The following is a 72,089-nucleotide window of genomic DNA, read 5'->3' on the forward strand; positions in this document are numbered from 1 at the left end:
AAACCCTTTCCAAGATAGCAAGAAGTCAATTAACTAGAATTTTACCAAATATTTATCTGAAATTAGCCTTGACATTGCCTGAGTAGCCTAGCCTATTTAGTGCAGCCTATTACCCTTGGCCAATCTTATGCACAAGCTTTTACCCAACAAGTAGCCTACAAATTTTACCAACTAACTCATGAAGTTTGAACAAAGTAAGCCTATGATCAATGAGTGTGAAAATTTTAAACTGTTTTTTAATCACGACGAAACTGTTTACTATTTCTTGTAATTTAAATGAATATTCACTTTCAACTTATCAGAAGGCGCCAAGTTTGGGTTTGAACTTGACAATGATGATGGTGAAATGTCATAATGCTGACAAAAAGATTTTCCGACAAGGAAATAGATTCCCTACGAGAATGGGTAAGTGATACCATGGGGTAGTATATATGGGTAAACGGGTAGGCTAATATGGGTATACTGATAATTGATATAGAGTATGGGTATATATACCAATAACAATTACTAATTATCTTTGTTGCATCGTTTAATTAACGTTTGATCATTTTTATACAATTCTGGGAAAGTTGTGCCAGCTTTGCCTCTCACAGAGTAGACCCCAAAGTCGCGCCGATATAAAATTCAGCGGTGACAGACACAATTATGTTGGCCATGGTGTGCCACCAGTGGTGCAAAAATTTTTGACAGCACGCCACCAAAAAATTATTCGCGGCGTACCGTCAATTTATTGTCTGTGGACAAGGTCTTCACCTACTTTGGTTCAATTGTCTGCTGAAACAGAAATCTAGATGCAGAGATATCAACAAGGGTGGCAAAGGTGAACGCCACTTTCAGCCGGCTGTTGAGACCAATATTCCACAAACCCCAGATCAGCCGATCGATAACAAGTATTGTGTTCTACTCTTCAGAGACTTGGCCTTTGCCTCAAGCGCAGATAATGACGATAGATGCTGTCCAGTTAAAATACCTCCGCAAAATCAAGCACGCTAGGTGGCACGACAGGGTACGGAACACGTATATCCTCCGCTCCGTGAAATTAGCACCCCTGTCCGAACAGCTTGAGTCCCACTTGCTGCGTTGGTATGATCATTTACTTCGCCTACCCACTTAAACACTTGCCCAACTTATATGCGACTTCCATCCAAACGCAAACTGCCCCAGGAGTAGACCACGTACAAGATTGGTAGATATCATTCGCGATCAACTCACACCGTGGGTTATTTACCGATGTGAAGCTCCTACCATCAATAAAGACAGGCCACTCTGGAGGCGACAAACTGCGCTCCAGAGTGGCCTGAGTGGCGATCCATAATGTCTGGTTCCCTCTACGCTGGTGTCACTACCGAGCAAGAGCTTTAAGTAAAATAAGTAAGTAAGCCGTCAATTTATCGATGTTTCAATTATTCCCAGAATTTCATCGGCTACTTTTAAAAAGTCTTAAAAACTAAGTTGGTATCAGTTTTTACCAGAGTTCAGTCCAGAATTCCTTTTTAGCTCCATTGCCATGGCCGAACCTCGGACAAATTAAGGACGAGATATCAATCTCAACTTCTCACAAAAATTCTTTTAGCCCAAATGATTAATAGTGAGACCTTAAACTGCTTGATTTTTGAATTGATTCGGCAAAATAGGTAATTTAAAATTGAATTTAAATAAGGCTCCCAAGTTTGAGTGAAACAAACATACTTGTACCATAAATCAATGGCTAATGAAACCTCGATGAAATCTAATGATTATATTTTACTTCATGTCTGAATTTCCTGGTCTTGTAACCTGCATTCCATTTCTTTGACTACCATACCCCTCAAGCCCTCAACACCCCACTCTTTACACTACAAAATTTATTATTTCTCATTGCTTCAGGATTGGATCCTCTCACTTAAGAGTGATAAAATAAAAGTTTTTAAATTAAACATTTGAACGAACTCCATTGAGAATGACAAAGCTTATTATTCTCCTTCCCGTCCCAGCAATTAAGGTACTGCGGTTGAGGACGTATTTGAACAAGGTGGATAATATCAAACGATGAAATTTTTATTTTAGCCCATAGGATTTAATTTTGTTTTTGTTTTTATATAGCCCATTCTCAGAAAACTTAGCATTGCGTTTAAAAACAGTTTATTCCCAGGTGCTAGAACAAAAATAACCAACGTTTTGTAAAGAAAAGTTTCATAATAAAAGAGGCAATATCTTATAAAGAATAGCACTACATAATATAAAATTTTTAATTTCGGCTTTAAATTTCAGATTTTAATTTGAATTTCCTATTTTTTCAATTCTCAGGCAGTTTAAGGAGCCAAAACAAAAATTCAAAACACTTAGCAAGAAACAAACTCTATCACGTTTTGTTTGAGCTTCGACCAGCTCGTAGTTCATATTTCTCATCATCAAGGATATGGTCAGCTTTCCTAATTCTACACAAATCACTTGCCAGAGGGCCTTTGTATTGAATAATACTTTGCCTCCTACTATATGTTGCATTCCATCCTGGGGGTAAACCCCGTTCTAGGGATGTGTATTGTTCATATCTCGATAACTATGGAGGCAGATCATCAGCAACATGCACAATGGGCGACAGAACATCAGCATCGAGAGCCTCATCTAAATCACATAGTCTTTTATTGAATATATTGCAATTTTAAACTTGGATTTTTTGGGGAAGGTTGTTAGGAAGACAAAGAGTTCGTATATAAGTTCAGTTCTTCCACTTTGTACATGCTTCCATGTACATATGTAAAAAAAAAATTTGGGTGGGGGAAGGCGGGATTGTTACGTATAAAATTTGTCTACCTTGTTTTCAGGCCTTTGTAGAATAGGTGCATTTTTGAATATGGAAAAACATTTATAGATAAGGTATTCGAGGAATATCGTCGCTGGTCAAAATTCATTTTAATTAGAATTTATTACATTGTACTAAAGAGGACAGAAACAAGTGAATGACAGTCTGAAGTTCATAGCTGACAAGTAGATTCAGAAACATTTTGAGAAGCTTCAAAATTTTGCATTTAACGTTAGATAGTAGACTTTACATTAAATTTGCCTTTCAATAATCTCAGAAACTAGTTCTGCACTTAAAATTTTCGGTGGCGGCACCCTATAAGATTTTCGGCGGTGTGACGCCGGTTTCCGGTGTGGCTTCGGGGACTATCACAGAGATCCAGGGTGTCTTGTTTTTAGGGATGTGGGTGGGTGGGGTAGTTGCCCCCCAATAATACAGAGACAAAAATATCACGTATTCCATACCCCTTTGACTATCTGGATATAGACCCCTGTTGCCTTCCCAATAGAACTGCTGAAGATTCATTCCTGCGGAGACACTCAGTCTGTTTCTGATTTGCTAATTAGCAATGGGTCTCAAATTGCTATCCACCTCCACCAAGTTGAGTTTCATTCAAAATATCGTTACCAAAACAGTAACATCAAGAAAAGCGTATCTTACGAAAGTATAATTTTCGATGCTTCAGAACTCCCCACTATTTATTGTCAGCATCATCAAAATAGCATCATTTTAGTCCAATAAGTAGCATCTGCGTTCTGCAAATATATTCTAATTCCTTTATAATTAACACACTCATTCTTATCACCTCTCTTTAAAAGGTTTTTAGTTAAAGTTTTATTAATATCTAAAGGTACTTTTCCATTTTTAGAAATCTGCGATTTATGAAATCTGCGATTTATGAATAACATTCATAAATTTATCTATAACTAGGTTATCACCATATTTCAAAAATTTCCTTGTTTCCTTTATTATCTCTTACATATTTAGACGGTTTAAACGTTCTCAAGATGTTTATGTGAAAAATACCAAAAAAGTCTTCCCTAACTTTGGAAATTTCCTCCATAGAAGGTCAGGGACATTAATCAGAGGGAGATATTTTCCTCTACACTCCTAGACATTTTTGCCCCCCCCACTCACTGTATATATTCATGAACCCTCTTTTGGAGAATCATCCTTGAAAAATGCCTCTTTTTGGTACTATGGCCGGGAAATTTAAAGAAACAACATAAATCAGACTAATGAAATTACTTTTTGCGATCCCCAACCCTGTTAAATTTCCGTAAATCAAAACCACAACTAGAACTATTGTAACGCTGGTTCGAAATTTGAATTGGAAGATTTGTGTTCGTCAACCCTAAATGTAGGCACTATTTCTGCAATGAACATACTGTGAAATGCCCCTATTTTATTTTTGAAAGGGGTTGCTGTTGAGTTTTCCTTTTCTAAAACTTTCAATGTTCAAAACAAGTTAGACTTGAAACCGATTTAGGAAAGCTCGTTTCAAGCATGCCTTTGCAACGGACATGACGTTAATGTAACTTAATGAACCAAACATAATTTTAAAATCATCTCTAACACAACGAGAGTTGTGTCATTGACGCATTTTCTTATCCTTTTCTTTTTTTGCTGTTAAAAATATCTAATACGGTTCTATCACTAAAACTGAAAGATTATCAAGATTGACTATACAGATGTAAAAATAGCACAGGAGAATGGGCACAATTTAGCATTTCATTGTTAAGTAAAGGCTTTTAAGGTGTTGAGCCATAAGGGAAGGGGGAATCAAACGATTTTTTGTAAATGAAAGTGGTCCAGCGGAGGAAAACTCAAATTATTGTCAAGGTCAATTGTAAGCAAGCGTTTTTGTCACAGAATGTTATCTTTGAATCTGTAATGAATAGATTAATTTATTTGGACAGAGGATTGCTGTAAATGGTTCATAAAATAAGAAGAAACGCCACTCAACAAGGATATTACAGATGAGATGAATTTCAGACCCCTCTTGACTACATGGTCACTCAGGTCCTCAACAAGGATATTACATTCCCCTACTTTCAAGCTATTTGAATTCCCTTTTTAGTAGCACCATCTGTGTTCATTTCATTAGCGAGAGCAATCTATCGAAAAGTAAAAGTAACTTCTGCCTACGTGCCATAAAAGGTCATTCAGTTAGTCTATGATTTTTTGCTTAGGTTTTTATGCACGGCAAGGTGAGTGTTCAATTTTATTAATTTATGGTAGCTTTGGCGATCCAAGTAACCTTACAGATTAGAGATTAAGTTGTTATTCTGTATTCTTCAATTTCTAATTTTGAAGCAAAAAAAAAATGTAAAAGATTTTATTCCATACATTTAATTTTAGATATCAGATTCTGATACAGCGCATAGGATACTGGTATAAGTTTCGAGTACTCTTTGTATCGGATGTTTAACTGTGTATCGTATCGATACTGCTCGATACAGCTAGCTATTGAGAGTCACTTTCAGTGAGTATTGTTTTGTTGCCTATATCCATCACACCTTAAGTTTTAGTTACTGGTTAAGTACATTAAGTTAACTTTTAGATAAACACAGTATATGGGTTATTTACTAAACAGCATAGTATTTACTGTTTTTCTTTTGATTTTTTGTCAAGCGCCATCTATAAAAATAGGAATTACTTATTAGATAGCACTCTAATTCCAAATGCCTCAGTAATGTGAAAAATTTGAAGGGATCATTGAAATTTCAGCTTAATTTATTCTAAGTTAAAAAAAACACAATTGTTAAAATAGGAGACAGATGATTTGTACACAAATTGAAATGCTTCAGCCAAAAGCGCTCCCAGGTATTTCTCCTGCCAAGAGTTTTATTTCTACTAGACTTTAAAAATAAATGTTCCATATTTTCTTATTTTGTTACATTTAAAAATTTGTTAGTGTTGAGTAGAAGAGGCCATCGCCTCCCTAGACACTCTCTGGTTGAGCCAATAGCTTCTAGATGTTTTACGCAGCATATTATCAATAAATACAAATTTGGCTTGTTGATGCTACGATTTGATGCTCAAGGAAATCAATTACTCATAATATGTGCGATCTTTTTTTGCCACTTGAGCTGTATAATAGAGTTGTGTCAGTTTGATTTCACAGAAATAAATTTGGCCACCAATGGCCTTGTGAAATTTTAAGAAATTGATAGTGTTTTTATCAAGTTTTAAAGACGAATTTCAGTAAAATTAAAAGAAAAATAACTCAAATTTTGGGTTTTATTACTTTTTTATTAGCTTAGATTTTGGAAGTGTAATTTTAATTGCTACAGCAAGATTTTAAGCCATAGCAAGGCTTTTTTCATGAATTTAGAAAATAAATCCTCAAATCTTTAAAACTTTTATAGACCAAAATTTGAGCAAGGTATTAGGCTCAAAACATTTGCCTTTCGCCTCATGTTAGTGGTAGATATATCTCTCAGGGTTTATTTTTTTATGCCAAGGTTTTACAAGGGTATTATCCTTTGGAGGGAGAGGGGTAGAGATACTTAGTTCAAAATGCATTTCCTGGTGATTACTGAAACTCTAATTTTTTTCCTGAGAGTTTCATCCACCAAACTTAGCAACTTTTCAATATGACAAAACCCCTAATCTAGAACTTTAATGACAAATTTAACAGGGAAGGCTGGACAAAACGTTGTTCAGAGTAATCTTACTTATTTTACTTCTTTGTATGATTTGCTTATTTTGGTCCTTCTGTTAAATTACCACTTTGTCCGGTTGTAATAATATAATACAATACCATCACTGTACAAAATTCAAATAAATAAAATAAATGATTAAAGACTATTTTGAATAGAATAACAGAATAATTAATATGATATAAATTTGTCTTTTTATGTACTTTTTAATGTCTTTTTAATAGCGCTGAAGACCACACTGCCTTTCCATAACAAACAAACACAAAGTAGAAACAATAGGGAAAATATTTTCAAGACGGTGGAAATCAATTCAGTGGATATTTCGGCCCTATGTCCAAGGGCCATCTTCAGCACAATACGAGAAAAAAATATATATAAACTTACATTAAAATGTGAGAATTAAAAATAATAATGTTTTTGAAAAAAACTTTTTTAAAAAACAGCCCTTGGACATAAGGCCGAAATATCCACTGAACTAATTTCTACTGTCTTGAAAAGACTTTCCCTATTGTTTCTACTTTGTGTTTGTTTGTTTTATGTATTTCATCAGTAATTTCTGAGCATTTCTTAATTCCAGTAGGGAACTAATAAGTCATGCTTTATGAGCATAATAAAGCATTACCAAAGTCGTGTTTTCCCCCAGTGTTTTAACAGCTAACATGTGCTGACAATGAGTTTGCTTTTGCAGAGACAAGGCAGTGTTCCATTGGAGCAAATTTCAAATTTATAAACATAGACAGCCAAAGAATAAAAACTGCCTGGAAAATCCATTAATCAGCCCATGAACTGTAACTGGATGAAACTACACCTCTATAATAAGTATTCTGACCAATACTTCGGTGAAAATATACAATTTTATTCACTCAAACTCTATAACTTCTACAAGTTGGAGTAAAAAAATGCTGAAAAATAGCATTAATCTTGATGAACCTCTTAGTCGAATGAATATGACATTCTTGGCTTGGAACTATGGTCTCAGTTATAATTTTCCGTTGGCTTGCAGAAACGGAACTGCTTTCTGAAAAGATCTGTTCTTAAATATTTTGTCACTATTAAAAACATTCATGTAACTTATCACTTAGGAGGGAAATTTAAAATTGGGACCTTTAATTGTAAGTAAAAATTAAGATCACTCTTCATGTTTATTTTAGCTCGTTTTAAAATAAAGTTGACTTGTTTTGAACCCAAGTCAGATTTTGCTACATAGGTAGCTAGGTTTTTTCCGAATGCTTGGCTTGCTAATTTTTGCACCGAGCTAGGACTTGGTTTGCTTTTTCACTGGATCAGGAATTAGCTAGATCTTTGCACGGCCTTAGGACTTGGCTCATTTATATAGAGTCATGACGTAGCCCTGTTTCGTACTAAGTTAGGGGGAAGCTCCTTTTTGTATCAACTTACCTTGTTTTGGCACTAAAACAGTCCATATTTTGGACTTTCCTTCTTTTTGTAATAAGTCAGTAATTATTCGTTTTGCACTGAGTCAGTCTTCACCTTTGACTTAGCTCATTTCTTTTTTGCTGAACCAGGAACTAGATGATTTTTGTATCGAATCAGGTTGCAACTTTGACTAAGATCGTTTTTACACCGAATCGGGATTTGGCTCGTTTTTGAGCCAAAAAAGGACTTGGCTCATTTTGCACCAAGTAAGCCTGTTTTGGACCGAGTCAATCTGTAGCTACGACTTAGCTTTTTCTTGTCAAGAGGCAGTACTTAGCTCGTTTTTGTGCCTAGTCAAGAATTTATGATTGTGCTGATTCAAAACTTTGATCATTTTCCTATCAAATCTGATCTTAGCTCATTTTTTTTACAATATTCAGTGACAAAAAAAATTCTGTTGAAAGTAAGGAGTGACATCAAAACTTAAAACAAAAAGAGATTAATCCGTATAAGAGGGGGGTTTTTGCCTCCCAAATCATCCCTCTTTACGCTAAAGAAGATTAGCTAGGACCAATTTAGAGCGTGAGTTGTATTTGAGAATGAAAGAATATAGTTGTGAAAGTGTTTCCTCCCCCTTTTATAGAAATGGGACAAATTGGTCTAAGGTTCATAGTTTTTGTTGGGCAACTTAAAACCTAACAATTTTTTGTGTTTGTAATTACCATAAAAATCGATTCTTTTAAGTTATAGGTTGCTATCCATTTTTTTTTTTTTTAGTTCTGGTTACAGTAAACACGAGTCACGCCATGCTCACACTTTGTTACCATATAGCTGTTTAAGACATAAAAAATGGTTATTAAAGCCAATATTTCCATTTAAACATCGATAACATTTGCCTCCCCTTTCCTGGGAAGTCTCCTCGTGACGCTCAATATGCCTCTCCAAAGTGTAACACTGCTGCGGCTACGGTAGGAAATTAGGTTATTAGCTGGCCGCGTATTGAATCAGGAGTTAAACAGGGTTGTGTCTTATCCTTATTTACATGGATCAGTTTGATGAACTTTGTCCAAAGAAGCGCGACAGAGGCTATGGGAGAGCATGCAACCGAATGGAAAAGTAAATTCTCCTAGACTTATATTATCCTGATGATTTGAGTGTCCTAGATAAAAATGTTGGCGCAATGAATGATTTTTTAGAGGTTTTAACAGCTCATGGTACAAGAATAGGTTTGAAAATTATTGTCAAAAAGAATAAGTCGCGTAGACTGGGAATAAGTGAAGGTGAAGACGTGATGCTCGGTAACGAGAAGATCGATCAAGTGGATAGATTCACTTACCTAATTAGTGCTGTTAATAAAGCTACTGGATTTAATGGAGATGTTAAATTTACACAAAAGCCGAGTCCCAGAACGTTTTTTCACAGTTGAAAACAGTTTGGAAGAATAGGAATACAAGTCTGCGAACCGAGATTAGAATATTAGAAGCAATAGTGGTAACAGTGGTTAAGTATCGTTTTGAAAAGGGGGCGCTCCGGAAGATACAGGAGAATCTGTTAGATGTTTTCCAGAGGAATTGTCTACGGATATCTTTTGGTACCCTTCTGACTGACCGTATCTCAAAGATTAAATTGTGCAAAAATGTAGTTCTTTTCCAATTTCTAGGGCTGTAATGAGAGAATAGATAAGATGGCTAGAACACATTCTTTAGATAAAGGATGAGAGATTTCGAAAGATCATCCTTTTCGGCCGACCATCAAGGGCCAAAGAAAAGCAGGTCGTCCATGAATGGGATGGATGGAGGTCGTAAAGAAGTACTTAAGGGAAATTAGAACTTCTCGGAAGGGTTATAATCCGGGATGTTTTGAATAGATGGGGGTGGAATAAATGGGAATAGCGTGCGTAGCTGTGTTGGCCTCAGGCGGCTGGATCTGCAGAGTTGTTGTTAGTAGTAGTAGTCACAAAAATGAAGAGGTACTATTGAGAGCGGATAGACCCCGTCTAATTCCAGGACTGTCTGCACTCCGTCCCATATCCCCTTAAGGTTCAAATTGAACCAATGATCGGAGAAAATTTGAAGAGGCTCAGTGTCCCATCATTGCAAAATATGATTTAAGGTAAAAAGTCTAAATAGCCATTCCAATGAGAATGGTTTAAATATAGAAAATACATTTTGGACGTAAACTCCCTGACCCACACTGAACACATTTTTTTCCAAGCAAGTTTTATCAAATGAAAATCGACCCGAATGTTTTCAAAATTTTTAATTACAAAATGAAGAGAGTTACTTCCCACGCAACACTTTGTTGAAAATAGTAATTTTCATTCCAGTATAACTGGACTGTAATTTATAATTGCGGGAAATTTTTTAGAACATAGACTAGAAACCCAAAACTCTTCATAAACAACGCCAAATTGAAATAAAAGTGCCCTATTGAGATTGCCATCACTGAAAAGCTTTGATATGAAGTTTATAGTCCACCTCTTTGTACAACAAGAATAATAGCATTTTTGCGTAGGTAGTACTGACTTTGATCCTTGTTAAACAGGACCTTCGAAGGGTGCTAATTCACGATAATATAGGGGAGAGGTAAAATATATTTTCAAAATCCGGGGAGAGGTCTTTTTTTCAATTATTTTTTTGTTTTGTTTTTTCAATGTTTTACTATAAACACATACAAAAAACGGAGTTTTTCAATGAAAATCCCTAAAAAAGTATTTTTAAAAACTACGCTACCAATTAGCGCCCCTGGGACTTTAGTTTTTAATTAAATCATGTTCTATCTGCTGAATAAATTGCCTCATAATCTACAAAACAATAAAAGAGTGAGTTATGAAATGGTCCCACCAGATTTTCCATTAGTTTTCTTGCCGGTAGTCGCACTTTATAAGAAAACAGAAGAAGAAAAAGCTGGATTTGTTACACCATCATCATGTGTCAAATAACATTCTCTTATGCTGTTATTCTGTGTCTGGTCTTATTTACACTTATTTCATTGCCAAAATGCAACAGCATTCCCAATGGTAATCAAAATTAAAATTCTGGTTATAATAGTTAGACACAATCATGTAAATTACGAAGTAAGACCTGTTTTGGATAGCTGTTTCTTGCTCAAATTTTTTTCAGTGTTTCGAAGAGCCTCTGCTGTAACATTTAGTCAAGCAAATTTTAAAGGATTAGTGACAACTACTTTTGGCAGAAGGATGGTAAGTGTTTCTCTTCAGTTAAACACCTTTACATTTAACCTTTTCTAGTAAACTTTTATTTTGACCGAAATCTGGGCTGACCAAGGAGTAAGTCATACCCTGGAATAGTCCTATTTTTGGGGGAGCATAGGTGTCAGCAAGTGGAGCCGTTCGTAGGGGGTGGGGGGAACCGAGCAGGTACCCCGGGCGCCGTGGACTGGGGGTGCCGCGGCTTGGGAATTGCCACATTGATCCAATTTTTCATTTTGATTCGGCTTTTTTTGCTTATATTTGATTTGGGAGCGGGCGCTGTAATTCGTTTCGCCCCATGCACCACAAACCTAGGAATGGCTCTGCCACTAAGGGGGAGGGAATAAAATGGGGATTAATCAGTTTATTTCCAAGGCTAGGGTGGCGAGGGTCCATCCCCGAGAGGTGTCCTTTAAGAAATATTCACATGAATTTTTAAAGCGTTGCGTTGAAAGTCTAAATTTATTTTTACTATACAAGTGTCTACGGCGATATAGGAATCTAATCTGTCAATTTTATAATGGTTTCAGCAGTAGCTGTAATCTAGTACAGAGGAAACTGCAACCCACTTGAGTCAAAAATTTAAAAATGTGTTTTGAAAAAAAACTGTCATGTAAAAAATTGCGGTTGAAGCTATTTAAGAAAAATATCCATTATTAGGTTTATTCTAATAGGAAAATGTTATTGTCAAAGAGTTTTGAAACAGCTGGATACTCCCTCGAAGTGGATTAAAATAAAAGATGCACAGTTGGAATCAGCATGGCCGAATGAACTCCATTTTGAAAATCGTGTTTTATCCTGGGTATCACCTATGTATCTCTTTTTTTCAGTGCTAAGCGGGAACTGGGTCTTCGTAGAGAACAGTTTACGAAGGAGAGCTCGAATTTGGTACTGGGTCTCTAGTTCTCTCAAAAGAGCTGGATGCTCCCTCGAAGTGGATTAAAATAAAAGATGCACTTTGTTTACTTTTTAATGCATGACGTCCAGCGATATCAAGGAATCCAAAAATAGGCAAATTGCACGGAAATATAAGAAATTTTATGCAGAATTATAAAGCAATTGCACTTTCCAGAAGAGGCGGGGGTATGGATTCAAAATGTACGGCCCAAACTTCAGGGATTTCATCGGGAACTGTGACCATCTTGCCATTTTCATCTTTAAGTGGCCCGTTTAGGTTACGTCGTTTCCCGATGATTTCCTTGGTAAATTTGTAAACAGTTCTGAAATCGCCGCGTTTGGCTGCATCTTCTGCCATAGCTGCCTTCTTTTCTAGAAAGTCCCGTTTAATCTCCCCTTGCGCCCTTTCTTCACTAGCTTGTCTTAATGTCGGTATAAATGATTTCTCAAGACTTTATCGCAGTCATCTCCACCGTTTAGAAGACGCTACAGGAAGGTGATGGCATAATCATAAAATACGTCACAAGACTTGCTTTTGTCAAACAGTTCGTGTTCGTGGTAACGAACTGTAGTAAGTAGCGACCCGGCTCAATAGTAAACGAAACTCTAAATAACGGAATTTGGATGCTAAAAGATACATCAAAAGAATCGAATTTTCATGATGATTTTAAATATACAAGTTTCATCAAATTTAGTCTTTGTCATTAAAAGTTACGAGCCTGAGAAAATTTGCCTTATTTTGGAAAATAGGGGGAAACTCCCCCCTAAAAGTCATAAAATCTTAACGAAAATCACACCATCGCATTCAGCGTATCAGAGAACCCTATAGCATAAATTTCAAGCTCCTATCTACAAAAATGTGGAATTTCGTATTTTTTGCCAGAAGACAGATCACGGGTGCCTGTTTATTTGTTTTTGGTTTTTTTTTCCATGGGTCATCGTATCGACCAAGTGGTCCTACAATGTCGCAAGAGTTCTCACTCAGACGGAAATGAAAAGTTCTAGTGCCCTTTTTAAGTGACCAATAAAATTGGCGGACGTCTAGGCCCCCTCCCACGTTCATTTTTTCCCCAAAGTCAACGGATCAAAATTTTGAGATAGCCATTTTGTTCCGCATAGTCGAAAACCATAATAACTATGTCTTCGGGGATGACTTACTCCCCCACAGTCCCTGGGGGAGGGGCTGCAAGTTACCAACTTCGACCAGTGTTTACATTCAGTAATGGTTATTGGGAAGTGTATAGACGTTTTCAGGGGGATTTTTTTGGTTTGGGTGGGGTTGGGGGGAGGGGGCTATGTGGGAGGATCTTTCCTTGGAGGAATATGTCATGGGGCAAGAAAAATTCAATGAAAAGGGCGCGGGATTTTCTAGCCATTACTATAAAAATGAAATATTTCAATTGAAAAAATATTTCATTACTATAAAATATTTCAATTGAAAAAGTTTTTTCAATTGAAAGTAAGGAATAGCATTAAAACTTAAAATGGACAGAGATTATGGGAAGCACAAGCACAAGGACTGCTTATTTAGAACAGCCGCTGATGCTTCGACATTCTTAGTGTCCCTTATAATCTATATATATATATATATATATATATATATATATATATATATATATATATATATATATATATATATATATATATATATATATATATATGTATATATATATATATATATATATATATATGTATATGTATTTATAAATATTATTCGTTATAATTTTTCTTTGCAAAATTGCCTTTACAATTTTGGCAACAATTTTGGCACAAGCACAAGGACTGCTTATTTAGAACAGCCGCTGATGCTTCGACATTCTTAGTGTCCCTTATAATCTATATATATATATATATATATATATATATATATATATATATATATATATATATATATATATATATATATATATATATATATATATATATATATATATATATATATATGTATATGTATTTATAAATATTATTCGTTATAATTTTTCTTTGCAAAATTGCCTTTACAATTTTGGCAAAAATTGCCAGTTTTAGCGCAACAATATGATTTATCGTATCCGAAGTCCAAATTTGGCCCTTTTTGGGTTTGTGATAGAGGTTTTTCTGAAATAAAGATAATATATCTTATCTCCTAGAAGTTTTTTTTATAAGTATTAAAAAACTCTAACGAGAAGAGCAGAGTATCGAGGATGGAAGAAACTCCCTCATATACGGAATAATTTTTATGTTAATTTTAGGTTTGACGCTGCTCCTTATTTTCAGTTCAAAATAATTTTTTTTTTTTCAATTTAGTAAATAATAAAACATTGAAACCTTATCGCTCTTTACTATATAAATATTTTTTTTTGTTTTCGAAAATAAAATATAGCAAAAGTTTCACTTAGTCTTTTACTGGACTTTACCTAGGTTTTAAATCACCTCAAACATCAGGATAAAGGCAAAAATCTTTCAATTTGTTTGCGTTGGAGACTTTTCCTTTCAATCAAGATGTTAAAACCAAACTCCCGGACGTCATTTGCATTTGCTCCATGGGTTGTATATTTGTTTGTTTGGGTAAGAATTCACAGAAATCTCTGCACCGGGTTGTAATCTATTGTTCTACAATAGAACTCATAGAAGTAACATATTTTATAAAATTGTTAAAGCTAGTTACATTTTGTATATTGTTCGGATTCTGGAATACTGCATTGCGTAAGTGTCTGTTAGTCGCATAAAACAAATACTTTTGAGGATATTTCTGTTTTCATTTATAGGGAGGAGGGAGGCATAGCCCAAAAAGCATATTTGAGCCGATGATTTGTTAAGTTTCTGCTAATGCACCAAAATAAGGTAAAAATGGAGGTGCGAGGGGGAGAGGGGCAAAAGAAACTTTAGAAAACGAATCAAAAATGTGAAATTAATATCTACTCTACTACTACCCTTACGATTTCTGGGAACATTTCTGGTCTACACTGTTATTTTAAAACTAAACAGTAACATTAAACCTAAAAATAAGCAGAGTTTATATCGTATAGAAGGGGGACTGCCCTGTATACGTTCTGTATACATCCCAATAACCGATGCTATATGTATAATGGGAAAACCGATACTATATGTACAAGTTCATAACTTGCAGCCCTTTAGATTTTTCGACTATATTAATAAAATGGCTATCTTAAAATTTTCATCCGGTGACTTCGGGAAAAAAATGAGCATGGGAGGGGACCTAGTTGCCCTCTAATTTTTTGGTCACTAAAAAGGGCACTAGAACTTTTAATTTTCGCTAGAATGAGCTCTCTTGTTATTCTAGGAACAACCGGGTCGATACGATCACCCCTGAAAAAAACAACAAATGAACCCGCATCCGTGATGTTTCTTCTGGCAAATATTGCAAAATTCCACATTTTTACAAATAGGAGCTTCGAGCTCTACATTAGGATTCCATGATTTTTTTTTATTAAGCAAAGGAAAAACAATCGTGATGGGTCTAGCCCAAATATACAATATTTAATGACTAAATGTCAAATCTGTAATTGAACTTGTGTAAGGAAGTTACCAATATTATAAAATAATTTGAATTTCCTACCGATGATTCCCCCGTGGAAAATACATCCACTTGCGGAGCTGTGCAGCCACAGAGAAATTACGATACATAAAAACAATGAAGAAAAGAACAAATTTTTTTTGACTGATAAAAAACGCATCAAAAATGTGAAATTAATATTTACTCTCTTATGATTTATGGGAACGTTTCTTGTCTACACTGTTGTTGTAAGAGTAAAGAGTATCATTAAACCCCAAAATCAGCAGAATTTATATCATATAGAAGGGGACTGCCCCTTCCTCGTCCTCATCTTCACCTCATGGTCGAAGAAACCCCAGAATATTTCCTCCATGAAAAATTCTCCCATGTGAAAAAACCCTCTACATCGAAAATGTACCCCCCCCCCTTCCAAAAAATGTTTTACTTCCCAACAACAAATACCATGCTTAAACAACGGGCAAATTTCATAACTTAGAGACCTTTCCCGAGGAATTTTGGGGTACATGTCATCGCCAAAGGTGTATCTGCATTTCAACTATGCTGAACAAAATGGCTATCACAAAATTTTGATTGGATAATTTTTTGGGAAATGGAAGGGCATGGAAGGGGGCAAGTTGCCCTCCAGTATTTTGGTTTCTTAAAATCGGCACTATAAATTTTAATTTCTGTTTAGGTGAGCCCTTTCTTGATATTCTACGACCGTTGGATCGGAACGATCAATCCTGGAAAAAAATAATAATAAAAAATAAACACAAATCCATGATCTTCTTCTGTCAAAAATAGAAAATTCCACATTTTTATAGATGGGAGCTTGACATCTCTGCAGTAGGTTTCTCTGATACGCTGAATCTGATGGTGTAATAATTCATTAAGATTCCTTGACTTCTCGGGGCATTCTCCTCTTTTTCGAAAATCAGAAAAATTTTCTCATGCTCATAATTTTTAATGGGATTTTTAACACTAAACTAATGAAATCTTGTATATTTGGAATCGGCATAATAAGCCGATTCTTTTTATGTATCCTTATGTATTTGACATCTAAATCCTTATGTATTTTGACATCTTTGGGTTACTATTGAGCTCAGTCGTTCCTTACTGCACGAACTGTTTGATTATAAAAGCTACGTTCTATATAGGAACGATTCAGTATTGCACGCCAAGTAAGGCTTCTAAGCCCAGTAATGAAAGTCGGAAAGTGACATTAACTTCAGTAGACCTGTGTATAAACTGTTTCATCCTATCTTCTATCTTTAACTGGCGATAACCCTTTCTTTCTTACTCTGAACACGCTAATAATGTCCTGTATTTGATTTTTGACCTGCCTTGATAACTCCGTTGACACTTGTTTGCCGAACGAAGATTCTAACACTGTCTATTTGATTGGATATTACTCCTTAAAACTTATTCCCTGTTGGTTATTTTAGTAGACTGGCTAATTAAGAACGAGTATATTCCGTGGAACTTTGTTGTAAGATCCGAGAATTTAAAGTTGACTTTTTTCGTCATGTTTCCCAGAAAAATAATTTTTTCTTAAACTAAGTTTTCCTGATGAAAGTATAGAGTGAATTTGAAACTTAAAATGAATAAAATTATGCAGCACATTTTTGAAAAGCTGTATTAAATACACTGGCTCGCGATGTTTCCTTATATTTTCTGAATTCGGAAGAATTATAGATTTACTGACAAAACAAAACCAACGCGATAAGACAGGATTAAGAGCAGAAAAGTCCTTTAAGTAGCCTACAGAAAATAAAAGACTAATTTATAAAGTTTCCAATAGTCTTTTACTGGCAATAAAAATGGCTTTTACTGTTAAATTTATCTTCTAGAAAAAGACGGGAGTTTAGTTTTCAGTACAGAGTTATTTTTTTTTTAAGTTCTGCAAACACAGGGAAATACCACGAGACAGTTTGTTTGTTTTTGATTGAATGCCATCATCTGGTAGACGTAATGATGATAACCTCTTCTCCTAGAAAGGTTGGAATATATTCAAGTCCTGGGAAGACAGAACTTGGAAATCTGCTCTTTTTTCCGCCATTTTTTGTCGAATTATAATAACCTGTACAACCTGTCTTGTTAGATGTCCTGATTGTAAAAAGTTAGATCCCCCCTCAGAAAAAAAAAACAGATACAACGCCAAAGTAGCAGTGGTGGTTGGGTGCCAGAATGCATTTCAGGATATTTTTTTGTAGGTTTATTTAGTATTTATTTATTTTTTTAGGTTATTTTGTAAGTTTATTTTTAAGTATTTTAGGAAAAAACTCAAATAAAAAGAGCCATTAAATTGCATGCAAAATGAAACAAAATACAGTAAACTTTAAACGACAAGGATTCCTGGCAAAAGGATCGATTAATTCAACCAGTAATATATTTAATTGTTATGCATTTAATCTTAAAAGAAAACTCCAACCAAAAATACAGAAAGATTTATTGCTTTCGTGGATTATAACAGATGTAAACTTGTCTTTATGCAATTTACTACGCCTTAGTTTACAGAAAGAGTTGAGATACTCAAAAATCATCCTGTCCGCATAGACACCACGGTTTGATTTTATACCGGCCATGTAAAATGTACCTCTTTCATAACAGGACAATTTTTTCCCTCGAACTTAAATCCCTTATATATTCAGATGTTAAAAAACAAAACAAATAACAATAGCGAAAGAAAAACAAAATTTAAACTTACCATCCAGCTGCCAAAATAACCCTCTTTTTATTGTCCTATTCAACTAAATGAAATGAACGTTCAAAAAAAATTTTGTCACAAAGGAATCTTATCAAATAGTTTTGTGATAAAAAAAAAACTGGAAGTAAAAAGTGACTTGGACCAATATTCACCAAAACTAACAATGGATTTCCCATAAAAATTGCTACACCTACAGTATTCGCTTTTGATGCTGATTCTAAATATATAAAATTATTTCAGTTATTGCTACCCATCCATAACTAAAAATCTGAGAAAATATGCCTGAAAAAAGGGGAAACACCCCTGAAAAAGCAAGTGATCTTAATGAAAATCCCTTTATTATATATATCATATCAGAGAACCCTACCGTACAGGTTTCAAGCTCCAATCTTCAAAATGTGGAATTTCGCTTTTTTATGGCACTTGATATTAACCAAGTGACATATAGCAATCGTAAATTCTGTCGGTCTGTCGGTCCCGGTTTTGCTACTTTAGACACTTCCAGGTAAGCTAGGACGATGAAATTTGGCAAGCGTATCAGGGACCGGACCAGATTAAATTAGAAATAGTCGTTTTCCCGATTTGACCATCTGGGGGGGGGGAGTGGGGGGCCGGTTAATCCGGAAAAAATAAAAAAATGAAGTATTTTTAACTTATGAGCGGGAGATGGGATCTTAATGAAATTTGATGTTTGGAATAATATTTTGTCTCAAAGCTGTTATTTTAAATCCCGACCGGATCTGATGACGTTGGGGGGAGTTGGAGGGGGGAAACCTAAAATCTTGGAAAACACTTTGGGGTAGTTGGGGGAGGGGTAATTCTGAAAAATTAGAAAAAATGTGGTATTTTTAACTTACGAACGGGTGATCGGATCTCAATGAAATTTGATGTTTAGAAGGATATCGTATCTTAGAGCTCTTATTTTAAATCCTGACCGGATTTGGGGACATCGGGGGGGGGGGGAGTTGGGAAGGGGAAACCTAAAACTTGGAAAACACTTAGAGTGGAGGGATCGGGATGAATCTTGGTGGGAAAAATAAACACAAGTCCTAGATACGTGATTGACATAAACGGAGCGGATCCGCTCTCTTTGGGGTAGTTTGGGGGGGGGGTCATTTCTGAAAAATTAGAAAAAATGAGGTATTTTTAACTTACGAACGGGTGATCGGAACTTGGAAAACACTTAGAGTGGAGGGATCGGGATGAAACTTGGTGGGAAAAATAATCACGAGTCCAAGATACATGATTGACATAACCGGAACGGATCCGCCCTCTTTGGGGTAGTTGGGGGAGGGGTTAATTCTGAAAAATTAGAAAAAATGACGTATTTTAACTTACGAACGGGTGATCGGATCTCAATGAAATTTGAAATTTAGAAGGATATTGTGTCTCACAGCTCTTATTTTAAATCCTGACTGGATCTGGTGACATTGGGGGAAGTTTGGGGTGGGGGAACCTAAAATCATGGAAAACGCTTGGATTGAAGGGATCGGGATGAAACTTGGTGGGAAAAATAAGCAGAAGTCTTACATACGTGATTTACATCATTGGAACGGATCTGATCTATTGGGGGGGGGGGGTTAATTCTGAAATATAAGAAAAAATCACGTATTTTTAACTTAAGAAGGAGTGATCGGATCTTCATGAAACTTCATATTTAGAAGGACCTCGTAACTCAGATCTCTTATTTTAAATCTCAACCGGATCAAGCGTAATTGGGGGGGGGCAGTTGGGGGGACCGGAAATCTTAGAAAATACTTAAAGCGGTGAGATCAGGATGAAACTGGATGGGAAGAATAGAAACCTGTCTAAGATACGTGACTGACATAACCGGACTGGATCTGCTCTCTTTTGTGGAATTGGGGGGGGGGGGGTAACTTTGAAAATTGAGGTATTTGTACCTTACGAAATGGTGACCAGATCTTAATGAAATTTGATATTTAGAAGGAAAAAGGAAACTTTAAAGTTCTAATTTTAAATTCCGACCAGATCTCGTGACATTGGGGGGAGTTGGAGGGGGAAACCGGAATTGTTGGAAAACGTGAAAATTGGGGTATTTTTGTCTTACGAATAGATGATCGGATCTTAATAAGATTCGATTTTTAGAAGGAATTCATGTCTCAGAGCTCTTATTTCAAATACCGACCAGATCTTTTGACATTGGGTGGAGTTGGAGGGGGAAATCTTGGAAAAACACTTGGAGTGGAGGAATCGGGATGAAGCTTGGTGGATAATAAACAAATGTCCTTGATACGTGATTGACAGAATCGTACTGGATTCATTCTCTTTGGGGGAGTTGGGGGGAGGGGTTTAGGGATTTGGTGAGTTTGGTGCTTCTGGACGTGCTAGGACGATGAAAATTGGTAGGCGTGTCAGGGAGCTGCACAATTTGACTTGATAAAGTCGTTTTCCCAGATTCGACCATCTGGGGGGCTAAAGGGAGAGGAAAAATTAGAAAAAATTAGGTATTTATAACTTACGAGTGGGTGATCAGATCTTAATGAATTTTGATATTTAGAAGGACATCGTGACTCAGAGCTCTTATTTTAAATCCTGACCGGCATTAAGCCTCTTATTTTCCTTTTTAAATCAATCTATTGATTCATAGAATTTTGTTAGAGTTCATACCATATGATCTCTTGGCTCAGCTCTTCTCGCCTCGTCACAAGTGCCATATGAGCTCTTAGCTCTTGTTTTCAGAAGAAACATTGTCGATGCATGTTTTTTTTTTTCAGGGGTTATTGTATCAAGCCGAAGATCCAAGATAATTGGGAGGGAGTTCATTCAAACGTAAATTTAAAGCTCTTTTTTAAGTGACCATACAGATTAGGCCAGGGGAAAGCCTTGTTTCCTGCCATTTTAGGGCAGCAAACTACGACTTTACCCCGAAGAGGACGAATTTGCAATCAATTTAAAACTTTGAGAGGCTAATTGATTTAAAAGTATCAATAACTTTATTTTAGGCTTCCCAGTCGCAAAAGAAGTATTGCCGCACGGTGGCAGTACTGGATTCAACCAAGTCCATTCGCTTTATTTGTCATGAAAATAGACTACGTTTGGTGATTTGTAATCGCGTATGAGCAATAACGAGGGGGTGAGACATTGTTTGGATGGGGGTAGGGTAGACTCCTAAAAAATACATTTTAATGGGCAAACTGCTTACTGTTCCTGAGGCTTCAGATAATGTTGTAAGAGGTAGGGGGGCCAGGAATTAATTAGAATGTTTCTCTATACAACTAAAATGTTGCATTCCCATATCTACGAGCACAGAGGTGGAAAAGGCAAGACAGGGCATAATCAGCCCTGCCATGAAATTTCTTTAGGGTGGCAAATACTGCTAGAAACTTAGTTTTCAGCAATTTTAAATGGTAATATTTTGCTTTTTATGGCACTTGTATTAACCAAGTGACATATAGCAATCGCAAATTCTGTCGGTCTGTCTGTCGGTCCCGGTTTTGCTACTTTAGGCACTTTGAGGTAAGCTAGGACGATGAAATTTAACAGGCGTATCAGGGACCAGACCAAATTAAATTAGAAATAGTCGTTTTCCCGATTTGACCATCTGGGGGGGGGGAGTGGGGAGCCGGTTAATTCGGAAAAAATAGAAAAAACGAAGTAATTTTAACTTACAAACGGTTGATCAGATCTTAATGAAATTTGATGTTTGGAAGGGTATCGTGTCTCTAAGCTATTATTTTAAATCCCAACCGGATCTGCTGACATTGGGGGGTGGGAGTTGGGAGGGGGAACCTAAAATCTTGGAAAACACTTAGAGTGAAGGGATCGGGATGAAACTTGGTGGGAAAAATAAGCTCAAGTCCTAGATACATGATTGACCCAACCGGAACGGATCCGCTCTTTTTGGGGTAGTTGGGGGGGGGGGGGCTAATTCTGAAAAATTAGAAAAATGAGGTATTTTTAACTTACGAAAGGGTGATCGGATCTCAATGAAGTTTGATATTTAGAAGGATCTTGTGTCTCAAAGCTCTTATTATAAATCCCGACCGGATCTGGTGACCTTGGGGGGGAACCCAAAATCATGGAAAACGCTTAGATTGGAGGGATCGGGATGAAACTTGGTGGGAAAAATAAGCAGAAGTCTTAGTTACGTGATCGATATAATTGGAACGGATCCGCTCTTTTTTTTGGGGGGGGGGGATTAATTCTGAAAAATTAGAAAAAAATTACGTATTTTTAACTTACGAAGGAGTGATCGGATCTTCATGAAACTTCATAATTAGAAGGACCTCTTGACTCAGATATCTTATCTTAAATCTCAAATGGATCCAGCGTCATTGGGGGGGGGGCAGTTGGGGGGACTGGAAATCTTAGAAAATACTTAAAGAGAAGAGATCAGGATGAAACTGGATGGGAAGAATAAAAACCTGTCTAAGATACGTGACTGACATAACCGAACTGGATCTGCTCTCTTTGGTGGAGTTGCGGGGGGGGGGGGGTAATTCGGAAAAGTGAGGTATTTGTAACTTACGAACGGGTCACCAGATCTGAATGAAACTTGATATTTAGAAGGATCTTGTGCTTTAAAGCTCTAATTTTAAATTCCGACCAGATCCTGTGACATTGGGGGGTGTTGGAGGGGGAAACCGGAATTCTTGGAAAACGTGAAAATTGGAGTATTTTATCTTACGAATAGGTCATCGGATCTTAATGAAACTTGATATATATCGAAGAATCTTATGTCTCAGATGCTCCATTTTCGACCCGAATTGGATCTGGGGACATAGAGGGTTGGAGGAGGGAAACAGAAATCTTGGAAAACGATTAGAGTGGAGAGATCGGGATGAAACTTAATGGGAAGAATAAGCAAAAGCTCTAGATACGTGATTGACATAATTGGAACGGATCCGTTCTCTTTGGAGGAGCTGGGGGGTGCTAATTGGGAGAAATTAGAAAAGTTGAGGTGCTTTTAACTTAAGAACGGGTGACTGGATCTTAATCAAATTTGATATTAGAAGGAATTCATGTCTCAGAGCTCTTATTTCAAATCCCGACCAGATCTGTTGATATTGGGGGGAGTTGGAGGGGGAAATCTTGGAAAACGCTTGGAGTGGAGGAATCGGGATGAAGCTTGGTGGATAGAATAAGCAAATGTCCTTGATACGTGATTGACGTAGCCGTACTGGATTCGCTCTCTTTGGGGGAGTTGGGGGGAGGGGTTCAGTGATTTAGCGAGTTTGGTGCTTCTGGACGTGCTAGGACAATGAAAATTGACAGACGTGTCAGGGAGCTGCACAAATCGACTTGTTAAAGTCGTTTTCCCAAATTCGACCGTCTGTGGGGCTAAAGGGAGAGGAAAAATTAGAAAAAATTAGGTATTTATAACTTACGAGTTGGTGATCGAATCTTAATGAATTTTGATATTTAGAAGAACATCGTGACTCAGTGCTCTTATTTTAAATTCTTACCGACATTAAGCCTCAGATTTTCCTTTTAAATCAATCTATTGATTCTTAGAATTTTTTAGACATCATACCATATGATCTCTTGGCTCTTAGCTCTCCTTGCCTCGTCACAAGTGCCATATGAGCTCTTAGCTCTTGTTCTATTTATATGAAGTACTTCAATGTATTTAAACAAAACTATGTAATGTATGTAATGTATTAAGGCCGTGAATAAGTGAACTTGAAAATATCGGTGTTCAAAATCGAAGTTAGGGTAGCCTTCTGTCTCGCAATTCTCTAGAGACCGTCGATTGTCAAGAACCCTTCAAATACGATACGATAGTTTCTTAATAAACACAATTATAACTCTTTACATTACACATCTACTGGACTGATGGAAAAACATACGTTTTTGTTGGCGTGCGGTAGTAAAAATTAACCATTTTCCAAACACACCAAAAAATAAAATAATACACTAACAAAAAATAGAGCTAACAAAAAAAAGAAAAAAATACCAAAAAAAAGATCAATCTCCTTCACAATATCCCCCATAAAAAATCCCAACAATCCTACTCCCTCAGTACCACCCAACCACCCACTCCTCCTTACCACCCCCAACCAACCAGACCTTCCTACCACCTCCTATCTCCTCACAAATAAATACAAATTCAATCGTTCTTTATTAAATAATCTTTTAACTTTCTCTTAAACTCTAGAAGATGCTCAGCCGCCCTGATACTCACTGGTAGAGAATTCCAAACTGCAGTTCCAAGAAACTTTAGCCGAAATCCTGATCTTGTGCTACTCTTAAGCTCAATCACCAATTTATCACTATTCCTCGTATCATATTCATGATTATCACTGTTAGCACGGTAATTGTCACGAAATACACCTGGGACTAAATTATGCACGCACTGGGAAACGAAAATTGCTGCTTGATAATCCCGCAGTTGGCCCACATTAAACAAATTTAAAGACTTAAAACAAGCACTTGTGTCATTCACATCCTTGACATACTTGCCTATGATCCTCACGGCATTGTCTGAAGAATCTGGACTCTTTTGAAATTACTATAAAAATTGCTGCAAATAGCACTTATTCATTGGCGGAAATATCAGGTTAATTATACCAGCTTGTCAATCTGGTCTCTAGGGTTGTTACTGGCGATCTGAAACCATGCCTTCTGGCAACCGACTTGTAAAAAGTTCAGGTAGCTGAAAATATTTTATGGGACTCTTCCAAATCAGGAGAATACATCGAAAAATGGTTGCAATCATCTTAAAGGCTATTGTCTTCTGCTCAGATAGTACCGATTTTGTTCTAAAAGCAATATCCTTCATAGAGTACACTTGTGAAAAAGAGCGATACATTTTCTAAGATTTCTAAGCAATTACAGGAAACAGAGCAAAATACTAGCAAACATTTTGTAGCATCTTCAAGAAACTACGGCCTGATATTAAAAGCGGTATCTTTCCGCCAATGGATACTTTTTAAATATAAGTTTTCGATTTTAACATGGGATTTTCGAGTTCCATCAGTTCACTTAATCACGGCCTTAATGTATTGATTTATGTAATGTATTGATAAGAAAATCCTATTGTAGGGGTTGTGATGGCTTCAGGTAAATATAAGATCAACAGTCTCATATAATTTCCATCCATATAAACATCCATATAATATCCATATAAACGACCCAGCTCAATAGTAGCCGAAACTCTTAAAAAATGAATTTTGATACTAATAGATATATCAAAAGAATTGGCTTATTATGCTGATTTCAAATATACAAGTTTCATTAAGTTTCACTGAGAAAATTTGTCTAATTTTCAAAAAAACGGGTAAACACCCCTTTGAAGCAATAGAATTTTAATGAAAATCACCGCATCAGATTCAGCATGTCAAAGAACCCTACTGTAGAGGCTTCAAGCTCATATAAAAAAATGGAATTGTGTAATCTATTGCTAGTAGAAAGATCACGGATGCTTGTTTATTTTGTGTTGTTGATTCACCATGGATGATCGTATCGACCCAGTGGGCCAGAACGTCGGGAGGGGGCACGTTCTAATGGAAATGCAAAGATCTAGCGGCTTTCTTGAGTGAGGCTTTCCCTTTCCTTTTTATCCAAAATCATTCGATGAAAATTTTGAGATACCTTTTTTCTTCAGCATAGTTGAAAGGCCCAATGACATTGTCTTTGGAGATAAAATGGCCCCCTACAGCCCCTGGGGAAATGTTTTGAGTTATAAAATTAGCCCATTGTTAGTGTAGAGAATTTGTTATTAGCATGTATGTATACATTTTTCGGGTGGGGAGGAGAGGAGGAATTTTCTGCTGGGAGAATTTTGCACGGGGAGAAATTTCCATGAATAGGGGAGTTTTCAGGGGGTGAAATTTTCAGGGGAATTCACACTGGGTGAATTTGCCAGTATTCCTATTTGAAATTTCTTTATATTTCTTGCTTTCTCTACCGATTCAATTTTACGCGTGAAGATACTAAGGGTAATTGTCCGGGATAATTTTCGCCAGGAATGAATTGTCCAGAGGATATTTCTGTGGGGAGGGGGTTTTTCCGTGAAGGTGGAGCCAGGTATCCTGGCGCTATTGAAAAAAAAAATAATAAGAAATTAAATAAGAAACATGTTTTTTTTTTCAAATGAAAGTAAGGAGCAGCATTAAAACTTAAATGAACAAAAAATTATTACGTATGTGAGGGGGGTTGCCTTCTCCTCAACACCTCGCTCTTTAATTAGTGAAATGAACGCTTCAGAATGTGCACTTAGTGATGTAAGCAGTGTAAGTTTGTAAAATTTAAGGTTATTGTTAAAGTAGACACCGAGATTGTTTACTGTTTCTATTGCTCCAGTTCTTCAAAAATTCCCTTCCCAAACCGTAAAAGTCTAATACCTGTTATGTCATTTCACTTTTATTGAAAACTATATGTATCTCGAACAGAGTACTTCTGTTTGTCGAAACATCGGCGACAAATAAATATAGAATCTCTATAATAATCAGTATAAGTGGTAGGAACTATTGAAAACAATGAACATTAATTCCAGGAAGCTCAGTGATTTCAGTTTTTATTTCACTGTATTATTTATTTTAAATGCTGTAAATATACAAAATTCTTAAAACATATTTCGTCTTCAGTAAAGCACAAATGACGCAACGGTTTGACGCAACGGTTTGACCTGACGCAACGGGCTTTTGACTTTTATGCTCATTTTTTTTTTACTTCATGGTTTCGATACCTGAAGTATCAAAACTTTGTATTATAAAAACTTTGACATAAAAATAATTTTTAAGGTCTTATATACCCAACACCTCATAAAAGTTTTTGCGAGCCTCCAAACTAGTATCTCGTATGCGATTATACCACAACAGCTAATTTTCCTTTGATAGACTTTTTATCGTAGTGGTTTAGTTGAAATTAATTGTGATTCGATGAAATTAATGGGAAATTTACAAGCTTTCTGGGGAATATTTGTGTAATTTTCAGTGAAAAAAAAATCTTGAAAAATATTCATCGAATTTCTGTTCTTACAATTTAGCTGATTTATTAATTTACAACAAAACAACATTGCGGTAATGAAACATCGGCGTAATTTTAATAAATATTTTACGCTTGTTATATGTTATTCAATAAAAAAATAAGTTTTTTTTAACTGAAAGTAAGGAGCGACATTAAAACTTAAACGAACAGAAATTACTCCCTATGTGAAAGGGGCTGTTCCCTCCTCAACTCCTCGCTCTCTACGCTTAAGTTTGACTCTTTCTCTCAACTCTACTTTTTAAAACAGAAAAAACCTTAGAGTAAAGAGCGGGGCGTTGAGGAGGGAACAACCCCTTTAAAATACGGAGTAATTTCTGTTAGTTTTAAGTTTTAATGTCGCTCCTTACTTTTAGTTAAAAAAAAACTTGTTTTTTTTTTATTTAATTTCTGAAAGTTTTTGAATTAATGCTTATTTTGATTTTGACTCTGCACATGAATAATTAAAACGAAATTTGCATATTAATTATTTTTTTTTGGTTAAATAGCTGTCTCATAGTTTTGATCGGACGATTTTGAGAGAAAAAAAATCGGGGGATTAGGCCTAGTTACCCTCAAGTTTTTTATTAATTTAAAAAGGCAACTAGAATTTTATTACGAACGTTTTTATTAGTAAAAATATACGTAACTTACGAATTAACTTACGTAACGAACTTCTATATTCGTATGTTCTTATGTATATGAGGGGGGTTCACCCCCTCGTTAATACGTCGCTCTTTACACTAAAGCTTGAATTTTGTCCCAATTCCTTAAGAATTACCCCTGAACCACATAGGCCGTAGATTAAATAGTTGAAATTAATGAAATTACTTTAGCATAAAGAGCAAGATATTAGGAGGAGGTGAGTCCCTCATATGCGTAATAATTTCTGTTTGTTTTGAGTTTTAATGCTGCTCCTTACTTTCAGTTGAAAAAACTTTCATATTTATTTTTTCATTTTTTTTTAAATATTAAAAAATCCTACGCCACCTTCATGGAAATTTTCTTCCACCATGACAAATACCTCCATGGAAAGTTCCCCCCGCATAACCCCCTCTTCTCAAACCCTTCCCCCTCCAACCAAAATTCCCCTGAAAACGTCTGTATACTTCCCAATAGCCATTACTATAAGTAATCACTGGTCAAAGTTTGTAACTTGTAGCCCCTCCCACGGAGACTGTGGGGAGTAAGTCGTTCCCAAAGACATAGTTATAAGGTTTTTTGACTATGCTGAACAAAATGGCTATCTCGGAGTTTTTACCCGGTGACTTTGGGAAAAAATTAGCGTGGGAGGGGGCCAAGGTGCCCTCCAATATTTTTGGTCAAAAGAGCACTAGAACTTTTTATTTCCGTCAGAATGAGCCCTCTCGCAACAATCTAGGACCACTGGGTCGATACAATCACCCCTGGGAAAAAAAAAACACGCATCCGTGATCTTGTCTTCTGGCAAAAAATTCAAAATTCCACTTTTTTGTAGATAGGAGCTTGAAACGTCTATAGTAGGGTTCTCTGATACGCTGAATCTGATGGTGTTATTTTCGTTAAGATTTTATTACTTTTAGGGGGTCTTCCCCCTATTTTCTAAAATAAGGCAAATTTTCTCAGGCTCGTAACTTGATGGGTAAGACTAAACTTGCTGAAACTTATATATTTAAAATCAACATTAAAATGCTATTCTTTTGATGTAATTATTGGTATCAAAATTCCGTTTTTTAGAGTTTTGGTTACTATTGAGCCGGGTCGCTGCTTACTACAGTTCGTTACCACGAACTGTTTGATAAATCAATTTTTCAGTCCGCCAAACAAATTACGTCACTGAGTGTCAGGACTTGTGTGTTACAGGAAAAGAATAAACGTTTATCCTGAATCTAAAAGAAGTGGTAAAATTCCAAAAACTAAGAATGAGTGTTTGGATGAAAACTGTTATCACCCACGTTCTTCAGAACAGCGAAAGTGTTTATTCGAAAAATTTAATGCTTTTGCTGCTCCCTCGTGCATTGCAAACCAACGGACCCTTTTGATGCGAGTCACTATCCCTTTTTTAAAGGAAAATGAAGCATTATTCAATTTTTCTTTGAACCAGGCTTCCAATGACATCTCTAAAATTTCATTATGTTTATCCTGATATGACGAGTCTAGATTTCAGTCGTGAGGGATCTGTCAAATTTAGATCTCCATCAACGCGATCTTACACCTGTAAAAGTTTTCCCTACTCTACTCTCTGTAAATTGGGTTTTTCTCTTTGCTCTCATCTTTAGAGTCTTATGGTAGCGTTGGCCAACAATCTGGGGTTCGACCGGTAGAGGATGTCTTGCGTCTCTAACTTTCATAAAGTTTTTGTGTAGAGTATAAAAATGTTTATTTACACATATAATACAGTAAATGTACATAAGACGAGGATAGAATAAGGATTGAATAAAGTAATCTAAAACAATGGCCTATATTCACTAAAACAAGAAAATAAACACCGAAGCATGTGACAGTAACTGACCTATTTTAATCTGTCAGCTACAGCAAACACTGGGAACTACTGTAAATACTCAGAATTTGTAATATTAATGTAATCATCTAGGAAATGGGCTTTTTGACAGAACTTGAGAACTTAATTATGTATCTAACGTACTTTTACTACTTTCGAAGTTTACACACCAAAGTATTTGTGACTCAAACTGATGTTAGATTTAAAGAACTATGTCTCAAGTAGACAAAGTTATTTTGTTTTCTGACAGCAGCTCAAGTAGATATTTCAACATTTTGGGGAAAATTCTTGCTTAAGTCTTTAGTCCAAGATTTATGCCACTTGGAAAGCAGAAATTATTTCAACTTCAAATTTGCTGCAATTTCTAATTATTTTTCTGGATTTAAAGCGAACAAAAATGCTGCTTCGTACATAATACAGTATTCTTTTGAAAAATAATTCAAAATAAACTATCTGTTTTTTTCGGACAATTTTTGCAGGTAGCCTACGTACAATTTTAGGTTCCTTATAGCACTTGACGATTGTTTTACTACTTCAAATTTATAAAGAGATTAAGTCCTATTGTTAAGCTGTGAGATATATGGAATGAGAATTTATTATCTCATTTACTTAGTGTTGTAAGTTGTAAGCCATTGAAAGATAATCAGTTTCGGCCCCTTTTTTAGGGGGATTTGACATCCAACTAGTCTCTAGTAATAGTTTATTCATTTAAGTTCGGATCCCCTTTAAAAGAATTGTGGTTATAGTTTCCGATATGTTTCTTTTTAGTTTCACTTATAAGTTCTATTTGGATGATGGGGCAAAAAACGAAGAAAAGAGGCTCTCGCGGCAAATCGTTCATTAACAAATACAAAGAAAAAAAATGAAAAACTCAAGGTTCTAAGAAGTAAGAAGGGGTATTCGAGAGAATATGAGCACGAAATGGTAAGTGTAATATGGAAATCCACGGAAGAAGATGAATAACAGGGAGCTAAAATCAACAAGGATGGTTACCAAACACACTTTAAAGCAAATACGTCAGAAAATAAAATGCATGATATCAAAAGACACATGTAACATGATTCGATATCTTGTGATAGAAACTGATTTTGTTTTGACAGAAAAATTGTTTGGACAAGGAGAAGCAGTCGTCACCTGTATATCAGAATTTGCTATATTATAAGTTATATACTTTGTAAAATATGGTATCCCGATACTGTTCTGTTATCAAATTACTGGGATTTAAAAATATTAGAAATTACTGGGTTTCAGCTCTGACATTCCGACATCCTGACTTCGATCATAAAGGAACAACACCTATCATTCCAATTGCATTTTTACTTCACACAAATAGATCAGCTGGTTCGCACGAAACGCTGTTTATAGTTCTTATGAAGAAACCACCAAGCACAATTCACCTCGAAATGCGTTTTTGAGTGATCAAGGTAGTTCAAGACGATATTCTTAAGTTGCTAAGATCGAAAATTGACGATGATTACTACCAGATAAGAAATGAAAGACTTGTGAAATGGTCCATCCCTGCACTTAACTACTTTCGAGATAATTTGGAATCTGACATATTGAAGTATGACTGTGCCTTTATCATTTCCAAGATCCCTGATTTTAATCCAATCTCCGGGATAACCAACAATACCAAGACTCATTCCATGCTGTGATGAAAAGAGTTATACAACAACAGCGAGACGTACCAATGGAGAGATGCGTCTTGGGCCTTCTTTGTTTAGACGACGAATATTATACAGACGCATCTCGTGGATACAAGGGAATAGGAGACTATAAACTCCTTGAGAAGGCACATAAAGAATATATAGTTCATATCAAGAAGGGAAAAGATCCAGTTGAATCCAGGAATGAAATGTTTCGGTCCAAGATGCGTATGGTCAAGGAAATAGACGGATCAGATTCCTTTTGCGAAAAAAATACGACAAAAGAAGACCGCCAGTCACGTGGTATAGTTGACATAGCAGAAGCTCTATGGAGAAATGGACATGTTACATTTTGCAACGGAAAACAAGTGGATTTTGTTTCAAATGTGACTGGAAAGAAGGTTAAGGTTGTGACACCACGTGCAGAAATAATCACTGTTAGAGGAAATAAAATTGTTACAAAGGGTATTAAGAGGAAAAGCTTGATCGAAGTTTATGACTTTTCTTGTGATTTTGTTATCCTTGCAAACTAGCTGTTTTAATGTCTCGAGGATATGCACTAGTAACCGAAAAATCAATTATGCAGCTGAAAACTCTCAAGAACTTGAAGGGAAGATCAAAAAGGTACGCGAGGTCTGGAATAAAAAGCTCAGTAACCATTCAGGACTATTACAATATTAAACTGGCTGTAGATTTCTAGCAGCCAATGAATTGTCGTTTACTGCTGATAGTGATGATCAGAATGAGGGGAGTTTTTCATCGTCAATAAATGAAACATCAAAAGCTATTTTGAAAACAAGCGGGAAACAGAATACCTTAGAAACAGGTTTTAGAAATGAAAACAAAGAAATTAATGAAGTAGCTTCACTTAAAAAGACTTCCAAGTGCCAATCGAGAATCTCTAACGATATCATAATTCAAAACTTGCACGGAAGATGTACATTTTGTGAAGACTGTACAAAAAAAGGCTGTTTAGCCCCACTCAACTGGTGAAACCCCAAAAAGTGGTAAGGAGACTGAATATTCGTTTTTAAGCAACCCAGGCTACAATTCCTACAGTAATTTTTCATGGTTATGCGTTTACAGGTCCCTTAAATGAATTGTGTGACGAAGCAAAGCAGGTGATCCAGCTTTTAAAAAGGCTTTTTGGAATAGCGGTCAAATCTACCAATTCTGCTATCGTAGAAAACGCAAAGAAACTAGTTTGGTGAAGAGCTACTGTTTTTCCTTTAAGGGACACAAATGTGTTTACGTTTATTTTCAAGACCTTGAATCTCTGCTGAGACCTGGGACTCGGCTCACAACTGTAATGGTTTCCTACCTCGTGAATCTTGTTACTTCTAGCTGTGTGTTAGCGAGAACTATCGATAGTTACTTTACTTTCAACTTGACAAGTTCTGATTCTTTAAAGTTTTATCCAGAAGGGCCTAGAGAGAGATTTAGTCATGTTTCGCGTGATTGCCGTGTTCTGTTTGTTCCATTGTGTGTCAATATGTGTGATATAACAGATAGGGAGTCCAAGAATCACTACATTATGGGAATATGTGATTTCTCGAGGAGAACTTTCTATCTTCTTGATAGCCTGAACCCATTAAACCATGCTCAAGGGAGGCTAGTTTTTTCTAACCTAAAATATCTGACGAATAAAGTTGATAAACGCTATATAGAACTTGAAGTTGGCTCGTATGGAATTACTCCAAAAGTAGATTCTTCAAGCTGTGGACATTTTGTTGTCAAATATACCCAAGACTACACAAATGAGAGAAGCTATTTGTGAAGCACACTGTCAATGATCTTCCATCACCTTCTAAGTACAAGTGGTCAAAGAGAAGATCCACAGTAAGCTATTTAAGAAAGTCGTAGACTTATATAATGATGATACTGAAATGGCAAGTAAGGAAGCTATTCAATGAATGAATAAATATAGAAACGAATTTGGCTGTCCAGGTACTTGAATCTCTTTTAATATTAAATAAAAAACAAGTTTTTTGACTGCAAGTAAGGATTGAGATTAAAACTTAAAACGGACAGAAGTTATTCCGTATATAAAAGGGGTTGTCCCCTCTTCAACGCATCGCTCTTTACGCGCAAGTTTTTTATTGTTTTAAAGAGTAGAACTGTGACAGAGTCAAACTTTAGCGTAAAGAGCGGGACGCTGAGGAGGGGACAACCCCTTTCATATACGGAATAATTTCTGTTTGTACTAAGTTTTAATGTCGCTCCTTACTTGCAGTTAAAAAAATTTTTTTTTATTTTTTTAATTATTTTATAATTTTATTTATTTTTTTTTATTTATTTAATTTCAGAACGTAGTTAAATTAATCCATGTTTTGATTTTGGCTCACCGCACATGCATAATTAAAACGAAATTAGAACTAGAACTTAGGGAACTAAAACTATTAATTTCCGTTAGAATGAGCACTCTCGTGACATTCTAGGATCACTGGGTCGATACGATCACCCCTGGGGAAAAGCAAAAAAAAAACAACAAATAAACACGCATCCGTGATCTGTCTTCTGGCAAAAAATACAAAATTCCACATTTTTGTAGATGAGATATTGGAACTTCTACAGAAGGGTTCTCTGATACGCTGAATCTGATGGTATGATTTTTTGTTAAGATTCTATGACATTTAGGGTATGTTTCACCCTAATTTCTAAAATAAGGCAAATATTCTTGGGCTCGATTTGATGTGTAGGACAAAACTAGATGGAACTTGTATATTTAAAATCAGCATAAAAATACAATTCTTTTGATTTACTATTAGTATAAAAATTCCGTTTTCAGAGTTTCGGTTACTATTGAGCCGGGTAACTCCTTACCACAGCTTGTTACCACGAACTCTTAGTTTTGATAGGACGATTTTGTGAAAAGGAAATTGGGAGAGGAGGCCTAGTTGCCCTCCAATTTTTTGGCTACTTAAATAGGCTACTAGAACTTTTAATTTCTCACGAACATTTTTGTTAGTAAAAAATATACGTACCTTACGAATTAACTTACGTAACGCACTTTTATATTCTATATTTTTATTACATATATGAGTGAGTTTGTCCCCTGGCGTGGGAATTCTGTGTCCAAGGGGCACGGGTTCAATCCCAATTGTGACCAGTTATTTAGTTTGGGACGGGGGTCAGTGGCGTGACTCTGTAAGCTCAGCCAGAGTAGACCCAGCTCTAAATGGGTACCTGGAGAGATCTGGGGATGGTAAGCAGGAAGGGTGTGTGAAAGCACAGGATGGTTGGCCCCCAACCCCCCATTGCACTTCCTCGCTGAAGGGCCATGAAACAGAGATCAGCACCGCCGGTTTGAACCTTAAGGGTCTAATGCCGTCATACTTACTTTACTTACTTACTTGTTAATGCCTCGCTCTTTACACTAAAGCTTAAATTTTGTCTCAATTCATAAAAAATGACGCCAGAATCACAAAGGCCGTAGAATAAATAGTTGAAATTACTGAAAGTACTTTAGCGTAAAGAGCGAGGTATTTAGGAGGAGATGAACCCCTCATATGCGTAGTCATTTCTGTTCGTTTTAAGTTTTAATGCTGCTCCTTTCTTTCAGTTGAAAGACTTTTTCATTGTTTTTTTTTTCTAAATAATGCTAGAGAATCCTGCGCCCCTTCATGAAATTTATTTTCCCCCATGGCATTCTCCTGCAAGGAACGATACTTCCACGTAGCTCCCTCCCCTCAAAATCCCCCCAACAAAAAAAAACCTTGAAAATATCTCTACACTTCCCAAGAACCATTACTGTATGTAAGCGCTGGTCAAAGCTTGTAACTTGCAGCCCCTCCCCCGGGGACTATGGGGGAGTAAGTCGTCCCCAAAGACATAGTTATTATGTTTTTTGACTACGCTGAAGAAAATGGTTATCTCAAAATATTGATCCGTTGACTTTTTGAAAAAATGAGCGTGGAAGGGGGCCTAGGGGCCCTCCAATTTTTTGGTCAATTAAAAAGGGCACTAGAACTTTTTATTTCTGTTAGAATGAGCCCTCTCGCAACATTCTAGGACCACTGGGTCGATACGATCACCCCTATATTGTAGATAGGAGCTTGAAACTTCTACAGTGGGGTTCTCTGATACGCTGAATGTGATGATGTGATCTGAGATTCTAGGGGTGTTTCCCCCCATTTTCCAAAATAAGGCAAATTTTCTCAGGCTTGCATCTTTTGATGGATAAGACTAAATTTGATGAAACGTATATATTTAAAATCAGCATAAAAATCCGATTCACTTGGTGTATCTAATATTATCAAAATTCCGTGTTTTAGACTTTCGTTTACTATTGAGCCGGTACGCTCCTTACTACAGTTCGTTGCCACGAACTGTTTGAAAGAACAGACCGGCCAGCTGTTATAACTGTCAAGAACAGATGCCGGAAAACATGCAGCTCGTATGTAAATACTGTAAAGCAGTTGCCTGTAGTGAGTGTGGAGCAAGATCCTGCAAGAACTTTTGTAAACTCTGCTGTGTCTAAAGGGAACTACACTCTCCAGACTAGCCTCGAACACCGGTCTGAAACTCCTACAGCGAGAGCTCATCAAACACGCTACGGCAGAATTATGAAACCAGTCAGAAAGATGAATTTATGAGTGATTTAGACCAGACCTCGCCCGCCCTCCTATAGGCAGCTTAACCAAGAAGAGCGCAAAGAGCGAAGTTTTGAAATGGTGTACGCAATAATTTTTGTTACGCTAAAACTTCTTTAGAACTTTTAAAATTAATTTTAATTCCAATTAAGCCGCGCTCGTGTTTCAGGTGTGATTCTTAAATAATTGGAGTTCAACCCAAGTTCAAACTTTAGCGTAAAGAGTGATTTATTCAGAAAGGGAAAACTCCCTATATACTTAATTATCCCTCTTCGTTTTAAGTTTTAATTCTGCTCCTTTTTTTCAGCTGAAAAAAACTTGTTTTTTAAAAAGCTTAATTTCTGATTTTTTTTAAATAATGCCAGGAAATGTGGTTCTCCTAGGTGGAAAGTTTTTTTCCTCCACGAAAATGTTCTCTATGGTAAGATCCTTCCCGTAACTTCAACTGTGACTCCGGGGCACTGTGATTGTGAACACTTGCGACTGATGCTACTTGCAACTGCGGATAATTACGATTGCAGGGAGGCTTGAAACTAATAGTGTACCGTTTTAATAGAATAACATAAAAAATATTCGCCTTCTTTTATTCAAGGCTGAAGAGAGGCTTGTTCAGGTTTTTCATACATGTCCCTCCTGGTCCTCCTAATGGATTTGATCTTACGAGAGCTTGTGTGCTTTTTTCTTTTTTACATTGTGACCTGTGAATTTTTATATATGAGATCTAGTGAAAAATCTTGCTAGATTTCCATTGTGTGTACAAGGAATTGATGTATTTTATTGATAACGACACTTATAATGTAAATCTGGCACTGATTGGTCTGTCTCTCTTTTCCTGAAAACAATTTACTACTTTTTGTTTTATATAAAATTGTTTTCCCCCTCTAGCTTGCAGAAAGATTGACTGGTGAAGATAGGACTGTCAAATTATCTCCCGTCTTTTCTAATGGATGGAAAGAGGTGAACGATCGTGATGCACTTTACAAAGAATTCGCTTTTAAAAACTTTAATCAGGTATTTTTTTTTCTTGTTCTTGTGACTCCTAGTTTGAAAAATGAGAAAAGCATCAAACTTTGAGTGATGAGTGTTAATAATTGAGGGCAAATAAGCTTGTCCTGAATTATAAGCAGTCATTAGTATTAATGTCTAATAGTTATTTTCTTGCTAATATGGTCTCAAGAGTAGCTGATTTTCCTTAAAAAAACATTTGCGAGCCTTTTCTCTACCATTCTGGTACACTACCCTTTTATGTTAGTAAAGACTAAACATTAATGTGCAAATTTCCCTGAAAAATTTTATTTATGCTTAGGAAACCGTCTTCTTTTTTTTCTAGCCTTTTCTGTCTATTATTCCTGATTCTAATTTTTTTTTATATTTACTTCTTGGAAACTTCTTAGAAAACCGAAATAAGCTCAAAAATTAGCTTAGCTAAGTTAAAAATCAAGAGAACCTGTTTGTTGGTGGTGATAGCTAATTTGAACGCTTCTTTATTCTTTTCTGTTTATTAGCTATGTTAATTATTCTATTTATGTTTCTGTTTATTTCTGTTTATTATTCTGTTTATTACCGTTCATGAATTTTTAACTCGTTTCCCATTATCCTACCCATTCAAAATTTTACAGAGAATTTCGAGTTTGGCCGGCTAGCAAAACATCCTACCATAGTTTACCTTTTTATTTGTGCGCGGAAGTTGGTTTTTCATGGTGAGAATGATATTGACTTATGCAGTTTTTTTCGCTCTATTTTTGAGTACCAGAATCACTCCTGTTGAAGCCGTCGCTGTGCCAAAAAATGACTTAATAAAGTTGCGTTTCCATTCTACCTTTTTGGCACCATCTATCTTGACTACGCTAACTGCATTGCACTTACTGCGAGAAGTCACAGGTGGCGCATCGTCCACCAATGGAAACAATCCGACAGGAAAGAAACGTGGATGTCGGGCAGGGAAAAATGAAAGGAGAAGGCGTACGGGGTGTGCTATTTCGGTACTAGTGACAAGCCGTGACTATTGTTCTTCGCCAAAACAAGTGTTTGAGCGAAACCTGGTGAAAATCAAGATATCCAGAGCACCTAAAATACCGAGTCTGAAGAGATTTGACGAAACTCCCGTGTGCCCCTTCCAGGATAGCCCGCCCGTTCTTAAGCCCGAACGAACTTTAGCTAAAAGTAAGTTGCCAAATATACTTGTGTGTAACGCTAGATCTTTGAATAACAAAACTGATGCACTTGAAGTTGTTGCCAGGCAGAACAACGCCTCAATAATAATAATAAGCGAATGTTGGGACACTTCTGACGAATCGGCGCGCATCAAAGGTTACACAAGCTACTTTAATACGCGTCACGATCGTGGCTTGAATCGTCGAGGAGGAGGCGTTGGACTTTATGTTCGTAATGACCTATCCTCAAGGCTGTTAAGTGAACCTTTTGACTCCGACCACGAAATATTATGGACCGAATGCAAACCTACACGTTTATCAAAAAGATTTTCATGTTTAATTGTTGCTTCGGTCTATTATCCTGAAAGTGCTAAAAACAGGAAAGACTTGATTGAACACATTCAGTTTTTCGTAGACAAAATGCGCCGCAAGCATGTCTCTCCTGGCTTTGTTATTGCCGGAGACTTCAATCAAACTAATAGGCAATGGGTTTCAAATATTTTAGATTTGCGACAAGCCGTTACAATACCTACCCATCAAAGTGGCAGCATACTTGACTTGATTCTTACAAACTTGACAGACTTTTATTACGCACCGAGATCCCTAGGACCCCTTCTGAATTCTGATCACTTTATCATCTTCTGGGAAGCCAGTTCGGCAATTCCGAAGCCAAAACGAGTCAAGTATACGGTGCGACCACTTACTGAGGACTCGATATCTACATTTGGTCGCTGGATCGGTAATTATCAGTTTGAGGACATTTGCTCTGAACAGGATATTAATATTAAAGTCAATAAGCTGAATACTCTGCTTCAGGAGCAATTTCAGACTTGTTTTCCCGTAAAAGTCATTACTGTGAGTGACACTGATAAACCGTGGATAACCAATGATCTAAAGAATTTAATAAAAACCCATTGTCGCCTTCATATCGCTGGTGATACCGTAGCTTCAGCCAAGTTGCGTAATCATATTGTTAAACTAAACAAGCGTGCCAAGAGGCAGTATGTGAGGGATAAAATTACTCCCTTACTCACAATAGACCCCCACAAATGGCATTCCTCAGTAAAAAGACTTACCGGTAAGACAACACTCAGAGATCTAAGGCTCCTTAAAGAGGACGGTACCTTAACCTCAGCTAATGAAGTCAATTCTTTTTTTGCTGACATTTGTACCTCATTTCCATCAATCACCAAATCAGAAATTGATACTATCATTGCTGGTGCAGAGATTGAGGACGTATGTGAGGTCTCTGAATTCACTGTTTATAAGGAACTCCTAAGACTGAAAGCGAACTGTGCGTCCTACCCAGGTGAGCTTCCAGTAAAGCTGTTACGTGAATTCGCCATTTTTCTTGCTAAGCCACTCTCTTCTATAATCAACCAATGTTTCCTTCAGCAAGTATTCCCTAGTGCTTGGAAAAGAGCATATGTCCGCGTTATTCCAAAAGTAAGGTGTCCAAAATCTTGTGATCAACTCCGGCCTATATCAATAACTCCGAACCTTTCTAAAGTTGCAGAAACGTTTATTTACCGGAAACTTATGTCACAGGTCTCTGCACATCTAGACCCGTATCAGTATGGATGCTTAAGAGGCAGCAGCACAACTGTTTATTTAGTACGGATGTACCATCTCATTGTCGACTGGCTCGACCGAGGAAGTGCTATAGTCGACCTTCTCCTCGTAGACTACCGAAAGGCTTTTGATCTTATTCGCCATTCCGTTGCTATCACAAATCTACGCACCATGGGTGCGCAAAAACATATTCTCCTTTTAGTGATCAATTTTTTACAAGCCCGCTATCAGTGCGTTTACAGTCTTTTCCCAGGAGATACCGACTCCGAATGGGTCGAGCTTACATGCGGAGCCCCACAAGGTACTAAGCTCGCTAGTCTACTGTTTTTGGCAGTGATAAATTTCATCCTTTCCGGCTATGAAGAAAGATTTAAGTATGTAGACGACTTGTCAGTCCTACTGAAGTACATTGTTGAGAAGTCTGAGGCTGTCCCCCAATTCTGTAACGAAATAATCAAAAACTTCAAAGATGAATGTACTGCGAACAGCCTCCAAATCAACGAAGGAAAGACTAAAATCCTTCGCTTTAATCCCCTGAAGAGAGACTTTGTGTGCCCTCCTCCTCCTTATCCTAGTGAATCTTCGGCAGTAGTGTTTGGTGTCAAGTTTAGCATCGATTGCTCTTTCAGCCTTCATGTCGATACAATTATCAAAAAGGCAAATAGTGCGATGCGGACACTTATACTAATGCGTCGATTTGGTTTTTCAGTGACACAACTAAGGATAGCCTATCTTACTTACATTCGACCAATTTTAGAGTATGCATGTCCCGTATGGGGCCCACAAGTCAATAACACTATTTACCTAAGTGACCAGCTTGAGTCAATACAAAAAAGAGCAGTCAAAGTAATATTGTGCGATGCTTTTACCGAATATAAGTTAGCATTATCCACTTTACAAATTCCCTCTCTTCAAGAGCGTCGTCTCAGTTTGATCCTTGAATTTGGCCAATATCTTCTCAGAAGTGATAAATACAGATCGATACTACCACCAGTTTTAGTGAAACATCGAAGTACTAGGTTGAAGAAATTTGACAGATTAGCAGCACCTCCTTCACGCACAAATCGTTTTTCCAACTCATTCATCCCTTTCTTTGTATCAAAGTATAACAATTGTTGATTTTAAACTATTTGCCTTCTGATTTTTTTTTTGTCGTTTGATTTAATCCTTTTTTCTTTTTTGTAAGCACAAGCGCCATTTAGTTTTATGACTACGAAAGATTGTGTAAATAAAACCTATTCTATTCTTATGATTGCACTATTTCTAGTTAGAATAATAATTTAATTTACTTTGCAAGTGTTGTCGATAAGGTGGGAGAATGTGGCGGTAAAAGTCAGAGGGTTTTAGTATTTTATGCCTGAACAAAGTTAGAGCCATTGCGAAGTGGTTTCAATAAACTGTACTAAAAAGAAAAACGAATTCTATGTGACTTTTGAATATAATTTATTATTACTGAAGCTTGATTTTTTTATTACTGAAGATTATTTTTTTTATGACTGAAGCTTAATATTACTGAAATTTAATTGAAAGCTTATTATTACTGAAATTGAATTTTCTTTACAGAAAATTGGAAAACTGTGGTAAGCGCAGTAGGATTAACTGAATGGAGCCGAAAATCAGGATGAAAAAACCCCAATCAAGCTTTGCCAGTTTGTGCAAAAATTTCGATGAGGAAATTTTTTAAGAAATCGGGAGGGATTCCTTTTTCTCATACAAAATTTATACTTGAATAAGTATCGGGGGGTGGGGTTAACTGATTAACTGAATGGAGCCGAAAATCAGGATGAAAAAACCTCAATCAAAATTTGCCAATTTGTGCAAAAATTTCGATGAGGAATAGTTTAAGAAATTGGGAGGGATTCCTTTTTCTCATACAAAATTTATGCTTGAATGAGTTTCAGGGGGGGGGCATTTAGGATGAAACCTGCTGTTTGAATATTGCGACTATTATGGCTTTACCCTATATTTTTATGGTAATTCACCAATTTTGTTGTTGTTGTAATCTTGCTTATATCTTGTGACGTTTGAGCCAGGCATTGCATTTCAGAACATAATCACTTAAAAGGGATTGTTACCCTAGTCGCCCATTGTTAAGTAAAAGTATATATATATATATATATATATATATATATATATATATATATATATATATATATATATATATATATATATATATATATATAGGATCCTTAGGATCAAACCTGCTGTTTGAATATTGTAACTATTATAGCTTTACCCTATATTTTTATGATAATTCGCCAATTTTGTTGCTGCTGTAATCTTGCTCATATCTTGTGAAATTTGAGCCAGGCATTGCATTGCTAAGCATAATCACCTTGTCCTTGTCACCTTGTCCGTGGGGGTCCATAATAGAAACTGGAGCACCCTCGCCCGAGGCCGTAAATACAGGTGGAGGAGGAAGAAGGCCCCTCATATGTACACTCAACGTGGCCCATTCGTATATAACTTTTTTTCTTCGTATAATTTTTCGTATATTAAATTTCCCAGTGTATGATTTTTTCTTGTATCGTCAAACCCGTTGTCAAACCTGGATCGCACCTAGGGGTTATTATATTGTTTAGAGTTATAGATAAACTAAAAGTATATTGATAAAGCCATCCATGTTTAATGTTACTTTTTCTTGTCTTACCAGGAGTAAAGATACCAGTTCCAAAACTTGCCGTTAAACAAACTTTGGGCGTGTTCAAAAAATATTTTTTTTGAAGGATCAAATTTCATTTTTGGATTGTCATTTTTCAGTAAAACATGATATATTAATATTTGGAACTTTATTTTTGTATGCTACTCATTATATAGTAGCTTAGTGTATATTGTGTGATAGCATTGACAATAGTTGCAAAAATTGCTACCGGGTCACTAGTTTTTTTGTTGTTTTTTTTTGCTGTTTTTTTAGACAGTTCGATTTTCTCATCTAATTCCATATGTAAAAAAATATATTTTTGGAATTTAGGGTGCAATCGCCTAGCTCTATGTCTTAGAGTGGTCATTCAAGGATGCAAATAGTCAATTTGTGAATTTTGTCTAATTTACTTTTGGCTGTCAGCGCAAACGGCTTTTAAAACTACAACAAATAATTTTTTAGGCCTGGGGATTTATGTCCATGGTTGCCCTCGAAGCTGAAAAGACGGATCATCACCCAGAATGGTTTAATGTGTATAACAAGGTGAACATCACTCTTGCTACTCATGAGTGCCAAGGGATCAGTGACCGCGACGTCAAGTTAGCAACTTTCATTGATCAAGTTGCTCAGAAATTTCTTTGAAAAACTTCATTTTTCATATTAAACTAGTACGAACAATTTTGTTTTCTTTTTGCAAAATATATTTCACATCAAGTGCGAAATAAATCACTCGTTGAAGGCTAAAACAGTTGCTCGTCCAGGATTGAAGAATGCTTTTCGCACTTTTCGGGTTCTCGGTAGGTATATTATGTATATTTGTCAGTCGATTTTAACCTGACTAAGTCGCTGCATCACAGTGATCCAGACGCACAAAATTGTTGACCAAAAGTTGGAAAAGTACATTTTAACCTATCGGGTTTCATATTACGCTAGATGGGGACGGGGAGCTATTGTATAACTGCTAATTCTATTTGAAAGGGTGAGTTCAATCAAACTTAAAATTGTGGAAATATACCCAAAATGAAAGGCGTTTTAGCGGTAATAAATTTAAAATGAAAGAGAAATTGAAACTGGGCACAATTGTAAGGTCCATTACAAAGATACGTTTTACTCTAAAAAATTGGTCAATTCTATATGCAATTTCTTGGTTTAAAAAAATCAACTTAAAAAAATCTTTTTCTTAAGCGAAATTTGAATTTAAGTACTGATTTAATCCAAATGACTGTGATCATGCACAATGAAAGGTGTGTACTGAAAAGGACAGGGCCAATTAACTTTCACTTTCCATACTAGTACCTTGTTTTCTGTGAATATTCATAATGCATGTCCTAGCTTATATTAAAACTTGTCGAATGACCCAATTATATTCAATGCTTTTCATTTCTTCCAAAATATATCTGTTTTAGGCCATAGTCTGATGAAATTGCAACCCCCTATCAACGAAAATTGTTGAAAAAAATTAGTTTGTCATAGATTGAAACGAAATTGAATTAAGAGCATCAAGACCAATTCCAAGTTATTTCTCAGCTTAAGGCTGGACAGACTCGCAAAGAATCTTCCTATACCTCTCATGTTAAACATTTGGAGTTTGCCTGACGTTCCTGAATTAGTGATTTTGGCGGTTTTTATGTCAATAGAAGTAAAAAAATCTGGTGAATATTTTGGCATAATCAAATCTTAAAGCCGACAATTATTTTTTTTATAATTCCAAAATAATTATAAAACCTGTTTCGGGTTTGCATTTTAGATTGCTATGCTTGACATTGTTGTTGTGGGTATAAAAAAAAAATAGATCAAAAAATTTTCTATTCATCAATAAGAAGCTTTTTTCTATAATATATACCTCCTGGCTGCAGTCCCTTCAAATACTTTACATATTTGTGTTCCGAAATCAAAATTTCCCCTCAAAAGGTTAGATTGAGCTGTAATCGGAGCATCTAAGAATGCAAAAATTACACCAAGGGGCTAACCACTCGGATTGTTCAGGAGCGATTCAGTCAAGCATTATTTAGTTCTAACCTGTTTAAACAGAGTCTAGAGAAGAAGTAAGGTGCAGACACCAAACTGCCGGTTAATGAATATATAAGAAAAGTGTATTGTATAAATAATTAAGGATAAGCTGCGTCTAATCCTAGAGATAAATTGAACACAGCACAAGGGCCGAATAAGAAGCAATGGTTTTATTTTAAAAAGATTGATCTATCGTTTTGGTTTAATTAAAATAATTTCAGGACAAATTTATGTATTGTAGTATAAGTACAATTTTGCATAATCTTCGTACTGAAATAAGAATTAAAAATATATAAAACAAGCTAATTAATAACTAATGAATGAAACAAAATAACTAATGAACGAAACAAAATGTCCCCAGAATATTTAAATTTGTTATAGCAGAACCCGAGTCTTGCTGTAGAACTACCAAAGCAAACTACAAAAGCAGTCAATGACCAGTCTCAAGTCCAAGGCCTTTCCAAGAAACAATCCCACCCCTTGGTAAATAAACCCCAATTAAAATTACCCATACTAAAGCAGTCAAATGACCAGTCTCAAGTCCAAGGCCTTTCCAAGAAACAATTCAACCCTTTAGTAAGTGAACCCCGATAAAAATGGTCAAAACCCTAATAAAGTTCTTATATAGTTCTTGTTATTGACCACAGTAACATGGGAAAAAAAAGAAATATACGAGGGCTCCATTTGCCAAATGTGCAGGCCCATCGTGAAAAGTTGAAATTAAATTATCGGGCTAGAGGCAGACCGCGTTTACCAAAATATATGTTAGAAGACTTAACGGATGCTTCGGTTCACGACGAATCAAGTTCCGAAGGAATTGGAACAAATTCCCCTTTTGTGTTGAAAGTTATCACTTCTGGAAGAAATTTGGGGTCAGACCTTCTAAAAGGCTCACGCTGGATTGTGGATCTGCCTTACCTTTTTGAGAATTATGAAAAGCTCGTGATTCGCCACATGTAAGTTTTTTCTTTGTCTTTCATTTTACGTCATTGATTTACTGCTATCAAAATTATCAGGATGGGGAATTATTCTGGGTTGCAATTAATACAACTTGTACCTTATTAATTCTTGATAATTGTCTTTTCTGCTATAGAGAAAGAATGTTCGATAACTTTTAAAGATATTTTCATCCCAAAACAACAGAACGCTCCGACGGTATCTACTTAGGTTAGTTTAATTTCACTATTGTTGGTTTTACCAGAAAGGGCCAAAATTCACATTTTAATCTCAATAAAAAAATTTAAAAAAATGGTGAATGCCACAGTAATAAATATCAAACCAGTTTAAACTCATAAAATTGCAATCAGTAAAAAAGTCGTAAATTAAAACCGGGAAAACAAATTTAAACAAAATGACAATTTAGTTTACCTTGCAAGAATTGTAAAGTTTGCAGTTGCAAAATAAGCATTAAAACTATAAGTTAAAAGTGGAGCGATAAGAGCGAAGGGTTAGTAATTTAAAATTTCAAATATGTGAAGGATGAACGTTCTTCTATATCTTTCAGTGGAAACTCTTATTTGGGCAAGAAGGGGGATTTTTGTTGAATTAGAACGTGGGGCAGTGGCGAATGCAGGGGGCACCCTCCCCCTGACATAGTAGTAGATTTGTGGTTGGGACCGCTTGCTCTGGTTCTATTAGGGACGAATTTTTTTTATATTTGGTTTTTAATAGTCGAGTTTTTAGTAAGTTTTTAGTTATTAAGGCTGTTTCTTTTTGCAAACAAGGTTTCAGTTACTTTTTGCAGTCTCTATTAGATTTTTATTAATGACATGTCCCCAAAAAGTATTTAATTAAATTCAAGTTTATCAAGGGGATCTGTCCGTATTACCACAAATGCCAACTGGGAGGCGAAAATTTTCATTCGTAAGAAGGGGAGATTTAAAATTCTGACTTAATCCGCTGCTAATAGCAACAATAAGAAAGCATTATATTTCTATTTCTTTGTTCTATTTTTCCTGCTACACCATCAAACGAACTATTACTTAATGTTTAATCAACAATTAGTTCCAAAGAATATATGATACCAAAATATGGTACTAATGTTTTTTTTTGACAATTCAAAGTTTAAGTAACTCGCTATAGTCGCCAGAAGTGCAAATGCTAAAAATTATGCAGAAAAGATTTAATATATTATTTTTTTTGTAGAGGGTGAACAACCTTTTAATTGTGTTTTATGGCGAGGTGGTTCTTATAAACTTACTTTTTTTGTATCAATATTTCTAATTGACTTTAATTTCAATAGAACTCATCAGATTTTGTATTAAATTAAAGTCCATGTCCACTACCTACCCACGACTTAGAAATTGTTGCAGTTCCCTTTAAATTGTTGGTATTTCTTTGTCCACAAGTTTATCGGAGTAACCTTTCATGTAACCCCCCCCCCCCAAAAAAAAAAATCCTAAATCCGCCCCTGACGTGGCGGGTGGGTAAATATTCACTAGGGAAAGGAGAAGTAGTATAAGGGTTATGCACGATATTGTTGGCAAAATAATAAGGAAATTTGTACTCTCATTTCCTTAAGGGTGACTAGATTTGCTCTCCGAAGAAGGGAAATGTAAGGCCCTTTACCCTGTTTGGAAATAATTCTTAGACACGTTTTTTGAACTGCCTCTATTCTGTCCCACAATTCATTGGACATGCCAGAATGGCAAACAGAGAAACAGAAAAAAAAACACAAAAAATGTATTAATCCAAAAACGTTCAGAAATAAAATGAAAAAAAAACAAGTTTTTGAACTGAAAGTAAGGAGCGACATTAAAACTTAAAACAAGCAGAAATTACTCTGTATATTAAAAGGTTTTCTCCCTTCTCAACGCTCTGCTCCTTACGCTAAAGTTTTTTACTGTTTTAAAAAGTAAACTTAAGAAAAAGAGTCAAACTTTAGCGTAAAGAGCAAGGTATCAAGGGAGGAAAAGCCCCTTTGATATACGGAGTAATTACTGTTCGTTAATTTTGCTCCTTACTTTCAGTTAAAAACTTCTTTTTATCATTTTTTTTCCAACATAAAGCGAACTTACCAGTAGAGGTAATTTCGAACAGTTCGTGGTAACGAACTGTAGTAAGGAGCGACCCGGCTCAATAGTAACCAAAGCTCTAAAAAACAGAATTTTTATATCAAGAGTTACATCTCAAGAATCGCACTGTTATGCCGATTTTAAATATGTGAGTTTCATCATCAAGTTTAGTCTTACCCATCAAAAGTTACGAGCCTGAGAAAATTTACCTTATTTTCGAAAATGAGGGAACCCCCCTAAAAGTCATTTAATCTTAAAGAAAGTAACACCATCAGATTCAGCGTATCACAGAACCTTATTGTACAAGTTTCAAGCTCCTAGTAGTAGTATGGGATTAACGACGCCTCTTGACTACTAAGGTCCCTGCGTCGGCCCTGCAGTGCATTGCTGCAGCATGATTCGATCTCTGGGTCCCGTATTACCAAGCTAAGGTCAAACCCACTGCGCCACTACAGGACATTTCAAGCTCCTATCTACAAGAATGTACAATTTTGTATATTTTGCCAAAACACAAATCCCAGATGCGTGTTTATTTATTTAATTCTTTTTTCCAAGGGTGATTGTACCGACCCAGTGGTCTTAAAATTTTGCGAGAGGGCTCATTCAAATGGAAATGAAAAGTTCTAGCGCCATCAAAATCCTGATATAGCCATTTTATTCAGCATAGTTGAAAAACCTTATAACTATGTCTTTCAGGACGACTTACTCCCCCAAAGTCCCCATGGGAGAAGCTGCAAGTTAAAAACTTTGACCAGTGTTTGCACATAGTAATGATTATTGGGAAGTGTACAGACGTTTTCAGTGGGATTTTTTGGTTGGAAGGAGGGGTTGAGAAGAGGAGGTTATGTTGGGGAAACTTTCCATGGAGGAATTTGTCATGGGGAGGAAAATTTTCCATGAATGGGAGGGGGCAGGATTTTCTAGCATAATTTAAAAAAACAAATGAAAAAATAAATATGAAAAAGTGTTTTCAACTGAAAGTAAGGACCAGCGGTAAAACTTAAAAAGAACAAAAAATATTACACATATAAGGGGTTCATTTCCTCCTAATCTCTCACTCTTTACGCTAAAGTATTTTTTAGTAATTTCAATTATTTATTCTACGGCCTTTGTGATTCAGGGGTCATTCTTAAGGATTTAGGACAAAATTTAAGCTTTAGTGTAATGAGCGAGGTATTGACAAGTGGGCGAGCCCCCCTTATATACGTAATAGATACCTGCGAATATAGAAGTTCGTTAGGTAAGCTAATTCGTAAGTTACGTATATTTTTACTAATGAAAACCATCATAAAAAACTAAAAGCTCTAGTTGCCTTTTTAAGTAGCAAAAAATTGGAGAGCAGCTGGGCCTCCTTCCCCGCTCATTTTTCTCAAAATCGTTCGATCAAAATTATGAGAAAGCCGTTTAGCCAAAAAAATAAAAATTCAAATTTCGTTTTAATTATTCATCTGCGCAGAGCCGAAATCAAAACATGGATTAACTAAAAAAAACGTTCAGAAATTAAATAAAAAACGATTTTTTTTAAATGAAAGGAAGGAGTAACATTAAAACTTAAAACGAACAGAAATTACCCAGTATATGAAAGGGGCTGTTCCCTCCTCAACGCCCCGCTCTTTACGCTAAAGTTTTTACAGTATTAAACAGTAGATCTTTTAAATTATATTTTTGGTAAAAAATAAGGAGAGGGGCACATTTGAAGGAAGGCCTAAAAATTCAGAAAAGAACTTAAAACAACCATAAGTAGCTACTTATACTATTCCTAAGAGCGAATGCTTTGCTATACCCCACCCCTCGCCCCTCTTTAAGCGACAGTTTATAGCCCATTATATATTTCCCCATTACATTTTGAAATAGCCCCACTTTTTACTTCTGTATTAATTTATGACGAAAGCTAATCAATCGGCGGAAAAAATGAGTCGCGCTATTCTGAAATAAATAAAAAAAACAAGTTTTTTCAACATAAAGTAAGGAGCAACATTAAAACTTAAAACGAACAGAAATTACTCCGTATATGATAGGGGCTGTTCCCTTCTCAACGCCTTGCTTTCTACGCTAAAGTTCGACTCTGTCTCACAACTCTCCATTTAAAAAAAAAAAAAAAACTTGCCATTTTGAAAAATAAAAAAATATACTATGACGTTTAGGGGTGTTTCCCCTTATTTTCCAAACTCGTAACTCGAAGAAGAGGGGGATATGTTGGGGGAACTTTCCTTGGAGGAATTTGTCATGGGAGAAGAAAATTTTCATGGAGGGAGCCCAGGATTTTCTAGTATTATTTAAAAAAAAATAATGAAAAAATAAATATGAAAAAGCTTTTTTCAACTGAAAGTAAGGAGAAGTATTAAAACTTAAAACGAACAGAAATTATTAAGCATACGATAGGCTCACCTCCTCCTAATACCTCGCTCCTTACGCTAAAGTATTTTTAGTAATTTCAACTATTTATTCTACGGCTTTTGTGATTCAGGGGTCATTCTTAAGAAATTGGGACAAAATTTAAGCTTTAATGTAAAGAGCGAGGTACTAACGAGGGGGTGAGCCCCTTCGTATACGTAATAAAAACATGAGAATACAGAAGTTAGTTACGTAAGCTAATTTGTAAGTTACGTATATCTTTTACTAATAAAAAGATTCGTAAAAAATTAAAATTTTTAGTTGCCTTTTTAAGTAACCAAAAAATCGGACGGCAACTAGGCATCCTCCCCCGCTCCATTTTTTCTCAAAATCATTCGATCAAAACTATGAGAAAGCACTTTAGACAAAAAAATAAATATAAAATTTCGGTTTAATTATTCATCTGCGGAGAGCCAAAATCAAAACATGCATTGATTCAAAAACGTTCAGAAATTAAATAAATAAAAAAAAACAGTTTTTTTAACAGAAGTAAGGAGCGACATTAAAACTTAAAACGAACAGAAATTACTTCGTATATGAAAGGGGCTGCTTCCTCATCAACGCCCCGCTCTTTACGCTAAATTTTTTACTGTTTTAAAAAGTAGAGTTAAGAGAAAGAGTCAAACTTTAGCGTAAAGAGTGGGGCGTTGAGGAGGAAACAGCCTCTTTCATATACGGGATAATTTCTGTTCGTTCTAAGTTTTAATGTTGCTCCTTACTTTCATTTAAAATACTTGTTTTTTTATCTAATCATTAAAAAGTTCGGATAAAGGTTCTGAAAGAATGTCTGCAAAGGCTTTAAAGGATTTGAGAAATAAACTAGCTAATTTGATCCTCCTAACTCATAAAAGCATATTGGTATTTTTAATCGTACTAATAAGAACTTTGTGAATTACTCGAATAAAAATTTAAATGATAGTTGAGATGCAACTGAATTTGGGGCACGGATTTTTACTTTGAATTTGATTTTAGGGAGTCAAGTGAGACTTAATTTTTTTTGGAATTTGGTTAGTAATTTCCGTTGGAATTTGGTAAATCGACACGGGTCTGTTTAGAGGGCATTTCCTGTCATGCCCCAAAGGATTTTGTAAAGTTTTGAAATACTTGGCTTTCCTGATTGGTAGTTCCAGGACAGTTTTTGGCTTGGTTACATACATAAATAAAATTGGGTGGTTTAATCTGACAATGAAATACAACAAACTTTCGGTTAGATCGTATAATTTCCACTTCTCGCCCATTTCTAGCTATATTTTATATTTGATTTCATATTTTAATTACCCTACATCGCTCACTACTCTACATACTACCTATCCTTTTTGAAGCTATAGCACTTTCCTTTCTACCAAAACAATAAAATCGCTACTTTACTATTTTACTTCCTCACAACCAATTAGCATTTTATTTACAGGTGCCAAGACATCAATTTGGTTTCAAATATGATGTTTTCTAAGAACATAGAGCTGGATTGCGCTCAAGACTCATCTTCAAATGCGAATCATGTCATGAGGAAGCCACAATTCACACAGAAAAACCCCTTGCTCCTAGAAGGCTTAAAAAAAAAGACTCAACGAAAACCGTAGTCAAAAAACGGAAAAGGACTGATTTTGATAGTGTGAATACTATCAGAAAGAAACACAAAACAGAAACAGGAACAGTAAGTGTCAACAAAGAGGTAGTGGTTGGTGCAATAAATGGTGGAATGACTCACGCCCAGGTTCAAGAACTTTTCTCTACCATTGGAATAAATACCCCGTCTCAAAAAGTCTTTACGAAATTTGAGAAAGAAATTTGCGTAGAATTGGAAAAAGTTCTCTATGACTATCTTATCGAAAATGGGAAAACCGAGCGAAGGATGGCACTGGAAGCAGGTGAGAAAATTCACCCAAATGGAGCTGTAGAGACATGTGTTATAGTTGATGGAAGCTGGTGTACACGAAGTTATGGGAATAGATATCGTGCACTCTCAGGCTGTGGAGTGGTGATAGGTTTCTATTCGAAGAAACTCTTAAATCTAGGAATTAGGAACAAATATTGCTGTACTTGCGTGAAATACAGGCATCAAGTAAATAGATCTGTTCCTGAACATACATGTTTATGAACTGGCAGGGGCCCAGTACAGGTATGGAGTCAGATATATTAGTTGACGCATTCCGAATAACAACATCCATGCACAATCTAAGATATACTCGATTTGTTGCCGACGGCGATTCAAGTACCCATTCTGAAATTATAGCAAGGGTACCATATGGCAGAAATGTAGAAAAAATTGAGTGTGCTAATCATGCGTGCAAATGCTTGAAAAACAGACTATATAAGAAGCAGCATGAAAATGCCGAATGCAGAAGATTTCTTAGTGCCGCAATAATAAAGAAAATGTGTGATTTTTCCAGAAATGCAATTGTATATGCCACCACAGAGAAGAAAAGCGTGAAGGATCTCATCAGTGCGCTGAAGGCAATTCCTCTACATTTTTTCCGTGGCGACCATAGATTTTGTCCTACACGCTGCTCGTTCTCCGGGAAAGTTCTACAGGTCAATCCTGAAGACACCCCTAGCAACATCTTTCTCAGCCATGTGTATTCAGCCTTTGATACGCTGACCAGAAGGGATCGTCTACTGATAGGAAACCACACGAGCAACCTGGCAGAATATTTTATGAGCATAGTTGCAAGGCTTATAGGTGGCAAAAACATCATGGTTAGCCAAAGTGCGCGATATACCACCCGTGTTAAAGCAGCAGGAATCCAATTTACGAAAGGTCACTCAGCTCGCCTTGAAATATTTCGAAGAACTGTAGGATCTACACCAAGTAGGCAGTTGAAAAAACTTGCACAACAGCGGGCCATGACTACTGTTCGACGTAAAAAACTGTCTCCTAAAAAGCGCCTTTTCACTAATGCTTCCACAAAACTCCCTTCAAAAGAAATCAGGGAGCCAACCGGAGCAGACAAAAACTACGGCTCGAACGCAACTGCTCCGGATCTTGATTGCAGTGCGCTCGAAATTGCAAAAACAGATTTTTTGACTCGTCTCCAATGTACTGCAACAGATATCCTCAGTATCGAAAAAGCCACTAGGCTTCAGAGAAATTCTATCGATAATAGCTGGATAGAATACAGAAAAAACAGAATTACAGCTTCCGTAGCTGGTGCTGTTTGTAAAAGGCGGTTGAAGACTGTGGGCTCATTAGTTCGGCAGCTGCTGTATCCCAGAAACCGCCAAACAAAGACAATGGAGCATGGTCAGATGTATGAGCCTGTAGCTTTTGCAGCTTTTGCAAAGAAAATGGGTTGCATTGTGAACTCTGCTGGGCTTTTCATTCACAAGGAATATGGGTTTCTAGGGGCCAGTCCGGACGGGATAGCAATTTTTCCTTCGGGTGAGAAGACTCTTTTGGAGGTGAAGTGCCCTTTGACAGCAAAAGGGCTTACATTGGAAGAGTGGATAGCGCTTAAAAAAAATACATGTCTAGAAAAGAAAGTTAATAGTGAAATTAAGCTGAAAAGAACACATGACTACTATTACCAAGTTCAAATGCAATTGGAATGTTGTGACATTGATTTTGTATACTTTGCAATATTTTTAAGGGAAGAGGAATTATATTATGAAAAGATTGGTCGTGAACGTGAATTCTGGTCTAACAAAATGCTGCCAAATCTACAAAAATTTTATTTTGAGGCACTGTTACCAGAAATTGTCGACGGAAGGTTGCCAAGAAGTATGGAGATACGAGAACCGCTTATATAAATCCAACTGTGCTAGGTATGGGTAGTTATCATGTGTCATTACAGTCTTATCCGAATACAAATTCAGATATACAAATACTCAAGCAACAATCGAACTTTAGAATATTTTTTAATGAACCCGTATGGATAAGCTAAATAAAAAAAAAACAATTTTCTTTTTAACTGAAAGTAAGGAGTGACATTAAAACTTAAACGACCAGAAATCACTTCGCATATGAAAGGGGCTGCTCCCTCCTCAACGCCCCGCTTTTTACGCTAAAGTTTTTTACTGTTTTAAAAAGTAGAATTGAGAGAAAGAGTAAAACTTTAGCGTAAAGAGCGGGGCGTTGAGGAGGGAGCAGCCCCTTTCACATACGAATTAATTTATATTCGTTTTAAGTTTTAATGTTGCTCCTTGCTTTCAGTTAAAAACATGTCTTTTTTTTATTTAATATCTGAACGTTTTTCAACTAATGCATGTTTTGATTTTGGCTCTCCACAGATGAATAATTAAAACGAAATTTCATATTTATATGGCTTTCTCATAATTTTGAAAGAATCACTTTGAGAAAAAAGGAGCAGGGGAGGAGGCTTAGTTGCCCTCCAGTGTTTTGGTTACTTAAAAAGGCAACTAGAACTAGAACTTTTAATATTTTACGAACGTTTTTGCTAGTAAAAGATCTACGTAACTTACGAGTTAGCTTACGTAACGAACTTCTGTATTCTGTTAGTGTTAAATTTTAATGCTGCTCCTTACTTTCAGTTGAAAAAACTGTTTCATATTTATTTTTGTATTGTTTTATTTTGAAATAAGGCTAGAAAATCCTGCGCTCCCTTCATGGAAATTTTCTTCCCCATGACAAATTCCTCCATGGAAAGTTCCCCCAACATAACCCCCTGTTCTCAACCCCCCCCCCCAACCAAAAATCCTCCTGAAAACGTCTGTACATTTCCCAATAACCATTACTATATAAACACTGATCAAAGTTTGTAACTTGTAGCCCATTCCACGGGGATTCTGGTGGAATAAGTCGTCCCCAAAGACACAGTTATAAGGTTTTTCGACTATGCTGAATAAAATGGCTATCTCACAATTTTAATCGGGTGACTGTGGGAAAATAATTAGCGTGGGAGGAGGCCTAGGTGCCCTCCAATTTTTTAGATCACTTAAAAAGGGTACTATATACTTCATTTTTTATATATAATTCACTTGTATATAACTTCATTTCCGTTGGAATGAGCCCGCTCGCAACATTCTATGACAACTGGTTCGATATAATCACCCCTGGAAAAAAAAATCCATATTTTTGCTGATAGAAGCTTAACACTTCCACGGTAGGGTTCCCTGATAGGCTGATTCGGATGGGTGTAATTTTGGTTTTATTACTTTTATCGGGTGTTTCCCTCTATTTTCTAAAATAAGGCAATTTTTCTTAGACTCGTAATTTTAGATAGGTATCTCATATATTTAAAGTCAGCATTAAAATGCGATTTTGTTCATGTAGCTATTGGTATCAAAAATCCGTTTTTTAGAGTTTTGGTTACTATTGAGCCGGGTCGCTCCTTAGTACAGTTCGTTACCACGAACTTTTTGATAAAATGAAATAAATTTGTCACTTCGCTGCGAGCAATTATTTAAATTATATTTTTCTAAATAGGTCTGCATGAAGTAAAAACCCGAAAATATGTACTTTTTATTTGTAATTTCCACAATTTTATACCGCGTCTCCTGGCAAATAATGATGACCAGACCACAGGCACACACGCAGGCGAGGGATTCACCCACCTTAAATTTGTATAATGCTTAATTTTGTCAGCGAAATGTTTAATTTTCCTGTGTTTTCCTGGTATTTCTTTCGTAAGAGCTGAACCCCCCTCCTCCAAAAAAAATCTCGAATAATAATTTCTCTAATTTTCTCCTCGAATAATAGTTCTTTTCCAAATAAATATTCCTATTTACTTGTCGAATTACGAAGAATGAATATACATTAGTCGTAATTTTCAGTGAGAAACCCCTTGAGTTTAATGACAGCCGTGAAATCTGATAACCTTGAGTATTTGTGTGATATGCCGCGATTGAAAAAGAACTAACAGGCAGTATAATTTTTGGAGGAGCGTCCGGCCTTAAGGGAAGACGGATGGGACTGTTTGCAGTGTTTTTTGCTGTGGCTGTGGGCCAGACAAGTGGAGTATTGTAGGGGCTTGGGCTTATAAATTTTGTAAAAAAGGGACATACCGTACAAGAATATTTCTCCACTTAGCTCAACTTTGCAGGAAATGAGGATTGAACGGCTAGGGTGAAGAAAACCTTCTTTGTTTAAACTTAGCCTTATAGCAGTTGAAGGATTGATGAGAAGGCCTGAAGAATCTATTAGTTCAGTTTGTATTTCCTCCACTTTTACATTGGTATCAACACCATACAGCACATACTTGTGTAACTTTTCCACATCTTTTTTTGTGGCTAAAATTTTGAGCCATCAAGAATTATTTCTTTGGATTTTGACAGGACATGGTCTGCCGCCTGAGAGGACGTAAAGTAAATATCAATAGACTCGTCCTGCTTGAAAACAAGTTCAAAATTTACCTTGGTGATCAGAAAGAAAGCTTTCCTAATTTGCATTATTCAATCTTTTGAAAAGGGTTGGCCATTGGTTTTCTTGATTGAGACAGTATAATAATTGGGGTGATTGTTAGCACTAGTTTCTGGGACACTTGAAGAGAGGGGTTGCACTATCATTGGTGAACGAGTTTCATCCTTTTTCCTCTTTTTGCCAGGCGTCTCACCTCTTTCATTAGAGTTAGTTTCCTCTAAGGACTGAATTCCTAACAAGTGGCTAACTGTTTTGGATCGCGTAATTGGGGAGGGTTCTAGGAAGAGTTTTATAGGTAGGTTGGAATGGCGACTGGCTAAGGGTTTCAGTGGGAGTATCCTTCTCGGGTGGTAGCCTTAGGGGCTTTTCTCGTCATTTATTCCAACGAGACACTGCAGATTCACAAACTGTTATTCAGTCTTAATCACAGTTTTTAATCAGTGATGATAACCAATATATTCAATTATGGAATATGATGAATAATAACTCACTTTGTATGAAGTGAGCAATCCCTCACAATTAAGTCCGCAAGTTAATTCCGCAATCTAACACAATACAGTACAAGAAGTAATCCGATTAGAATCATAAGCTAGTTCCTTTTAGTTCAGATTCTGAACTCATACTGATACATCCGTGTATTTTGTACTGTTCGTCTGTATCGCTTGGTACTTTCCCCTCAATACTTCGCCCAATACGCGTACTGCAGAATAATACCATCTTTAATACATTGATTTATACCATGGTTTTTATGTACAAATATTATTATGGGTGAGTTCCAGACTGTTTTACGAGAATATTTCGGGAAAGGTCCAACGTTCATTGTCACGGAACTTGGACAAGTGGAGATATTGAGGTTCCTCGCCTAGTTACAACTAAGGCTGCTTTTTCAGTTATTTATAGAGGTTATAAGCTGTGGAATAAGCTTGTTCCATGCACAAAGGGATTACCTATTAGTCAATTTAAATCTGAGTTGAGTGTGGGGTTGCTTGGTCAGTATATCTTCAAAACAGACTGAGATTGATAGAATTAAAATTGACAATAATTGTTTATTGTTTTTTATGTTGTTTTATATTATGTTGTTTTATTGTGTATGAATTATTCATGTAAGTTTTTCTCAGTACACGATTTCACCCTTCTTCTTATTGTAAATTAACTTTCTGTTTTTTGTTTGTTTTTCTGTTCTTTGTTTTTTTGTTGTTTTTTTTTTGTTCTTTTTTGTTAATAGCACACTCTCGCAACCGACGCTTTTGGTGTGCTACCGATTGATTTACGTTTAAATTCGAAATTCTAATTTTAGATAAAATTTGAATGTAATTAAAAAATTGGCGATGAATAGTAATTTTTGTAAAAAGTCCAAGTTAATATTACTACTAAACAATTTCGGTTGGATGAAAAGGATTAGGCTATTATTGTTTGTACGGATGGAAATTGTGGGAGACTTTTGATCTTTTACATAACCTCTGCAATAGAATTTTCTTATCTTTGAATACCTTACATACATTTGTTTAAATACATTGAAGTACTTCATATGAATAGAAAAATAAAAATTTTACCATTTAAAATTCCTGAAAACTAAGTATTTTAGCTTGGAAGACTCCAAGCAGTTATTGCCACCCCAAAAAATTTCCTGGCGGGGCTGATGATGATCTGCCTTGCCTTTTCCACCTCTGTGCTGGTAGATATGGGAATATAGCATTTTAGCTGTATAGACAAACATCTTAATTAATTCCTGTGCTCCTCTTCCTCTGTCAACATTTATCTGATGCCTCATGAAGGGTAATCGGCTTTTTAATTAAAATGCACTATTTTTTAGGAATCTACCCTACCCCACCTAAACAATTACTCACCCCCCCCCTCCCTCAATATAGCTGATACTTAACTACAGATCACTAAAGTAGCCTAATTTTACTACAAATAAAGCGAATCAACTTGGCTGAATTCAATATTGCCACCTTGTGGTATTACTTCTTTTGCAACTGGGAAGCCTAAAATATAGTTATTGATGCTTTTAAATCAATTAGCTTCTCAGAATTCTAAATTCATTGCAAATTTGTCCTTTTCGGGGTAAAGTCGCAGTTTAGTGCCCTAAAATGGCAGATAACAAGACTTTGGCAGATAAATGGCAGATAACATTTAAATGAGCTCCCTCCAAGTTATCTTGGATTTTCGGTTTGATATAATCACTCCTGGGAAAATACAAAAAAAATTAACATGCATCGATGATGTTTCTTCTGAAAAAAATGAAAATTCGACATTTCGAAGATTGGAGCTTGAAACCTTTACGGCAGGGTTCTCTGATATGATGTAACTAGTAAAGAAATTTCCAATAAGATCACTTGCCTTTTGGAGAGTGTTTCCCTTTTTTTCAAAAATCAGATAAATTTTCTCAGATTTTGGGTGGGTAACAATAAACCCAAAGAATTTTATATATTGAGAATCCGTATAAAAAGCCAATACTGCCGGTGTAGCAATTGTCATGAGAATTCCATTATTAGTTTCGATGAATGTTGGTCCAAGTCACTTTTTACTTCCAGTTTTTTATCACAAACTATTTGACAAGATTCTCTTGCTTGAATCTGCTTATTTTATTTAGTTGAATAGGAGAATAAAAAGAAAGGAGAATTTGACAGCTGGATAGTAAGTTTAAATTTTGTTTTTCTTCCGCTATTTTTTCTTTAATGTCTGAATATACAAGGGATTTAAGTTCGAGGGGGAGAATTGTCCTGTTATGAAAGAGGTATATGTTACATGGCCGTTATAAAATCAAAACTTGGTACCTATGCAGGCAGGATGATTTTGAGTGTCTCTACTCCTTCTGTAAACTATTCTAAAGCGTAGAAAATTGCATAAAGACAAGTCTACAATTGTTATAATCTACGGAAGCAATGAATCTTTCTATAATTTTGTTTTGAGTTTGATTTTATTTTAAGATTAAATGCATAATAATTAAATATATTTTTGGTTGAATAAATTTACCTCTTTTCCAGGAATTTTCCAGGTCGTTTAAAATTTACTCAAAAATAAACTTACTCGTAAGAAAAAATGTCCTGAAACAAATTCTCTGTCGCCAAACCACTGCTGCTTTTTGGGAATCTGCCCCGACCCCCCTGGAAATTTTCTGACGGCGTCCTTGGGATGAATGGCTCAAAGTCATCTCTAGTTTTTTATGTAATCTTGAATGATTGAATTTACTAGATTAACTCTGTAAAATATGGTAAAAAAAAAAAAAAAAAAAAAAAAAACTGAACAGACCGCTGATCTTGAAATTGCCGGGGTTAACAAGCGTAAGACTCTTAGGATCAATATGATAAAAGATAAATGGAAAAGTTAAAAATAAACCACAGAACTGGAAAAAGAAAGGCTGGACAATAAAATAACGAAGGTTGAAAAAGCTCATTCATTTTGTAATATTTGAAAATAATTATTGTTCAGTTGTTTACCCTTTGTAGTAAATTAATATGCATTATATATATATTACTACCTTAAATCGCAATTGCCTGTGAGCGGAACCGTTCCTATGGTTAGTGGTGCTGAGGTAAATTTAATTGCAGTGCCTCACCCCTCCCGACTCAAATGATAAGCGAACGAAAAATTGAATCAAAATGGGCAATTCCCAAGCCGTGGCGCACCAGGTCACGGCACTCAGGGCAACCACCCCGGTTGCCACCTCCCTTAGGGTTGGCTCCGGTGACACAAGATGGTGATGAACTTTTGTATATTTCTTGCTGGTGGTGGTATGTCAACTTCAGTTGATTTTTTATTCCAAATTCAGCTTACAGTCAATAGCGGCTTAATCTTTGTCTTTCCAAGCTTTTAATGAGTCTGGAATGGCTCCTGGGGTGTCTTTTTCAGTCAATCTATTCCACAGTGTTGCTGCTCTGACACAAAAAAAGTTTTGCCACTCTCTTCTCTGAGACCAGGTTTTTTTTTTTTTTTTTTTTTTTTTTTTTTTTTTTTTTTTTTTTTTTTTTTTCTCTGGTCTCTAGTACAACTCAGTAGAGGATGGGTAAAGAATTGTTTCACTACCCCAGAGTTTGACTACTTCTGAGTGATTACTACATCACCTCTTTCATCGATATGTCAGGGTGGACAACTGTAATATTCATAAACTTGGTTCATACGAAGTATAGTGCAGGGTGAAAACAACTTTTGTTGCCCACTTCTGTACACTTTCTAGGACCCTATTATCAATTTGTTTTGCTGGGATACTACTAAGAAGCGTACCAAGGGTTGTTGTGTCCAATATGCAAAAATTTTCATTTTGAACTATTCAATTGCAGTGCTAAAGTGGTGGACCATGTTTCTAGTCTATCTGAATCTTGTTGTAGAATCTCATCTTCAGCTTCAACAGCACCAACTAGTTTACAATCGTCAACATATAATATAAGTGGGATATTCTGCTTAGTTATGCAAATATTTATGAATTTCGTCCCAGAATGGCTCCTTGTGGGACATCATAACTGTCTGAGAGTTTCCAGACAAAAGTAACTGAGTACAGCATCCTCCACTACTTGATAGGCTCTTAATTTTAGATTCAAGTAAGAGTGTTCTAGTTTATCAAATACTTTTGCCTGATCAAGAAGGAGGAATGTTTATGAATTTATCAGTTCCCGAAATTCCCCACTTGTAGGGTAACTCCAGTTGCTTGTTTTCCAACCCCTCCCCTGAACTTATTTTTATAAAAATTGTATTTTCTTTGGTAAAGGGGTGGAAAGCTGACCAGTTATTTTACATTTGAGCGTGTTCATGTTTTAGAAATTATTTCTATAGCGACAAACAAGGTTTTTCATTAATCATCGCTGTACTCTGTCTAACACCAACTTGTAGAACTTTCAGCTATGCAACTTCATCGCTAGAAAATTGAGGGTGACCAATAGCTGCAGGTTCTTTTTCTGTGATGTGCTTTTTAATCTAAGCTGTCAAGCTATGAGACAAGCCCACAACATAAACTTTTTTTGGAGGGGAGGGACAACCCTGTAAAATAAGCAGACGTAAATATATAAGAAGTTTATTTATATGAGTATTGCCGTGTCAAAACTTGCCTCGATTTATTCATCTGAGGACAATCCAATTGACTTAGGCTCTTGGGAAAATCATTTGTCCTCAATATTTTTTGACAATCCGTCTCCTCTTGACACAACATTTAGGTTTATGCTTTTGGGTCATTTTGCAAAGTTCGACCATTCAAAAAGCTATATCGCTATCACACCAGCATCTATTCATGTTTGCCATCTTAAATCAGGTAAAGCGTCGGGCTCAGACTGCCTGCAACCTGAACATTTGATATACGGGACAGTAAAGTCGTTTGAACATCTTGCTATTTTATTTCAGGCTTGTATCGTCAGAAGCATATTCGTTATGCGTTATGCGAAGATATAGTAACGTGCATTTTTAGAAAAATAAAGACCCAAAATCCTAAGACGCATATAGGCCGATTACTGCATATTCAACGATTGGCAAGCTTCTTGAGAAGCTTATCTATAATGAAATTAGCACGAAATGTGATTATGGCGACAACCAATTTGGTTTTCGGGAAGGTTTTGGTGTTCAGTGCGCCCATGCAACTCTTCTAGCGACTGTTGAAAGGCATAAAAAGGCAAAAAGTAACCTCTACGTTTGTGCCATTGATATTTCAAAGGCTTTCGACTCCATTCTTTACTCTCAAGCAATTCTGTTTCTCTTTAGAAGTGGAGTTAATCTATTTGTTTGCACCTGCCTGTGGTAGTGGTATCAGAACTCCTCGGTCCGGATACGTTTGCAAGGTACTGTTATTACTTTCAATAGAAAAAACTGTTGTTTTTTTTTCAATTAAGATTTTGATCAGGTCCCACAATACCAATCTATGACATATAAATACTGCTGATTTTGCACAAAAGAAGCAAAAATTTAAGTTTTTGAGGGAGCTTTAAGATTCCACCACGAGATGTTCGATTTTAGATTCAATTTCGATTAATACTGGCTTCCAGAGTGTGTTATTTTCACTTATAAAGACTTTTCTTTCACATAAAAGAAACAAATATCTAATTTATTCACCAGGTTATATGTTAAATACCCAATGAGTTTTAAACATTGCTAAATCAGAACATGCGTGACTTAAGTATGTCAAATGGTTTGTGATAGGTCAGAGACAAAATAACTCAGCCTTCAGAAATCAATAAAATTGAAAAGCTGGGTGATCATACGTGACTTAAATTGCTTCAGGACCCTATGGATTCTACTGTCTAATTATAATCTCTCCTATTCAGTTAACAAGAAGAAGGGTAGAGACGAAAAGAAATCTTCCAATCGCACTCATCTTGAAGGATTTTATCGGCTAGAATTTCAAATAAGATCAGGTTCTTTTTTTGCAAATATTGTGTTTTGTTTAATGTCTAAGCGGTTAGAGTCTCAAGTCAAAAGCAGAAGTTGGTGAAGAAGAAACTAACTAGAAAAGAAACGGCTTTGTGTCTCATGAATACAATCTTTATTATCATGATTCAATTGATACAGGCAAACATTTTTTGTAAACTGTAGATGAGAACCCTGAAACAAACCTTTGGAACCTTTCAAACAAATAATGTAGTCAAGAAGTATAGGAAAACACAATGAGATTGTAAAATTGTTTTTTTGGGTCGACAGAACATTGTACTTTATGGCCATTGATGTAATGAGTAACTATTGGTATAAAATGAAATGCTAACAAACGTAGGAATTTCCGAAAAATTTTAAGGTGCCTTGTAATTACTCGTATTGGTGACATCACTTCAAAAAAGCATTTCTTAAGCTCCGGTTTAAATTTTACTTATATAAGCAAAACATCCCAGAATGGATTAGTTGAATATTGTACCAAAGAAATTCTGAAAAAAAATTCTTGTGCAAGTTTGGTTTGCCAAGTTCTACCTTGTGGCTGTTAATGAAAATATAGATGTATCACACAGGTCACAACTATATATTGCTCTTTGCCATCATTACAATTATACAAGATGTGAGGAGTCCTTTCTGTTTTTAGACCTATACGAAACATGCTCTTTGGGTTAGAGATGAGTAGAAAATTCAAACTGATCATTAAGTGGGAAAACAATTGGAATATTGTATTGGGTTTCTTCCATCTCTTTGGTTAAGCTTGCTAAGTTATGTGGGAATAGGCATTGATGGATGTGCTATGATAGTTTGAGAACACTGAGGGGCTGTAAAATATGCTCCAACGGTAGAAAAGAATGTCCTGATTAGCTATTTCAACGACCCTGTAAACCCCTTCATTCCAAAATTTTCTTCTGTCCAGGGTGTTAGAGACTTTATCCTGGTAATAAGAAAAATAGACTGTTTTTTTTTTGCGGCTTCTGCAAACTTCACTTATCTATTAACCAGAACAATGAAAGTGCAGCTAACTGGCTTGTGTGGAACACGCAGGATTGAAACCAAAAGTTATTAATGTAGTTTTTGGCAGAGCTTCCTAAATCAGGGAAACTCTTGATGTTATCAGTGGCTAGACAAAATGCACAAGAGTGAAGTGAAAGCAAAATCCTCATGGACTGACGTCACATCCCCGCTCTCATAGCAGCAAGCGATGTTAAGGACCTTTTTATCTAGCTGGAAGCCAAGCGTTGGTAGAAATGAAAGTGAGTTCTAAAAGATATTTGTCGAGACACCTAAAGTAGCAACTTAATTATGTTTGGAGGTTATGATTCTAAGAGTAGAAAAATAAACGAATCGGATTAAATAAGTAAATCGGAGTAAATGAGTCGAATCAGAAGATTAAATATGCCGTTCAGTGCTCATGATGAGTATTAGATCGAGTCAAATTTTATTCCCCTCTTAGACACGATCTTTTCAGACTTAGAATATGTTGTTTTTCTTACAGAAATACTAGACAATTTTAAGCTCAGTGTTTTCCGGCTGGTAATTTACATGGGAATGAGCAGATAACAATTTACAGACATGATTCACGACTAGTCAGTGGAAAACTGGTCTGAAATCATTTTCCCTACTAATCGTTTGTGAGTCTGCCCGGATTGAAGACGTGGGAACACTTAGTGGCATGGATTTAAGGAAATGAATGCCACAGGAAAAGTTTTGTGAAACACTACGGGAAATTCTTACAAAAACAGAACAGCAATTTTGACATTTTCCTAAGTATTTCAATGCTCTTTCAAATCCTGATGACCCTACTCGTAATTTCAGCAGTTATTGAACGGAGCTTCTCTACATTGAGATGATTGAAAAGATGGCTAAGAAATAACGTGATGGAACGAAGACTCGCTGAAATTCTTAATTAAATTTTTACTGCTACTACTGCAAACAACTGACTACAGCACTAAGCCGCTTTAGGCCAGTACAGCAGCGGACCTTCTCTTCAACTCCATTCTATTCATAACTTAACTCTTTAGCCCATCCCATGAAGCTATATTGCTCTTCAAATCCTTCCTTAAGACTTTTTCCGAGCCCATTCGGGGATGACCTGTGTTGTGCTTAACTGCAGATGGATGGCTAAGAATACAGTCTGTGGCAATATGTCATCTTTCATCCGTAAGACGTCTCGAAGTGATCTCAACCTTTCTTTCATCCTAGCACTAAAAAGTTGTACAGACCCACACTTTCGCATGGCTTGTTGTGCGATATACAGCTATTCAAAAGGGAACTTAAAATTATTAATAGACAATTTGTATGGGAAAAATTCAAGAAATATCTGTTATATTTCCACTCAAAATAAATTTTAGTTTCATGACAAAAGTTAGAACACTATTAGAGCTTATTAGAAAGTTTCTAATCCACATAAATTTGATGGAATAATCTATGATTACACATATTACCAGTTTCAATCTTTAATAACTTTATGGGCCACGAACTTGCTTGTAGCATTGAAAACAAAGTTCAGAAATTTCTTAAAACAAAACTTTTTAACCCCTAATCTAAACGTTTGAAAGTGTCATCTATTTTCAAAAAAATTAACAAGGAAGTTTTACATCGTATTCATCACTGTGGCTTGATGCTTGTTTCTGATAACTTATAGTAAAAGAAAGTAGACTAGTGTTAGTTTTGGTGTAAATTAATTTTCTTCTGATTTCTGATATAACATAGCATAAAAATTGTACTATGATGGATATGCAACTTGTTTGTGAAGATATGACTGTTGTTGAGGTAGGTTCATTTGCAAACAGCCTATTAGAAAGCTGGTGGTGAACTGATTCTCTTTAGTGTTTGGCAGGTAGCCTAAATACAGTAATTCTTATATAGGCTAATTAAAAAATATTGCCCTTTGAATTGATTTCCTGCTCCAAAAAAATTGTACTTGAGATTATGGGGCTATTTTTGGTATTAATTTACAATTGGGGCTTTTGAGAAGGAGAAATGTTAAGAAAACAGTTCTTACTTTTTATAAGGAAGAATAAATGTTGTTAACACATTTTGAAGGTGATTCAACCATAATTTGCTAGCCTCCCCTAATATAGAAATATAGGCCTTGGCTAGCCCAAATTATATATTTCCAGTGAGTTGAAATAAGATTGATGCATGGGATATATTTAGCCTAATTAGCCCTGGGCTATTTATTTCGATATTAGTTGCTGAAGGTGAGGTATAGCAAAAGTGCTCTCAAAGTGTGCTAACTGTAGTTTTTCTACATAGGCCTATTATGAAGTAAGAATTGTTTTTTTCCTAAGATTTTTCCTTCTCAATAGCCCCAATTATAAGCTAATACCCCTTTTTTTTAGCTAGCTAAGGCTATATTAGATCATACGCAAGGCATATGGGCTATCTTGTTGAGTCTGGTTAGGCAAATAAAATTGTCAGGGTTAAATATGCTATGGTTGACCATATCTGAAGGAAAGATACAATAAAACAAAAATAGCCTAGTAGGCTTATGCTTCTCAGTAAATATTGAGCAGTTTGTATAATTGACCTAGGCTACAAATAAAGTGAACATATAGTAAAAAACAAGCATCCTATTGAGCAAAATAATGTAAAACTCAAAACCTCATAGGCCTATTTTCAATAAGCTATTCAATAAGAATTAAGAAGAATGTTGTATACCAATGAATAACTAATAATCTAAGCTATGCAACAATATGGTTATTAGGCCTATTAAAATTATTTGGGATGAAACACTTGAAATTATTAGTTTATTGACTTACCGTCACTGTTACGCCTAATGGTCATAACTGACATTTTTACACTTCTGAGATATTCAACATAAACTGTTTGCTAAGCTGTTCAAAAAGGAGAACCAGCAGGGAAATGTAATGTTCAGTCAAACTCTGAGTATGTAAAATATGGGCTTTCCGCTGGTTAACGGAGGTTTTTGTTAAGTTAAACTGATTGGACTACAAGGCAGATACAACATCTACTTGTAACAGAAATTTTAGCCTGGTGTCAGGTAAGAGTTTTAATACAAACATATAAAGTGCAACAGGACTCAAGTTTTTTCTTTTGTTATTCAGCTAAAAGAATACAAGGAACTCAAATTAGAATGGATACACACTTGAAGATCTTCTGGATCCTCTTCTTTGACATCTGACTCATCCAAGGCATCCCTGGTTGATTCCAATAAAGGAAGAGCAGCATAGAACTTGTGGCAAGTCCTGGGGATTACAAGAGTATGGCATAAGTCCATCAGATCTTTGTATTTTGCTGGAGGAAGAGGAATTGGTCCCTTGTATGCACTGACAAGCTTCAAGGAGTTTTTGTTGTGTGTCATTCTACATTTCACTTTTATGACTGAAAAGTCAGAGTCATAGTTGTACCTGAAATGGATCTTGGTTGGCAGCTCAATTGAGTAGTTGAGCCATTTTATTGAATTCCATTTCACTTGCAGACTTTCCCCACTGTAAGCTAATACCCCTTAAAAAGGGGTATTAGCTTACAATTGGGGCTATTAAGAAGGAAAAATCTTGAGAAAAAAAAAACAATTCTTACTTCATAATAGGCCTATGTAGAAAAACTATAGATAGCACACTTTGAGAGCACTTTCACTATACCTCACCTTCAGCAACTAATATCAAAATAAATAGCCCAGGGCTAATTAGGCTAAATATATCCCATGCATCAATCTTATTTCAACTCATTGGAAATATATAATTTGGGCTAGCCAAGGCCCATTTTCTGTTTCTCAAAATAATGTCAGCATTTTGCTTGAAGTCCAGCCAAAAACTGTAATCATCAATCACATGCACCTTATATGGCTCAGGGTTGGTTCTGGTTATTAGGCAGATGGTTCTCCAGTTTTCTATAGAAAACACAGGTAAGTGTTTGGCTGCTCTTTTGATGCATGAGTGCATGCTGTCCCCTTCCTGCTGAGAATGGCCACTTTCAAGAAATATATGATTTATTTCTTGGACATGATGCAGTGTCCAAACAGCATATAAAAACATGGAGGCTACAAACTGGTTTTTGAACTGCCCACAGCAACCATCAGTAACAAAATAGAATTTCCTGTAGCTTGTATTCTCTGTCAGAATGGTATACATCAGCATAGCGACTTCATTGGCGCCTCTTTGCCCTTTCGTATGGTCCCAAAGGTTGCAGTGAGCCTCTTTGGTTACCAAGTTAAAAAATGGTCATGTTATAAACTGCTAGTTTTCTTTTGTAAAAGGTAGGACTGGTCTCTGCTTTGGGAGTTTCAAGGACTCTTTGTAAGTCCATATTCAGCAACATAGCACTCTCCAGTCCTTCCTCACTGTGCAAAATACCATCTTTTATTGCATTTTTAGCTTCACAAGTATGCTTTGCTCTTGACTGGTGCTGCTGAAATGACTCAGCCTCATTCTCTTTTTCTCCTTCAGTAATTAAGTAGTATTGGGTGCATATATGGCATTGATCCTTTCTGGGAGTGTGGAAAGATAAGTTCAAGGATTTGAAAATTTTTCTGTAGATACTTTTACACACAGGTACTTGTTGGCTGCTCAAGCAGGTTTCAGTATATAATTTATACATTTTGTACAGGTTAAGTTCAGAGCTTAGATAGAGTCTCATAGAATTTGCCTGACAATAGTGCAACTCAACTGCAGGAAAACTACTAATGTGATCTCTGGTGTAAAGTAACTGATCATCTGTTAGTCTCTTAGAGACTAGGTTCTTTGGACTCGACATGTTTCTTCTATCTCTGCCAGCAGTTCCAGTATTGGTTTTGCTCTTGACACATCCAGCAACAAACTTTTCACCAAGCCCCAGAGTTGCAAGTACTATTCAATTCTAATGTGTAACAGAGTGAGTTTTGCCTCTATGAACTGCTGTCACTTGTCATTCTCTGACCAACTGGCTTCTTTATCACACACTTCAAAACAAACTGTCTCTGTGACGCCATGGAGCCTAACTCCTTGCCTAGCAGCAAGAAGCTTTTGAATATAGCTTTTCAAGCATCTTGATCAGTAGTTTTGCGCTTGAGTTTGCATTTGCAACTAAATTCCTTTAGTTATTTTGCTTGAACGACTTTTTGTGTTTTCTATGCTGTGTATTCTTGTCCAGCAGCACGTTTCTTTTTCCTGTCAATATAGGTCTCTTTCTTTCTTTTGGGATGTTGTTCTGTGTTTCTTCTTTCAACTGATGCCTGATCATCAACAACATCCAGTTCTGTGGCAGTTGCTTCTGGAAAAGCCAACATTTTAGATTATTTCATTCAGTTCTTTCAGAACTGAATCAAATAATCTAAAGCGTTGGCTTATATTCACCAAAACAAGGAAACAAACATCCAAGCATGTGACAGGAACTGACCTATTTTAATCTGTCAGTTCCTGCAAATATTCAGAATTTATAATATTAATTTAGTCATCTAGGAAGTGAGAATTTCACAGAACTTAACTATGATTAAGAATTTAATTATGTATCTAACCTACTTTCAAAGTTTACAATTGAATTAGAAGTTTGCCTGACTGAATTATGCTAGATGTAAGTCCTCTTAGGGGGGAGGTTTCAGGCATAATGCATTTTTTCTTAGATCAACCTTTCAAAAAACTGGAAAATGTGGAAGGCTCTTACCTCCAGATACGTAGTCTGGTCAGGTTTAGCCCTGTAATCTTCTGAATTATGATTTTTTATTTCCTAACTTCCAGATTTTGTAATTGCATAACTGACAAATAACCAATGACACTCAGTTACGACCTTTAGACGTAACAGCATTTTGCAGATATGCCCAGGGTGGGGTTGGCCATTTCGGCAACAAGTGGACGTTGTGTCTCCCTGTGGTCGCAAACTTGTAGCACAATATCCTAGGAGTCTAAAGTACAGATTAACTCAGTTTCGCCAAAAATGTCAGTTACCTTTAGGTGTAACAGCGACGTTACCTGAAAGGATCTCTTTTTGGAAATGCCAATTATCCTTTTCTGATATAGCCTATATATCCTTTAAGTGTTTCAGTTTTACTCATATTTTAACAAAAAGCTGATTGTCCTCTGATTCTAAAAATTTAATTTTTATTTCTTGGTATTCATTCTATAAATCACAAATATTATATATGTTTTCTTTTTTAAATTCAATTGCTTGTCAAAACAGAGACCACACATTGAATTTATGATGACAAATTACTCCCACATGGCTGGCTCTACTGAGAGGTCATTGGATCTACACTTGTATTGTGTACATAGTGTAGTAAAAGATGGGCAATCCAAAGACCCATTGCTAAATTTCTGGAATGCCAAGTAGTTTTTTCCAAAAAGAGGTATTTTACCCCACCACTTGATGCAATTGTCTATGTTCTTTCTGAATATAATAGTCACTTTTATTGCAAATTCAGTTTAAGCCTATTTTGGACCCTTGATAATGATAATTTTTTTCTCTATTTTTCAGATATAAAAATGGGCTAAAACATTGGTTTCAAACTTACTTTTTCCTTATTAATCCATTTTATCAATATTATATAATCCACAAGCTTTGATTTGTTGAGATTAAGTTGAATAAAATAAAAATTCAAAGCAATTTCTCCATTTTCCCATCTGCCATGTTTCTTCTTTTGGCTTTGATATTTTTCAACATATAGGTGATACAGCAGTTTTTAAGTGGCCTAAGTGAATAAGAAAAAAAAATGGTTGAATTGTTTTGATTTTTTTTATTCAACTTAATCTTGACACATCAAAGTTTATAAATTATACTACTTTTATAAAATAGATTTATAATGGAATAGTAAGTTCTAAACCATACATATTGAACATTACTGAATCAATTGTGCATTAATAAATATTGACAACAAATATACTTTTGCTTCATTTGACTCACCTCTGCTGCTCTCCTCACAGATGGTCAGACTAAGCTGGTGGCTCCACCCCCAAGGACTAGACACTCAAAATCATGCACAATTATACATACATACACAATATTTGCTTATTTTAAAGAGATAGATTATATATATATATATATATATGGTAAATATTAAACAGTTCATATAATTGACCTACAAATAAAGTGAGCTGAATGAATGAATAAACCTTTTGAATAAAAGGCTCAAAATTGAATTTGTAAGAAAAGGGATGATTTTATTCAGAAAGAACATAAAAAATGGCATTGAGTGGTATGTTCACTTTATTTTCACTTTCCCCTAAAAGTAGGGCTATAGATAGACTTTGAATTCTCTGCAATTTAAGGAGTAAAGGTTGGGGCTTATTATTGTTATTTTTTTTTGCAAGGGTTTTGCAGTTAGTAAAGCACTATGCTCCTACAGCTGTTGAAAAACACCAATATTCAATTCATTTTTGCTAGTTTTATGAGTATATTGCAGTTTAAATTCCTAAGCAAGTACAAACAGATTGATATTAAAGTTGATCTGTTGACACTCTTGGTCTGGTTATTCACAGCAATCTAGGCTTTTGTATTAGGAATGTAATGTTGACACCTGTTGGTAACAGTGACCATGTTGTTATTTTGGAGCTATGTTTCCCTACTACACAACCTTCTCCTGGACAGTGAAAAAAATATTGATTACAAACTAGTTTTTGAAAGACTTGGCAAAGTCAGTTGAGGTCAACTTATTAGCTTAAATTACCTTAAATTGTATTGTCCAGCAAATCCTGTTGGGCTGTTGGTTAGTTATGATGGGGAGCCATTGGCTCAATTGTATCCCACTCTTTATTCCATGGCTTAATGGACCAAGTCTTGTCAATAGCAATCTTAAAGGTATCAAAAGAGGGAGGAGTTTCAGCAGTATAAGGAAGATTGTTCTAATGGGTAATCACTCTATTGGAGAAGTAGTGGTTGTGAACTCTGGTATCCACACTCTTCCAGGACAACTTCTTACTATGCCCCCTTGTCCGGGAGGGGATTTTGACAAGAGGAGTCAGCATTCAAGAGCTTATTAGTCATTATGACATCCCCTCTTCAAAGCCTGTACACAAGTGTTGGAAGCTTCAGTTTATTCAATCAAGAGGGATAGTCAAGCTTCTTGCTTCTATCAACAACTTTTGTTGCCAATGTTTAGACATATTATATTTTTTGCTGATCACCCTTGTTCAGGGACACATATCCCAAACTCTAGCAATGGTTGCACAATACCCTTGTACAGTTTGGTTATAGCTTTGATCTGCTGTACAGTATGCTGGATTATGCTGAGGATTTGGGATGCTTTGGCAACTGCTGTTTGAGCATGCTTGTTAAATTTTAGTTCTCCTCTTCAACAACAATTCCCAACCAAAGTGCATTGACTTGCACTTCTGAATGTTAAATTCAAGTTTCCACTCACAGGCCCATAGTGAAATCAAATTCAAGTCTTCTTGTATGGAATCTCTTGTAACTGATGACTCTCCAGAGCCAACAAGCTTTTGAATTATCAGCATAAAGCTAGGATCCACTTTTGATTTCTGCAACTTCTGAGAAGAATTCTTGCCCATTGTCTCTGAATACCTTGAATCTCTGCTTTCTTCCTGAAAGGAACTGCATCACCAATTCTACATCCTTGAGATGGATACCGATAGATATTAGTTTTATCTTCAGCTGGCAATGACAGACATTATCAAATGCTCTGGCTAAATCTACATGTCAACTTTAGTTTTGAGATCTAGCAATTAGTGATATAGTCATAAGCATCTATAAGATTTGTCTCAACTAAAGGCCTAGATGTGAAGCCATATTGGCTGTTTGTGGGCAGTTTGTGGTCAAATAAATGTTTTGTGGTTGTGGTATTCACAATTCCTTCAAGAACCAACAGCTGAGGTAATGGTAATGGGTTGGTAATTGGTGTCATTATTCCTACTTCCACCTGTGTGGACAGACATAATATTTACATTTTGCCAATTTTGTGGAACTACTTTGGTA

General features: G+C 36.0%; 3 protein-coding genes across 4 annotated transcripts in view; all 3 read left to right on the forward strand.

Annotated features, from left to right (window-relative positions):
- The first annotated feature begins 4,845 nt into the window (after positions 1-4,845).
- Positions 4,846-42,872, forward strand: LOC136041745 (pterin-4-alpha-carbinolamine dehydratase-like). Of its 2 annotated transcripts, none has more exons than XM_065726498.1 (4): positions 4,846-4,992; positions 10,947-11,026; positions 36,666-36,791; positions 42,609-42,872. In XM_065726498.1, exons 1-4 carry the CDS (start codon positions 4,959-4,961, stop codon positions 42,786-42,788), a joined length of 420 nt encoding a protein of 139 aa, XP_065582570.1. In that variant the 5' UTR covers positions 4,846-4,958; the 3' UTR covers positions 42,789-42,872. The 2 variants fall into 2 exon arrangements, with proteins under 2 accessions (XP_065582570.1, XP_065582571.1); XM_065726499.1 differs by lacking the exon at positions 4,846-4,992 and adding an exon at positions 5,144-5,267.
- On the forward strand, positions 37,487-42,441 carry LOC136041749 (uncharacterized). Its single transcript, XM_065726504.1, has 2 exons — positions 37,487-39,459; positions 42,420-42,441. Exons 1-2 carry the CDS (start codon positions 37,487-37,489, stop codon positions 42,439-42,441), a joined length of 1,995 nt encoding a protein of 664 aa, XP_065582576.1.
- A 21,948-nt stretch (positions 42,873-64,820) lies between the features above and the next one.
- The window catches only part of LOC136041746 (beta-TrCP-like), a 90,466-nt gene continuing 83,197 nt past the window's right edge, over positions 64,821-72,089 (forward strand). The window contains exon 1 of the mRNA XM_065726500.1: positions 64,821-64,997. Coding sequence (XP_065582572.1) covers positions 64,953-64,997 — 45 coding nt within the window. The 5' untranslated portion in view covers positions 64,821-64,952. The remainder of the gene's footprint in view (positions 64,998-72,089) is intronic.

Source organism: Artemia franciscana, unplaced genomic scaffold, assembly GCF_032884065.1.
Source record: "Artemia franciscana unplaced genomic scaffold, ASM3288406v1 PGA_scaffold_36, whole genome shotgun sequence".
Lineage (NCBI taxonomy): Eukaryota > Metazoa > Arthropoda > Branchiopoda > Anostraca > Artemiidae > Artemia > Artemia franciscana.

Bases quoted from the DNA above. Each gene is read 5' to 3' on its own strand.
- LOC136041749 (XM_065726504.1), top strand. From the start codon at position 37,487: ATGATATTGACTTATGCAGTTTTTTTCGCTCTATTTTTGAGTACCAGA. The intron at 39,460-42,419 runs TTACCGGAAACT...CTGTTTTTTTAG, and splicing joins AAAGTTGCAGAAACGTTTAT to ACAGTTCGATTTTCTCATCT.
- LOC136041745 (XM_065726498.1), top strand. From the start codon at position 4,959: ATGATTTTTTGCTTAGGTTTTTATGCACGGCAAG. The intron at 4,993-10,946 runs GTGAGTGTTCAA...AATTTTTTTCAG, and splicing joins AGGTTTTTATGCACGGCAAG to TGTTTCGAAGAGCCTCTGCT. The intron at 36,792-42,608 runs GTATTTTTTTTT...ATAATTTTTTAG, and splicing joins CTTTTAAAAACTTTAATCAG to GCCTGGGGATTTATGTCCAT.